Genomic DNA, 72,089 nt, shown 5'->3' with positions numbered 1-72,089 from the left:
CTTCAGGTCCGCATGGTGGTGACGGACCTGCTCACCAGTGCGTGGAATGCCAGTAGCACTGGTCAGCTCACGAGCCAACTGGTCCCACGCCTCAGCCCTATATACTCCCCATGAGACCTGGCCCTGCATGAGTTGGGCCTCGTGATTATGGACAAGGAGCCAGACCATGTATCTGGACTCCTCAACGCCCCAACGCTGTGCTCGAAAGCAACGTCCCTCACCTACTCCACTCATGCTGACTGCAAGTCTGTTCTACAATCAGTTATGCTGTGTATTCCCGCCTATGGGGCTTATATATGCCGCTTTTCCCGCACATTTATCTGATTGGCCGTTTTGGAATTGTATCTACTTCACTGAAAATGCTTTCTCATGCTCCATTCTGGGTTTTATCCCATATATATGCTATTTCTGCTTTTCTAGGTATTGCTGTCATGGCTTGGTGGTTTAGTTCCTTGACTCTAGTGCATGGTATCCTGTGTTCGAATCTGGCAACTGCTTTTTGCTTTTCCTGACAGAAATGAGTTGAAGACCTGTCAATCAAACATGCCAAAAGCACTTTTAAGCTCTTTAAACCTGTTCTGCGCGTTTGCTTGGAGGTAACGCATGCGCACTGGCAGTTAGCTTGTGGGCGCGCAAACGGTGTGCGCTGGGATAAATCTTAATTGGCTAGTGACACACATGTTCAGCTAATTGCACACAGTTTCAGCCTGTTTACCCGCTGCTTGGCAACGGGCACGCAGTTTGCAGCTTTTTAAACACTACTCAGCTACGGGCACTCTGTCTCACGGCAGCTTAGCTATCAGTACATTTCTGACTTTTTATTCTTATGTTACTTCAAAATATATGCTCTATTTCATTCAATTTTACAAAAGGGAATACATTTACATTTGTACAATACTGACTGGGGGCTTTTTAGTGCTTATTTACAAAAATAAAAAGGTTGTTGTAGGGGCTCGAACCCTGCCTGCCTACTCATAGGGCGGGTACTCTACCACTAAGCTATTATTTCTTGGCTTACTTTGCATATTTAGTTCTTATATCCTTTTCCACTGACTGCTAACTGTGATTGCGCTAGTAGCACACCCGCACACAGTAGCAAACATTTACGGGTTTAACAAAAAAAAGGTTTTCATTTACTTTTATGACATCTCTTCACTTTATACACTGATGGCCAGTCGGGGCATGTGTTGTATAGTGTGTTTATTCACATTTTCATGGCCTTTCTCGTGGCTGTTTACTTTCAGCCATTCTAGTTTTCTGGGGGCGTGTCCACTTGCAGAGCTTAGCCTACAGACACGCCCCCTACTCTCTTACACGGACCGTGTAAGAGTTACTAGTGTGATTCAGCATGCCTCATGCACCTCATGCATATGCATGACATGCTGACATCACACAGTTTAACTGCAGCCTCCGTGTAAGAGTTATAACTCTTACACGGAGGCTTCCTGAATCTGGCCCATTGTCTTAATGACTGATGATAATGCATAAATTTCTATATCTGGAAGTCCTACACCATCCATTGTCAGATGGATGGTGGGTTGGGAGGGTGGCTAAATGGTTAAGGTATTTGTCTTACAAACACAAGGTGCAGGGTTCAAGCCTCCCAAGAGATAACTGGCTAGGCTTGAAATGGCTCACAAGAGCAGTTAGCCTAGTACTAATCTATCATGGTGTCCTGCAGAGTACTACAAGCAGCAGAGCGACAATGATTAAGAATTTTTCTCTGCATTTTCCCTGTGATTGCTATTTTCACTTAAAAAGTGACCTTCTAACATTTCTGTGCTCTAAAAAAGCTATATGTGTTGCATACTGTACTTATTTTTGATGTTTGCACTTTTAAAGTCATTTAAGTTGTTTTTTTGTGTTGTAATCTTCTGTTAAACTGTTGTAGGCTACACACTCAACTACGCTAGCCTGTTCTGAGCATTTAAAGTGTTTTTTTTTGTCTAAGTTTACTGTATTTTCTGCAAAAAAAAAAAAAAAAAAAATTCTTGTTTCCCACCTTTTCTAAGCTAGTCTAGTCCAGTTTTCAGGTTCTGCTGAATTCAGGGCTGTAGTATAAGTTCCTGTGTTACCCATATCCTTACTTGGATAGAAGGAAGTTCCTCTGTTCACCAGTGAGAGTGGGGAACTTTGAGCAGCCTATCTGTCCCTGGAGGAGTGGTCTCAGCCCAGCAACTAGTAGTCTATTGGCTGTTTTGGGCTAATTTCTATCTCTTTCATCTCCCTGCTTTAAAACCTGCATTTGCATGGTTTTGCATTTGTATACAACTCAGCAAAGCTCCTCGTGGTGTCCTGCAGAGTACTACAATCAGCAGAGCGACAAAAGAGTGACTTTCAACTGATTAAGTATTTTTTTCTCTGCATTTTTCCTGTGATTGCTATTTTCGCCTACAAAGTGACCTTCTAGCATTTCTGTGCTCTAAAAAGCTATATTTGCAGCATACTTTAGTTATGTTTTGCTTATTTTTGCTGTTTGCACTTTTAAAGTAGTTTGTCATTTTTTGTGTTGTAATCTTCTGTTAAACTGTTGTAGGCTACACACTCAAGTCCGCTAGCCTGTTTTGAGCATTTAAAGTGTTTTTTTTGTGTAAGTTTACTGTATTTTCTGTAAAAAAAGAATATATATATATATATATATATATATATATATATATATATATATATATATATATTCTTGTTTCCCGCCTTTTCTAAGCTAGTCTAGTTCAGTTTTCAGGTTCTGCTGAATTCAGGGCTATGGTACAAGTTCCTGTGTTGCCCATATCTTTACTTGGATAGGAGGAAGTTTCTCTGTTCAGCAATGAGAGTGGGGAGCTTTGAGCAGCCTATCTGTCCCTGGAGGAGTTGTCTCAGCCCAGCAACTAGTAGTCTATTGGCCGTTTTGGGATAATTTCTATCTCTTTCATCTCCCTGCTTTAAAACCCACATTTGTGCAGTTTTGCACTTGTATACAACTCAGCAAAGCTCCTTGTGGTGTCCTGCAGAGTACTACAAGCAGCAGAGTGACAAAAGAGTGACTTTCAACTGATTAAGTATTTTTTCTCTGCATTTTTCCTGTGATTGCTATTTTCGCCTAAAAAGCAACCCTTCTAGCATTTCTGTGCTCTAAAAAGCTATATTTGTTGCATACTGTACTTATTTTTGCTTTATTTTTCTGTTTGCACTTTTAAAGTCGTTTTAAGTCTTTTTTGTGCTGTAATCTTCTGTTAAACTGCTGTAGGCTACATACTCAAGTGCACTAGCCTGTTCTGAGCATTTAAAGTGTTTTTTTTTTGTGTAAGTTTACTGTATTTTCTGTAAAAAAAGAAAAAAAAAACAAAAAAAATTCTTGTTTCCTGCCTTTTCTAAACTAGTCTAGTCCAGTTTTCAGGTTCTGCTGAATTCATGGCTGTGGTCCAAGTTCCTGTGTTGCCCATATCCTTACTTGGATAGGAGGAAGTTTCTCTGTTCACCAGTGAGAGTGGGAAGCTTTGAGCAGCCTATCTGTCCCTGGAGGAGTGGTCTCAGCCCAGCAATTAGTAGTCTATTGGCTGTTTTGGGCTAATTTCTATCTCTTGAATCTCCCTGCTTTAAAACTTGCATTTGCGCGGTTTTGAGCAGCTTTGTGCACCGTGCAGTGCTGGTTAGCTAGGGTTAAACTATTCCAGGCTCAACGAAGTCTGCTCTTCAATTTTTCCCTTGGAACTAGTCAAACTCTTAAGTAAAGCACTCTAACCTTCCATTTACAGCCCAGCACTTGCTCTAAGCTCTCAGTAAGCACTAATAAATGCTAAAACTACACCCACCTTTACTATACAGTAGTACAAGGCTCCCTATTCATCCCTACTGGACAATCAGTAAATCAGTTCATTTATCCATACAGGCATGTCCAAAGGGCAGTTTCAGGTGTACTCTCCAGTCCAGCTGGTGAATCTGGGAATCTTGAGGCAATGTTACAATTGCCTCATGTACACAGACAACCCTCTCCTCCTTCCAACAAACACAAATGTATGTGAGAGATGCAACTATACAACCAAACTGGAGGCCAAGCTCTCTCAACCCAAGGCTGGAACAGTCAGTCAGGAGGAGAAGGGAAACACTTGCACCACACTACCAGTCTCACATATTCCAGTCATATCTGCACCAGCATACAACACACATAAATACACACAAACATACTCGGAGTCTCTAAATAAAAATCTGCCTAAGCAGCAGAGACCTCCATAGCAGACATCCAAGCAACCTCCACCCTCAAATAACAACCACATATCACATACTTCACAAAGTCAGTGTGCCACACAACCACAGCCCTTAAGGCTTAACAACACACCCGATACACTAGTAATAGGTGACTCTATTGTCAGACACACTGACGCCCCACTCACTAGACTGAACAAGGAGGAGGTTACTGTAAGCTGCCTGTCGGGTGCCAGGATCCACCACATAACACAAGCACTCAGGTCACTCCAAAACAAGTACAAATATGACTCTGTCATTGTACATGTTGGTGTGAATGACCTGAGACGTACCTCCCTGTACTACATGAAAAGTGACATAGAGGAGCTCTCTGATCATGTAGCCCAGGCCGGTATGACCCTGACCCTGAGTAGCATCTTGCCCTCACCAAGAATGATGCCACAGTACAAAGAAAAAATGATCAGTTTTAACAATTGGCTAAGCTATTGGTGTTGTTCAAAGGGGATCCAGTGTCTATCAGCCTGGGATGGCATGCTCGACAACCCACGCTGCTTCACCAGAGATGGCTTGCACCTGTCGCCCTTAGGCTTTTGAATACTGGCCAAGGCTCTTGCCACCCCCATAGTGCCTTTTTTAGGCAAGGCTCAAAAGACAAACCCACCTCCATAAACAACACAAGTAACCAAAAACTGAGGGTAATGCTACTCAATGCCAGAAGTCTAAACCTCAAAATGCACACACTCGAGGCACTCCTCAGCATGGAGAAAACCAATATCTGTGCAGTAACAGAAACCTGGTTCAAGGCTCCAGAGAGCACCCCAGCACTACCAGGCTACAACTCATACCATACCTTTCGGCCCCAGAACCTGGACCGAAATACAAAAGGAGGGGGTGTATCCATTTTCGTAATGGATACCCACACCTCCAGGTTAGTAGCACAGCACGAGGCCTCGGAGACCATCCATGTGCAACTAATAGTGAGAAAAGCTGCTCTTCAGATCATAGCTTGCTACAGATCACCCACCTTGTCTCAGGACCCCCACTCAGCATTCCTGAGAACATTGGAAAATATGAAGGTCCTACCTAACACCATGATATTGGGTGATTTCAACTACCCAAACATTGACTGGGAAAACTACTCAAGTACAAACTCCTTTTCCCAATGCTTCCTAGAGTTTATAAACTCAAATGCCCTGGAACAGATGGTCACCATGCCCACAAGAGGTGACAACATATTGGACCTGATCATCACCAACATGGGGGATCAGTGCTCCACACCAGAGGTAAACCCCTTGCTGGTAAGATCAGACCATAAACTAATCACACTGGACATCCACATCCCGACCCCACCCCCAGTCAAGGAAACCACTGTGAAAAACTTTTCAAAAGCCAACTTCACACTTCTCAAGACTGAGGTGGAAAGTTTCAAAGCCCCCTTTCTGAAGGATAATGCTGCCCAAACCACTGAATCCTTTATAAATGTATTCTATGATCACCTACAGGAATGCATGGATCGAGCCATCCCAAGTAAAACCAAGACTCACACCTCCAAAAAGAGGAAACCAGTCTGGTGGTCCCTGGCCATAAATAAGCTAATACAACAGAAGGAGGAAACTTTTACATGATAGAGCAAAATCCCAAAAAGGAAAGGCATCCCTGATCAATATTAGCAAGAAACTACAATCCCTCATAAAATCATCCAAGGCCAGTTTCGAAAGAAAAAATTCCAAAGACTCTAAAGATAATTACAAAGCCTTCTTTAGCTATGTCAAGAATCTAGGTGGCAACTCTCAGATATGCTCTGAGATAGTGGCAAAAAATACACTAAACCAACTGACATTGCCAACATCCTGGCTGACAGGTTCAGTGCAAACGTTACCCCCCCCTCACCTCCAAAAGGGCCCGTGTCCAGCTCAGAAGAATGTAGAGCCCCAGACATCACAGACATGCAGGTGAAAACAGCCCTCTCCAAAGCTAAAAACACAGCATCAATGGAACCGGATGGTATCCCAGGCTGCATCTTACATGAGCTCCAAAATGAACCAAATCCTCACCTAAATTCACTGTTCAAACTCAGTCTTACCACAGGATATGTACCCAAAGAATGGCATACAGCAACAGTCATCCCACTCCACAAAGGTGATGCCACAACAGATCCTTGGAACTATCGCCCTATAAGCCTGACTAGCCTGGTCTGCAAAGCTATGGAGTGCATCATCATGGAACTCATAAACAGAGACATTGGGAACCTCCAGACACTGGACCCTACCCAATTCGGCTTTGTTAAAGGCAGATCCTGCCTCCTAAACCTAGTTTACTTCTTTAAAACAGTTACCAAGGACATAGATGATGGAAAGGTTGTCTACACAGCCTACCTGGACCTCGCTAAGGCCTTCAACACCATTCCCCACTCTGGCATCATAGATAAGCTCACCAGCTTGAACATTAACCCCTATGTCACGAGATGGGTCACCAACTGACTCATGAATAGAACTCACATGGGCAGAGTTGCAGGTGCCATGTCCAAATCTAAACCAGTTACAAGTGGCGTCCCACAGGGCTCAGTCCTGGGACCCCTCCTGTTTGGTATATACTTCTCTGAGGTATAGGTAAGCATGGGAAGACTATGGCTGACCAAGTTCGCAGATGACTGCAAACTGGGGGCCATAATCCACTCTCTGGCTGACACAGACATCCTCCAGAAGGGTCTCATGGAGACAGATACCTGGTGTCAGAACCATGGCCTCAAGCTAAATGCCAAAAAGTGCATAGTCATACCCTTTGGGAAAAACAAAGTGCCCACGAATTATCACATAGGTGGTAATCCATTAAGGAAGGAAGATGTAATTAGGGATATGGGGACTCAGGTAGATAGCAACCTCTCCTTTGATAATCACATTGCCAAAGTGGTTAGAAAATCCTTCTATGCAGCCCACCTAATCATGAAAGGGTTCACATCTAGATCTAGAGAGGTCATTGTGCCCCTCTACTCATCACTCATTAGGCACATAATAGAGTACAATGCCCCATTTGGAATGTACCTTACTCAACACCTGCAACAGCTGGAAAGACCACATTAGTACCTCATCAAGAGGATCATGGGCCTCACACAGATGCCCTATGCAGCTCAACTAAAGAAACTCCAGCTCTACTCGGTTGCTTACCACCTGCTCAGAGGTGATCTCTGCCTGACGTACAAGGCCATATCCAACCCGGAATTAATGGACATGCTCCACCTCAAGAAAACCAAATCTCTTAGAGCCACACGCCCCAGTGAGTTAAACCTCAGCACAACAATAAACAGTACATGCTGGTGGGATAGATTCCTGTCCCAGAGACTTCCCTCACTCTGGAATAGAATCCCAATTTATGCTAGGCAAAGCAGCTCACTGACTCTCTTCAAGAGAAATCTTGACGAGTGGATGGGAAATCGTAAATTTACCCCTGGGATCACTTCAATGGCCCTGCTAGACAGAGGCCCAGGAAACTAATTTAAAAGGGAGGCAAAGCCAGCACATTCTGGCTAGGCTTATAAATGCCCTTGGGCAGATAGCCTAGTACCTACCTATGAACCTATGAATCTTTTAAATAGTGACTTAGTGCTAATCTGGGCTTTTTAGAGTACCATAAACAGTTTAACATCAATGTATTACATTGTTTTATACATTCTTTAGGAAGAGGAAGTGAAATAGTTTCCATTATGTATAGAATATTTGGAAAAATAATTGTTTTAATTAAAGAAAATCTCTCTTCCATTCTAAAAAATATTCCATTTATTCATAAGATGTTTTATACTGTTTAAAATGCTGGTATAATTAATTCTTATATCATTAATATTATCTGATAATATAACTCCTAGGTACTTTATTTTATTATCTAAAACTATATATTTGGAGAATTTCTTATTTATGTTACTTGTTTTACAATTTATAGGTAAAATCTTAGTTTTATTGGCATTAAATTTAAGTCTGGATATCTTTTGGAATATTACCATTGCATCAAATAGTGCCTGTAGAAAATGCTTATAATCAGTCAATATTAATAGAATATCATCTGCAAATAGTTGATTCTTGGAATTTATCTTATTATTAAAATGAATACCTTTAATATTGGTATTAGGTCTAACACAGTTGGCAAATGGATCCATGGCTAGGGCAAATAGTAATGGTGATAAAAGAAACCCTTGTCCAGTACCTTTGGTAATTGCAATTGCTTTAGAAGTATATGATCCAATTTTTATATAAGCAGAGGGTTTTTCATAAAGGATTTTAATTAATCATATGAAGTTATCTAAAAAAATTATATTAATTTAAAACCAATGACAAGTAATCCCAATGAACCAAATCAAAAGCACTATTGATGAATAGATTTACCAAAATTAAATTTTCTTTTGTAGTATTAATATATGATTAGAAGTATTCATTTATTGCTGTCATATGAATTTCTATTTATAATGAAACCTATTTGATCTTCATTTATCAGTAAGGGTAAAAACTGTTTAATTCTATTAGCATGTATAGCCATAACATTTTATAATCAATATTTAATAAGGAAATTGGTGTATAAGTGGAGCATTTTGTATCATGTTTATCTGATTTTAGTGTAGGTGAAATTAAAGTATATTTTCAAGATGGGGGTATAATTTCTAATTCATTTACTAATGTATATACTTTTAATAATAGCACTAAAGCTTCTTTATGCAAAAGATTATATGTCTCTGATATAATTCCATCATTTCCAGGGGTCTTATTAAACTTTAATTCATTTATTTGAAATTAAGTTCTGACATTAAAATAGGTTTATCTATTAATGTTATCTATTCTTTCAATTATTTATTTTAATATATCTTTTAAGATATGCTTTTATTTTGCCCTGTGACTCTAAAACTGGATTACATAGGTTAATTGAACTACAATAAGTTCTAAAAGCCTCTAGAATCTCCTCTAAATCTATAACTTTCTTTTTAGAACCTCCTCTAAATTAGAACTTCTTTAATTTGATTAATTTTAATAATCTTCATTCTATGTGCCAGTTTATGTTGAGTTTTAGGATTTAAAGAATAAGACTTCAACTTAATCTTTTCTAAATTAATCATGGCTTTATTATATAAGATTTCTAAGTATTTTTATTTCTTTCTTCAGGTTCCTTTTCTAAATCTTCCTTAGCTTTTTGAATATCTAATTTAAGTTTATCTACTTTCTCTTGGTAGTTTATTAGTTCTTTATCACATTATTTTTTTCCTATTTGTATGCCTCAAAATGATGTTAACCATATAAATATGATTTTAGAGAATCTCAGACAAAAATCTTATATCTTCAGTTAAATTTGTTTATAAAAGACTGAATTTCTTTATTTAAAAAAATCCTTAAATTTTATCAAATTATTTATATATGATGAAATAATGGTGATGAAAATACTATCTCTAATATTTTCATTAGTTCAAAGGTAATAGCATTATAATCAAATTGTGGGCATGGAATGACTTTAACTTTATCTTTAGTTACTAAATCACTTAAGATACATATTCTATATATCATAGAATGAGTCATATGTCTATGTGAAAAAAGTGTGAAAAATAGCAAATTAATTTCTGAAAATCTGTTACTATCCTTAATGTTAAACATATCTATAAAGTCTATTAATGCTTTACATGACACTATTTTCCTGCATTTATTTGTTGAATTAGTGTCACTATCTTCAAAAATAAAATTAAATTCACCAGCTAAAATAATACTTCTTTTCAAATACTGTATAATCTCTTCAAACTGTTTTTAACTGCTTTAACTCCTAACCCAGGAATCCAATAAACATTTAAAGTGTATAGTATCCCTTTTATTTATAAAGTTAACAAAGAAAACCCTGTATTGTCATTATAAGTGTTTAAGATTTTGGGTACTGGAACTGTATTTTCCATAAAATTGCTGCACCTCTTTTCTTTTGTTTATGATGTGAACTAACAAGTATTGTATAATAATCTGTAAATATCTACTTTCAATCGGTGCCTCTTTTGCAGAAAAACAAGTTCAGTATTAAACATATTTAAGTATTTATATAGGCTGCCTCTCTTACAACTATTATTCAAGCCATTTACATTGATAGAAATACACTTCATAAATGATAGACTTATAGACATATAGCTGGTCATGCATTTTCAATTAACAATAGGAAAAGAAAACATCTCTTATCACATAGCTTGTTGAATGAATATGGCTAGGTATGATTTTATATAGTTATCAGTTGTGCTTATACTTTTAATAAAGATTGACACCAAAAACTGTTAGTTTATAAAATAAAATACTAAACATTGAAATAAATTCTAACTCATCCAATCATTGAGGTTTAATACCCATCATTTGAATAGCATCACAGTTTAAACTTACTGTCTAACTTTCTTATAGAAACCAAACCCTTTGCATATATTTGACTGTTAAACTGATATAAAAGGTAATTTGCTAATGTAATTTAGTAGATACATATTTAATACTGAGTGTTATTTTACAAACATATAAGATAATAAACACATATAACAGAAGTATTAGTTTGCTATAACCAACTTACTCTACTTACATTCCATTCCATATCTCCCCCTCATAACTACAAAATAAATATACTTGAAATATCAACAAATTTATCAACCTAATGTAAAATAGTCTAATATTACTTCCAAAAATTAAACAGTTTTCAAATTCTCATATCATCTTCTGTAGTTACGTATGTTATAATTTAATATTAAACCATAAAGCATTAAAATATTAAATAATAATAAAACATCAAAGCTAAGTGATTACTTAATATAAATTAAAACAATCTTAATATACTATTTAATACTATCACTTTTAGAACATAATATATATATATATATATATATATATATATATATATATATACTTTGATAATAAGTATAGTTATAGTCACATGACTTTTGTTGACAATGCAGCTTCCATCAATAAACCTGACTTATTATCATTGCTGCAAAGAAACCTGACTTAATATCATTGCTGCAGATTCATTATAGTATATCAAACATATATTTGTATTGTCATATACTGGCAATACTTTAGTTCTAAGATTCAGGCAAGAATGTTTGGAAATAAATGAAGGAGAACTGATATATAATTTCTCTGATGTTAGGTTACAGAATGAACATTTGCAAGTAATGCGTAAAGGATTAACTTTTGTACCCAGTGCTTCTAGCAGCTTTAGTGATGTTATGGTAGATTTTAAATTATTTTGTTGTAGTATTATGCTAAATGTTTTATTTTCTGGTTCTAATATACAGCATCCTCCTTTCAGAAAACTGAGTGTGTATTGCCCTGATTTACATCCCCAGGTGGAAGCTTTTCTATGTACTCATAAATATGATTTGTCTAAATTTTATAATAACACATCTAGAAAAAGAGACTTTTATAATCTTACATCAAATGAGTTTCAAGCCCTACAAGAGTTACAAGATGATGAACATATCACCTTATGCTTTGCTGATAAGGGTGGTGCCATTGCTGTATTAAATTGAATTGATTATGTGAATAAGATGTTTGAAATCTTACCTGATGCTACAACTTATAAATGTATTAGTCTCTTAGATATTCAGAATTTAATTAACAATGTTCACTCTGAAATGTTTGATAGTGTTTCTTGCAGATATATTAGCAAAAAATTGTATGATTTTTTTCATGGTGGAAAAACCATTAATACCATTAATTAAAGGTCTTACCAAGATCCACAAATCTTTGGTCAACCTGCCATATAGGTCTATTGTGGCGGGACAAGGTTGGCTCACTGCACCCATATCAATCTATTTGGAAAAGATTCTACATCCCTTACTTTTGAAGTCACCTACCATTTTAAGGGATACACGAAATTTTTTAGTAACTTTGATATTTTGGAGACAGTTCCATTATGTGAGTCTGACCTTTTGGTCATGTTGGATGTCTGTTCATTATTTACCTGCATCCTGAATGATATTGGTGTTCAGAAACATGAGGGAATTTTTGAAAAACAATAGTGATTTGATAATGGGTTCATTCAGGCATTATGTATGTTAATGGTGTTAGTTTTAATGAATAATGTTTTTACCTTTGGTGCTAAATAATATAGCCAACTATCTGGAGTTGCCATGTGCACTCCATGTGCCAACTCATATGCTAATATGGTTATGGTACATTGGGAGAATACAATACTTATGGGAAATGATATGCATAAGAAACATCGATTAGACTATAGAAGGTTTGTGGATGATATATTTTGTATATGGTGGGGTTCCATGGGAGAACATAAGATGTTTATTGCATATTTGAATGGCAGCACTTTGTTTTTGAAATTTACTTCACACATATCATGAGAAGCCATTGATTTTCTTGACTTTAAGGCATTGAGAATAGGTACCACCTTGGACACTCAGATTTTTAGAAAAAGTTGTCAAAAGATTAGTTTTCTTATGAGGTCCAGTATGCACCTGAATTATATTTTTAAAAATGATTTCAAGGCTCAGGCTCTACATTATCAAGGCTCACTAGCAGTGATACCACTCTAGCCGAAAAGGTGGAGTTGTTGAAATAAGAATTTATAGATAGAGGATGCACCCAGGCAGAATGTGATAAGCAGTTTCAGATTTTAGAGTTAGAGAGAAAAGGTAGAGGTAAACCTTATTTCTCTAAAAGCAACAGAATGGATTTTGGTAGGCCGAGCATATCAAATAATAGATTATGTAGGCTATGTCTTCCTTTTACCTCAGATAATAAGAGTTTAATGGAAGTTTTACAAAAAATTGGCATATATTAGCGGTGGATGACACCATTAGAATTGTGGTAGAGCTCCACCCTAAGATTACATATAGGCATTTGAAATCTCTAAAAAGACAACTCTGCCACATAACATGTTTTCTATACAATCAGAGACCTTTTGATAGAGAAGGGACTTTTAGCTGCAGACATTATAATTTCTGAAGTATGTTGTCAATAAGGATATTTTTATACATTTGATAATGGGTAAGAATTATGTGTTCCATCATTATGCAGACTGTTCCATAAGTAGTGTTGTTTACTTGGTACAATGCAATTAGTGCCCTACATTTTACATAGGTATGACCACTAGGGCTCTTAGAATCAGAAAACACATATAGTAATATTTGAGATACAAGGAGTGGTGTGGCTAAACATATTATTGAAAATCATAATCATGTCTTTTCATTTCTCACCCTCCAAGTTATTTATCCCACAGTTAGGTTAGGTGACAATAGGAATGTCTTAGAGAAAGCTGAGCAAAGATGGATTGTGTTGTTGCAGGCTGATAAAGCACAGGGTCTCAATGAAGCCATTTCTCTTAAGCCCTTCTAGAAAGACAGGAGGTTGAAGTTACATTGTTGAGGTCTATAGACTTTATCTTATGTATTTTTAGTTTTGTTCTTGATGTTCATGTTATTGTTTTGAGGTTGGTGTATATTTAATGAATTTAGGTCCACATAGACGTAAAATTCCTTGGTTGGGGTTTAGTGTGATGTTATTCTTTTGTAATTTGTATCACTGGGTGTCGATAGAGTGATAGATGTTATTTAGTACGTTAGTTGATTTTTAGCATATTTTTTTATTTTTATTTGTTGGATGTATTTTGAGATTGTTTTAAAATGTAGTTTACTTGAATGGTAGTATTTGTTTTAGTTTTTTTTTAGTACAACAGGCCATAGATAAACTGATAGATGTCATCTAGTATGTTCATAGGATGTACTTTATTTTATATATATATATATATATATTTTGAACTTCCTATTATTTATTGATTTTTTTCATTATTTTGAAATTAGTAAGTAGTTTTCATATGTGAGTATATATCTGTTTACTATTTGATTTTGGATTTTGGATACTCATGGTAATATAAGCAATATTTGTATAGTAATATATATTATTAAGAGTTCAGTGTTCAAATACTTTAATTTTAGTTGATTACACAGAACTCATATTGCCATGGTAATATAGTTACTTTTGTGAATGTGGTTTCGTGAGATTTGATTATGCAGGGTGAATACATGGATAATACAGGGATAATAGTGCTATGGTGACTAAAGAAGTTGTATTTTTTTCTAGGTAATTATGTTTTATTTAAGCAATATGTTTTTGGCCTTGATCAGGTTAGCTAGATCATGAAGTGAGTTAAATCTTCTTTAAGCTTCTATAAAGGGATCGATCCTTACTGAGGTGATAAGAGTAACTGTTTCACTGAGTGGGTGGAGAATTGTGAAGTTTTATGATAACAACAGTAGTTTTGAAAGTTTGTGTTCCTATTACACTGGTGCATGTGAACAATGGCATCATGGTGGTTTAATAAGTTGTCTCTCTTTTAGGACATCATGTCTTTTATGAACAATGTTATATGCTTTCCTCTTTAAAGTGAACCACATAGATTACAAAGTGAGTTTGATTTTTTTTCAAAGTTTTTGCACTGGCATTGTATACTACCATGGTGATATGAGTGACATGATTGAGTGTGTAGACACTCGTGATGTTTAATGTAAATCATTGCAGTCTAAAAAGTACATTTTTTTTTGTTTTTATTTTTTATATATATATATATATATATATATATATATATATATATATATATATATGTATATTTCTTGATATATTAAATTTTGGATAATGATTGAACGATTAGTATTCAGTTAATGGTTTTTACACACTCGGTTTTACTCAGGGAGACCAATTAGTTGTTAAATGGTCTTAGATCATGGATGGATGGATGCATTTTATTTAAAAGTGAGCAGTTTTTCTGATACTGTTATGTCTGATGAAGCATGGTAGGACTACATAAATGTGCTTACATTCTTAAGACTTTGTTTTTAATAAATGTGTTTATTTTTATGCCGTGCTAGTCCTCTGCCTGTTTGAATTATATATATTGGCAAATATCATTACTTTATTTCTAAGATTCAGAAATTAGCCTTAACATTCATCTATTAATGTACTTTATGTCACATTATGAAAGTGGCTGAAAATAAGTTTTACATATTATTATTAACTAAATCAGAACAATAAATGTCGCAGCATGTAATGTGTAGATGCTTCAATAAAACATAGAACAAATACAGGACAATAGCAAAAGGCATTACAATCTATAAATCAACTTTCATGTATGACCATACATTTAATGCTATCATTACTTCCTGAGGTATCATAGTCTCCTCTAACCTAACCAAAGATCTTATGACACTGATAAACACAATTAGGACATTCACTTTACCTGTACATAATTTGCCTACACAAGAAACAGAAAATACATTTAATGCTGAGTAGGAAGTCATTCAGATACAATTAAATTAAATGCTGTAGCCAATTATTTGATTAAAATGAAAATAAAAAAGAAAAAGATCACTATTCTTGCCCACATTACTAAATTAATAGCCATCAATCAACAATCATATCAAATATTTAAGGAATTATTCTAGTATGTTATTCTACAGACGCAGCTACATGTCCAGAACTCATAATTAAAATCATATATTTAAGAAGTATAGAAAATATAGGGTTCCTATTAGATCGTCAAAGACACATAATTTTGAATGCGTCTTTGTCGAACTTAAAATAATGAAAACTGCAAACAGTGAAGGGGCATATGAGCGATTTCTTTGCCTGGGAAAGAAATCGCTTGCCCACCTCTGGTAGTTTGCTGTTTTGTAAACTGTAGTGCGATCTTGGAATTGGTATATTTAGTGATGGGGTGTGGGGGGCACAGCCCCCCATGTTGGGGGGTGAAGCCCCCTACTTTGTTTTGTGTGTAGTGATATTTTTGTGGACAAGTGATTTCTTTTCCAGGGAAAGAAATCGCTCATATGTAGTTTCGCTGTTTTCAGTTTTCATTTTTATGGGTTCGATGAAGACACATTCGAAGTAATGCATCTTTGACATTGTGATATAGACCCAAAAATATAAACATTAAATGTCAACATTCCCAGTCTCTCCACTTAACTCCCTCCAACCATGTATTATTTAGTAAAATAAACCATGCATGTTTTTTCTGCTTTCACCTAAGCTTATTTAATTAAAAATATCTTAAAAGATGTTAAAGAAACAAACAAAAAATATATATAACTTCCTTTTTAACTTGTACAAGATTCATGTTAGTATCACCTTTGACCTTTAGACTGTTACATCACTTCTATAACTTCATCTTCTTGAAAAATATATCATGAAGCTGTTTTGATTTAAAATTAAGTGAAAAGTGAACTGTTTGAGACCTCAGCAGGCAAACAGAGAAGCAAGGAGAAAATCAAAAGCTTCAAAGCATACAGTTCTCACTCATGACTCATTTCTGGAATCACTAATCATCCAAATAAATAAAAAACAAGGGAAGTCAAGTAAGAAAAAGCCTGTAAACTCCCTCAACATGTACAACATTAATAGAGACCATCACACAACAGAACCAAGCATAATTCCTTCAATCCTTCCAGCAAATAAAGCCCTTTTTCCCTTTTTTTGGCAATAAATATCCCAAAAGAAAAACACAGACATACAACAGCATATCATTTTATTTATTTATTTTACATTTGTTGACCGGGCTAGTCTAACTGGTAGAGGCCCGGGGAGAAAAGCTCCAACATAGTATAAACAGTATTATGCAATTATATAACAAAAACAAGTACAAGTACAAAAAAAATAATAAGAGGTATATACAATCAAAAGAAGGCATACTCAAAGTAAAAGTACAAGTAGGTCAATAATATAACAGTTGTGAGATTGTTTGATAAGCGAGATACACTATAGTTAATTGTTGGTTAACATAAACACTTGTGGTTATAAGTTTTCGGAGACCAGATATTAGCATACAGAGGGGTATATAGAGTGAGATGTAGAACCATAGGCAGTAAAAAGAAAAGGTGGTTAATTAATTAATTAAGTAATTAATTAATTAATTAATCAGGGTTAGTGCAGGGACATAACCAGTGTGATTTTAGGTGAATTTTGAGTTTTTGCTTAAAGAGTGACAGTGATGGAAGTAGAGTTAGATTAGTAGGTAGAAGGTTCCAGTGTTTCCCAACAGTATTGGAGAAAATGCTGTCCCCTGACAAGTTATTGGACTTAGTAGCAAGTAATTTACCTGAAGAGCGTAGAAAAATCAGATTATTATAAAGGGTAATGAGGTTAGCGAGAATTGGAGTATTATTAGGTTGGTAAAAGATTTTGTGAGCAATGGTGAGTTGGGAAAAAGTTAGCATGTTAGGGAGTTCAAGCCAGTCAAGCTGCTTAAGATTCAGACAGTGGTGTGTTTGAAATGCATTGCCAGTGGCAAACCTGGCAATATTGTTATAGGAGTAAGATAGTTTGAGAAGATTATTTTTTTTTAGATTAGTATAAATAGGAGAAGCATAGAGAAGAGTTGAGATTAAGTGAGAGTGGGCAATGGTGGTTCTAGCTATAGGAGTTAGGAAGGGATTGATTCTGTATAAGGAGCCAATTTTTCTGTTCACTGCTTGAATGGTGTTATTTATATGCATATCAAAGTTGAGGTTGTTATCAACTGTGACTCCTAATAGTTTGGTAGTTTGTTCGGGAGAGATAAGGGTACTGTTGTTAGATACAATAGAGAAATCAATAGGAGAGGACCTACTGGTGGGTGCAAAGAGTAGAAGCTTGTTTTTTTTGGTGTTCAAAAGAAGGCAGCATTTTAGGAACCAATCTTCTACTAAGTTAAATACTTTTTGAGTTAGATAGAGTAGTTCAGATGTGGAGTTAGCAGAACATATAAGTGTGGAATCATCGGCACATTGAATGCAGGTAGCTTCAGGGACTGCTATGTGAAGGTTGTTGATGAATAAAAAAAAGAGAAGAGGTCCTAAAATGGAGCCCTGGGGAACTCCAAGGGTGACTGGTAGGAGGGATGATAGTTTATTTTCCCAGAGAACTGCCTGTTGCCTATTGTTAAGGTAGGCCTTGAACCATTGTATAACTGGGGGATTTAGAGCAAGAAGTTCAAAAGTATTTATAAGTAGGGGATGATTAACTATATCAAAAGCCTTTGAAAGGTCAATGAAGAGAGCAGAAGAGAGGATGCTGTTATTACGGTTCTTATTAATGGTGTCAGTGAAAGATAGTAGAGCAGTGGTAGTGCTATGAAATGGCCTAAAGTCATGCTGGCATGTAGCCAGAATATTGTGTTTAGTTAGGTGGTTGAGTAACTGATGGTGAATGCATTTTTCCATGACTTTAGCTAAGGGTGATAGGAGAGCTATTGGTCTGTAATTAGAGTAGTCGTTGGATTTACCACCTTTATGTAGGGGGATGATGTGGGAGATTTTCCAGATGTCTGGAATGATGCCTTCATTAATGGTTCTATTGAGTAGGATGGATATGGAAAAGGCAATAACTTTTGCTGCTATTTGCAAATACTCAGAAGGTAACTAGTCAGCTGAAGGAGTACAAGGCTTAAGCTTTAGTAGGATTTTGTAGATGAAAGTTGTTGAAATAGGATGAAATCTAAAAGTTGGTAGAGATCCAGCTGTAGAAGAAGGGAGCCTCATGTTATCAGTGGAAAGCTGACTAGCTAGGGACTGTATGGTCTCTGTGAAATAGGTGTTGAAGTTGTTGGCTATTTGAAGTGGAGTGTTATGATGAGCATCATGAGGGGATGGTGTGCTAGAGTGACCAGGTTTGAGGAGTCTATTGATGTTAGTCCAAAATTTCTGAGGCTGCTTGTGGTGTGTTTGTTGTAGCTTACTATAGTAGTTCTTTTTATCAGAGAGTATAGCCTTTTTAGTTATGTTTCTCAGCTGTCTAAAGGTTTGTCTTTCAGGGGAGGCTCTGTTAGTTCTCCAATTGTGCCAAGCTTTATTTCTAAGTAGTATTTTTTGTCTAGTCTCTTTTGTTAGCCAGGGGGCTGGTTTGGATTTTATTCTAATAGATCGTTTGGGTGCATGTTCATCTAGGATTGCAAGAAATTTAGAGGTAAAATATTTGACAGCTTCATCTAGTGGGAGTATTTTTACAGGTTTCCAGTCACAAGCTTTGAGTTCATTTTGGAAGAGTACAGGGTTAAAATGTTTCTTTGTTCATGTTATCCTATAGGCTGGAGTGATAGAGATATCATTCTTTTGTCTTATTATATATGTTAGCATATGATCACTTAGATCATCTGGTAAGGTACCTACATTATAAGTATGTGGGTCTTTATTTATAAGTATCCAGTCTAAGGTGCTCTCTTTTTTAGTTGGTTTGTTGATTCTGGTTGTTAAGTTGATAGTTTGAATAAAACCATGGAGATTAATATGTGTGGAAGGGTTAGTAGTATTAATGGTTTTCCAGTCTGTGTTAAAGTCACCTAGTACTATTGTTTCTTGAGGGTAAGTTGAGGACACCCAGCTAAGAATATCTTCTATTATAGTGTTGTTATTACCAGGGGGTAGGTAGATACAGATCACATAGAGGGATTTGTTTGGGTTGATTTGCAGTTTGGAGATTAGGACTTCAGCCTTATTGTGCAAGGGTGGATTTTCAGTTATAGAGGAGATCTGTAGTCCATTTTTGTAGAGGAGTGCGACTCCCCCGCCCTTACGTTTTAAGCGGTCTTGTCTCAATATGTTATAGCCAGGAGGGATAATTTCATTATCCTTAGTTCCTGGTTTTAACCATGTTTCTGTAAGGCAGAAAATGTCAAAGGAGTGAGTTTCAAGGAGAGCATGAATGTGGGCACTTTTGTTATTGATACTGCGGGTATTGAGATGTGCTATAAGTAGAGAGTTGGAGAGTTTGTTTAAGGTAGGCAGGTTTAGGTAAGATGTGCAGTGGATATTTATTGTAGCTGCTATGGTAGGGCCTGGATTAGGGGGTATGTCACCATCCCTTAAGATAGGGCTTAGTGGTTTAGATATGGGGTTGTGTGAATAGTTTATTAGGAGTTTCCATTTCTTTGTAATCAGATTGTTAAGCTTTATGTGTGTGCATCGATGGTACTGAGGTGACATATAACAGGGCGTGGAAATTATGTTAATGTGTTTATGGGAGTGGAAGATATCAACAGTGGTTGTTTGTCTTGGAGGGAGGTTGTAGAGGAACAGTTTGGATTTTTCAAAATGGGTTAGGAGATAGGCTGAGGTCAGGACAGGTAAGAATATAGTTAGGAGTGCTAAGTTGGTTATGAGGACTTTTATTGTAGTTTGCATGTTGATAAACTGCAAATATACAAAAACTGAGGAGGTTTGGTGGGATAAAGTAATGAAGGAGAGGTAGGAGTGGGAGAGACCTATGTAGAGAAAGGAGTGATGCTATTTGGGAAGACAGCTGTAGAAGTAGAGAGTACTAGTGAAAGAATTAGAGGAGGAGGGTGTGGCTTGGTGGAGTAAATTGATTGGGTGGATAATAGGCAGGATGAGTGAGGGGTGTGGTTTAGGAAGTATAAGGGTAGGACTACTGGGGGTGGGTGGAATTTGGGGGTAGAGTAGGGGAGTGGAGTGAGCCCATACGGCGAATGGAGCGGGCAGACACAATTGAAGGAGAAGCTGGAAAGGAGACTATCAGAAATGCAGGAAACTATGGGTAAGTCAGGTAGTGCCTGAGTAGGGAAGGTTTAGAATGCTACAGGATTCCAATCGAATAAGAAATGGGGAGGGTAAAATACTGTTAAGCAGTAGGTGAATGAGAGGAGAAGCAGAATCAAGAACTAAGAAGGTATAGTACAGTTGCAGGGGTAAAATTGGGAGAGAGGCAGTGAGTGCTGGATAGGATGAGACTGAAGGAAGATAAGAAGAGATATACTGAAATTGCAGAGGTTGGACAGAGAGAGAGGGTAAGAAGCAGTGAATAAGGTAGTAGGATAAGGGTGCCACCTAGTGGACAACACTAGTACTGAGGAAGGTGTTTGGGAGAGCTAGCTAGTCAAGAGCTATGGAAGATATAATGCTAAGAGAGTAGGTTATTGTAAGTGAGGAGGTGGATTGTCTGTTGGGTAGCTGGAAAGGGGGGGGTAAGGCTGCTGGTTACTCAAACCCAAGCGAACTTTAGAACCCTGGTAAAAATAGATATTAGAGGCCTACTGAACAATTAGGTATAAGTCCATGACCTACTTTCTTCCTTCCTTGCTAGAAGGTACAAAGAAAAACAGTCAAGCAGAATCAGCCAATGGAGTTTGGTCGGGCTCTTAAGTCACCAGATAGGTTGAGGCTAGGGCAGGTTCAGAACAGTGTAGATCTAGGTACTTTGGAGAGGAAGGGAGACAAATGAAGAGATAGAACAGAGGTTAGCACAAGTAGCAGGGCTATAGAGCTAGTAATATTGAGAAAAAATTTTTACAATCAGTCACAAATGCAAATAAATATATATTCAATTCTTATAGGCATTATAGACAGTATTAAAATAGTGAATATAAATGCAATTAATGTAGGCAATTAAGGCATAATTTCAACAAATCAATTCAGATAACATGCAAGCTAGGAACAAAATATTAAAATAGAGTAAGTGATGTCTTCATTAAGAACAGCACATAAATTGAGTAAAATTTAATGCAGTAACCAAAAGTGCAGGTGCAATAATAGGTCTTAACATTTATAATTGAGAGTTAGCTTGCTAGGGACTAAATAAAAATTCCCAGAAATAGTGTGTGTGTGTGTGTGTGTGTGTGTGTGTGTGTGTGTGTGTGTGTGTGTGTGTGTGTGTGTGTGTGTGTGTTTACATGTATAGAACAGCACATAAATTGCTATAATTGCTATAATATCAGTATATCTACATAACCATGCACCACTTAAAAGACTGAGTCCAGTTATCAGTCTAAGGCCCATGACATAAAATTAAACAAAACAATCTACCAGCTACAGGACAGTAGTTCATTAATTCAGAGAAGTAAAATACCATAGGAAAGAAACTATATATTCCCATAACATATATACAAATATGTACATACACATGCACCTATACATGTAAACACACACACACACACACACACACACACACACACACACACACACACACTCTCTCTCTCTCTCTCTCATATACATTTACAACTATATAAATAGAAGTTTACATTAAACTTATAGGATATATTTATATATGTCAGAAAGCTAAATGATTATATTTGTAATAGCATGAAATTGAATGAAACAACACATTTATACTATAGTTAAACACTATTATTGTTTTTCTATCAGTGTATTTATATATATTATATATATTTGAACCTATATACATAAAGAAGGTGAGTGCAGAAAAGAAAGTGAGAAAAAGAGAGAGAGAGAGATGAGAGAAAGGGAGAATGGGAATAAACTTTAAGGAGGTTAAATCTGTTGGGGTATATTAGAGAAAAAAACTGTAACATATACTTAAGAACTATTAAAAGCATTTTACATTGTCCTTTTGTACAATAGTAAAATAAATAATTTTACCTTGTGTGTAAGATCTGCTGTATTTTCCTTTTTCAGGTTGATTAAACAACAGCAACTTATTAAGGGAAGAATAGTGTTAACCCATGTATATATCAATATACAATAATAATATTGCTTATGGTCAGCTGAAAAAGGAGAAGAAACATAGTTATTTGTCCTTTAGTTTCTTTTTCTTCTCAGTTTTCTTCCAGGTAATTTTTCTGCATGTCTCTTCAGAGAAGTATTGCACCAGTCCATCTCATCTATTTGAGCTAAACTTTTGTTTTTGTTTAAAAAAGACATATGCATTTCCAAAGATTCAAATGTTTTGATTCCATCTGGAAGAAATCATTTTAATCTAACTAGAATAACAGGTGAATTCAATTTGTTTATTTTTCAATTCTTTCAATAAAGGAATGATTTATTTTTCTTTTTGATATTACTGAGATAGAATAGTCATTATTAACCCTTATGATGTGTTCATTAAACTTAATCAGAAATATGTCCAAACAGTTTTTAAAATCAGTTCTTTATCTTGACAAGAGAAAAATCTTACAATTATGGATCTTGGATTTGTTTTCTGTTTGTTTGTTTGTTTGTTTGTTTTTATTTGTTTTGTTTTGTCTATGAAGGAACCATCAATGACCTGTGTGCTCTTTTAATACAAAAAGATAGAGCCTCTGGTAAGTTCAAAGTCTTTGGAAGCCAGGAGTTAAGAAAATTAACTAAGTTGTCACCCTCAGTTTTCTCTGGTAATCCATAAATACAAATACTGTTCCTTCTAAATATATTTTCAAGGTCATCTATTTTGTTCAGAAATAAATTACTTTGTTTTAATAGAAAATCAATATCATGTTCATATTTTGATACCATTCCTTCTATATAATTTAAAATATCTTCTATACCCAAGATTTGAACTTTCTGTTGTTTCATTATTTCATGTAATTGATTAACTTGTTCAGTATATTCTTCTTTAAAGCTGTCCCATTTATTGTCCATTTTATCCATTTTTATCAATAGTGCTTCGATATTTGTAAGAACTGATTGCAGCTCCTTCTTTGCTGACATATCCTATGAGTTGGTTTTGGAATGACTCATTTTGAAGTAGTGACCGTATACCTTTTTGATTGAATAATGACAGGAAAAAAACACCCTGACAATTGATATAAAAACCAGATAAACCCCCAGATTCACTAATCTTCTGTGCAGAACAAACTTAGTCCTGCACGGAAGTGCCCGTGTAAGAGCAGGACGGCAGCATGCCATGCATATTAATGAAGGCATGCTGCCCAAGCTCCCAGGCTTACCCTGAGCGTGTACGAGTGCAGGGGGCATGTCTGAGAGCAAAGCTCTCAGAATAAACATGTCCCTGCAATGTAGTACAGCAGAAAGTGTTAAGAAATGAGCAAGATCACTCATAGGTGTCCGCATATCCCTACCAACAGTCCCCATGTGTACAACAGCAACAGTACATATAAATGAAATGAAGAAACCCTCATTTTTTATTAAAAATCCAAGTACAGCTAACCGTAAGTGTGCGGGTGTGCCCATTGCTGCAGCTTAAATAGCAGAAAGAGGATAAAAAACAAAATATATGCAAATGAAGCAGTACAGCAATAGTGTAGTGGGCAGAGCATTTGCCTTACAAGCAGTCATTCCCCATTTGAATCCCACTGCAGTACATTCCATTTTCCCTTCAAATCACTCTATGATAAATATTTTTTGTGGCATAACCTAATAAATAACATAAATTTGTGAACTGCGGTACTGCATTTACTGCAGATGTGAGGTGTCAGTGTCATAATGTTGCAAAGTCCACAGAAAATCACGTGTCCCATACAGTATCACAGATACAAATCGAAGGCAAACTGAGTAATGAATGATAACTCCATACATTTTCCAAATTACCCACCTCTCCAAGAACCATTACACTATTACTGTCTAAAATGTAGCACTAGTAAGTGGTAGTAAGAGGTAGTAAGCATATTTAAGCACTAGTAAGTGGGTTTAAGCCCATTTGCATGAGGGTAAGCAATGCACACACAGGTTAAGCAAGACTGAAGCTAACTGTCTGTAAGCATATGTAACCAGAGGTTAGCACTGCATACCCTTGCACGAACCTGTGCAAACCTGCTTACAATTGCTTAAAATTGCCTTAGTCACTCTGTATCCAACAGCTCTTGTCCTGCCCAGCAACAAAATAATCAGCACTCCCATGTTGCAAACCCTGGACCCTGCACACTATAGGCAACATGATTTACCACTAAGCCATGGCAGATACACATACATCTGATGTTATCACAAACATATCATCCAGCACAGTCATTCAACAGTATAGGAAATGTATTTATGTAGATGTATGTGTGTGTGTGTATGTACATAGGTGTATATATATATATATATATATATATATATATATATATATATATATATATATATATAGATTCATACTAAGCTAACTGCTCTTGCAAGCCATTTTAAGCCTAGCCAATTATCCCTTGTGAGACTCAAACCCTGCACCTTGTATTTGTAAGGCAAACACTTTAACCATTAGGCCACCCTCTGTGTATATATATATATATATATATATATATATATATATATATATATATATATATATATATATATATATATATATATATATATATATCAAGAACTAACTTTGTGACAACAAAGCATTAACAATGAATGAAAAAGAGAACACCAGCAACCCCTGTATTATTTAGCACTCTCGTCTTATGTAATATCAAGACCCTTTCAGACAGACATGTTACATTAATACGAGCAACCATTTGTACATTGCTCAAATATAGTATTTTGAGCAGTTTATGTACAGTTCCTGTCCAATCATAATGTGAGAACAGTAGTCATGCAAATAACTTAAGAAAATAATAAAAAATGGTGCACATTGAGGGGGCATGTGGGCATGCTTCATGCTCATAACGTCAAAAATGGGATGTCAGTTCCGTGTAAGTGGGAGATGAGGCTGGGCAGGTGTGTGAGCAAACCGCTGCTTCTCAAACCCCTGGCAGGATGCTACCAGTAGGAGAAACAGTGTAGGCCAGCTAAGAATATTCTTGACACAAAAACAGGTTCGTCCCTGGTGGGATGAACCAGAAATTGTGAGTCATTCTGATTTTTACACGTGTCTCGAAAGATGAACAAGGCAAGGCTCTTACATACGTAGACTAAATGGATGAAGATCCTTAAGAAGCTTGGGTCGAGACATTATACTGGATGAGTACCAAGACGTGGAGAGAGGGCAATGTGTGCAGGTGTGGTACGGCTGGGCTAGCAACCGAAGAATGGATGGTTGTTGTGTACATGGAGTTTGGGGGGAGGAACCATGGGTATGAAATTATGGAATTATGGCTTGAGACATGTCGGGGTTGGATGGAACGTTTCAAGTCAAACTGCCTCATGGATGTAAGTACGGGTGGGGGCGGAAGAGAAACCAAGATAACGTGTAACAAAGAAGTGAACTCATGAGCGGTGCTGGGAGGGTGAACCAGAGGGATTAAGATAGTCCAGGCAGAGGAACGCACCTCAAGCAGAAAGTGTTAAGAAATGAGCGAGATCACTCATAGGTGTCTGCATATCCCCACCAACACTCCCCCATGTGTACAACAGCAACAGTACATAAAAATAAAATGAAGAAACCCTTTTATTTGTTTTAAAAATCCGATTAAAGCTAACCGTATGTGCGCAGGTGTGCCCATCACTTAGCTACAGTTAAAGCAGCTTAAAAGGCTGAAGAGGATAACAAGAAAGATATATGCAAATGAAGCAGCACAGCAATAGTGTAGTGGGCAGAGCATCCGCCTAATGAGCAGGCATTGCCGTTTAGAGTCCCAATGCAGAACAGTCTATTTTACATGGCAAAGCAAGTTATAACCAATTTTTTTGTTGCAAAACCCATTAAATAACACATATTTATGAACTAGAGTACTGTAGGAAATGCACGTGTGAAGTATCTGTGTCATATTGAATAAAGCACTAGTAAGCAGGTTTAAGCACAAATAATCAGTAGTAAGCATATGTAAGCACTAGTAAGCATGTTTAAGTGTATCTGCATGGGTGTAAGCACTGCCTACACAGATTAAGCAATATGGAAGCTGAGTATAAGAAAGTGTAACAGGAAGTTAGCAGTGCTTACCATTGCACAAACCCACGCAAACCTGCTTACAGCTGCTTAAAGTGCCTTAATCACTCTGTATCCAGTGGCCCGTGTTCTGCCAGTCAATAAAATAAACAGTATATGCAAGGCTCGAACAAAGGACCCTGTACACTACAGTCACAGTAATTAACCTCTAAGCCATCATAGCAGTACATAAGACTGAGGTGTCAACAAACAAATCCACACCATAGAAAAATCAAACTGAAACATGTGAAATGAATCAATGTACAGTGTGATGCTGCATAACTTGCTACATAACATTAATATGTGAACTGGAGTACTGCAGTAAGGCTAGAAGTGAGGCGTTACTGTAATAAAGTGTTGAAGTCCCCAGGACACCATACAGTGTACATACAGAGGAATCACAGATACGAGACAGATATAACATGTAACAAATAATACATTAATGTCAAAAGGAAAATATAATGCTAAATAGATATTAAGCAATGCTAAGCATTGCACAGGTCGGCCTACGTGGTTTAAGCAATGTGTAGGCTGGCTAACTCAATCTGCCCAGTGGTATGCCCCTTTAAGCAATGCCAACATTAGGTAAGCAGGTGTGCCCATAGCTTAGCCTTTTCAAAACTGTCCAATCATGGGGAAAGTGCGGGAAATTGGGCGCATTTAAACCCCACAGGCCCCAATAATTCCCATACTTGGTTGCAGCTCCCTACTATAGGCAGAATGGATGGAGTTGGGGAAGGCACTCAATTTAGAGCACAACACTGGGGCACCCAGGAGTCCAGATTCATGGTATGGCTCCTGAAGAGACTACAGCAGGGCCAGTACCAGGGTTCTCAGTATAAAGTGGAGGACTGGGACAGTCTCGTCTATGACCTTACCAGTGCCACTGGTATCCCCTGGACTGGTGAGCAGGTCAGGCATCACCATGCTGACCTGAAGCAGCGGAGGGGTGATCTCTTGGACCAGTGGATCCAAGAAGCAAGGCAGATGGCCGATGCCCCAGCACTAAGTACCCATACTACTATGTAGATAGTTATTGCCTAGCTTGTGTATACTATGGCTAGGTAATGGCTAAATATCACTGTATTTCGCTGACATCTGCAGATGAGCGGGCTGCAGACCTGCAAGCCCATGCTGCTAGGCTGCAAAGGCTGCATCGCGAGGCAGGTTAGTAATATTCCTGCATGTACTGTCATAAATAAATATAACAGTTCTGGAAAGTGTTGTACCAGTATAAAAATGTATTGTATATGGGATGTATTGAATAAACCAGACAATATGGCAGGAAGACTGTCATATAGGTTGTGTGGAAATAAAGGTGTAATATCTTGTGAATAAAACTATAACCCCAGGAGTACTTGTGTACAGTCTGCTTTTATATGTTGTTGTAGTGTTGCATTCTATAAATAGTACTGTTGTATTAAGCAGTCTTACCCACACTGTTGAATGCAGTTAAAATGGGTAGGAAGTTCAGTATAACAATGTTGGAAGTCCCAAGAGGTCAGTCATATGGAACAACTGAGGGAGACTTAGACAGAAACCATTGGAGTGCTTTACACCAATTCCCTGATAGCACAATGTACTGTGATGTCAATTGTAATTTTTTTACCGCACACAGCAGGGGTTTGAATCCCAGGAGTGGTAGTAAGCTGTATGCATAATCATACCCCACAACTGTACAGAGTTTGCGAAAATGTTCAGATAGAAAGCTGTATGCATAATTAGACCCAACAACTGTACAGAGTTTGCTAGAATGATCAGATAGTACGCTGTAAGCATAATCATAACCACCAACTGTACAGACTTTGGCAGAATGTTCAGGTAGTAAGCTGTATGCATAGTCATACCCCTCAACTGTTCTGATCTGTCCAGCATGTCCAGATAGTGGGCCCAAATCTGCTGCCTGGTAACCTGTTCACCTGACAAATAAGTGTAATGATCCAAGAAATGTAGGCAGCTTATACTGACATATAATGAATAGTCAGACCTGAACATAAAAAGTGAATGTATATGGAAACAAACTTGTCATTGTAGCATCTCACCCAAAGTGTATGACAGCTTTTCCAAAATATGTCACAGTAACACCTGCATCCTGTCAAGCCTTGATCAGAATGTGTGAAATAACGGACTGTTAGGTATGTGTATAACATCAACATGGAATCTGGGAGTATGTGTAATATTTATCAGGTAGTGTTAAAGATTTATCCACAGCTATAACAGGTAAGAGGTGTAGAATGTAGGTACAACACAGTTCACTCATATACTTGTCTACAAGCATGGCATCTGGGAGTATGTGTAGAATTTGTCAGATAGTGTTAAAGATTTACCCCACAGCTATAACAGGTAAGAGGTGTAGACTGTAGTTACAACACAGTTCACCCATATACTTGTCTACAAGCATGGCATCTGGGAGTATGTGTAAAATTTGTCAGGTACTGTTAACAATGATTTTCTCAACAGCTATAACAGGTAAGAGGTGTAGACTATACGTAAGACACAGTCCATGTATATACTCATCTACAAACATACCATTGTACAAAGTGAGGCCATTGGGTAGTGTAATAACACATGTAAGGGATAGATCACTGCAGTGACTAAGAAAGCTGTGAAAACTACAGGGATATATTATTTGTTAATTGACCTCTCTCTCTCACCCCCACCATATGTGCAACAATAACCCAATTACACATCTCAGTGGGTATGTGTACACTCCATACTTTTGTTGGGACATATCTCCTATTGGTTTACAAATATTCACATTTGGTTTTATGCATGTGCCATGTTAAAATACCCCCATACTGGTGGCCTGTTGCCATCAATGAAACCTGCATGCTGTTGTAATGGCCACTGTTGTCCCATATACGCATGTTTTCTGCTTGTTCTGCAACTGTTGTAAATCTGGTGTTTTAGGTAATGGGAATAGCTATGCATGCTGTTATAACTAAACCTGAATGTTGTTGAATATTACTAACCCATATCATTCTTAAAATTGTAACATCATAGCTTGTATGGGAAGGCGGGTCCCAGCGGACCCACCTGTCCCATCTCAGCTGGCCATGGCACCAGGCACCAGCACACCTGGACCCAGCCTGGGACCTCCTCCTCTGTTGGCCCTGCAGCACCTTCGGGTGGAACCGCCACAGGGGATGGTGGTCAGCACCCCCTGGGAGTGGGGGCAGAGAGGTACTTGTCACCCATGGTCAGGTCTGGGCCATGGTGCATAGGGAGTTCGACGGGGAGTTTTGAGACCGGTTCACCAGCTTGAGGGCTGCGTGGCACAATTAGAGGGTGAGCCTGCCCCGTCTACCCAGCCCCCAGCACAGCCACCCTTGGGGCCATGAAGGTGCAATGGTGACTGCCCATGGCTGGGGATCTCAGTCCCACTGTTTCCATTCGGTGGCTCATGGGTTTGCGACTTGGGTTTGCGACTTCCAAACACCCCTCCCCATCCAAGGTGTTTACCCCCACATGTGTCATATACCACATCTGTATGTGTCTTGTTTGTCTTGTCTGTTAACCTACCCAAACTACCTCCCCAAATATACCTACTACCCCTCCCCAACATTCCACTCTCACCTGAAAGAAAAAAAAAGGGCAATCTGTACCCACAAAAAAATGTCGCCCATACATAGTTGTCCATTTCGCACACATGTCCAATGGACACATGTAATCTGGTCTAATTGGCATCACTATGAATTATCATTGTCCTCACCCCCTCCCAGGGGTTTGAGTGTCCAAATCTACCTCCAAATTCAGTGTATATGCACAGCTGTTGCTGTAGAAAAAATGGGCAGCTATGGACCTTCCCTACACCCTTCCTGCACATCCCTGGCTATTTTCCCTACTGTCTTCCCCTCTTTGTGCCCCTTTTTCACCACTTTCCTATCAACCCTTTTTCTTTTCTTTTAAAGAAATTAGCGCGGGTATAAGCGAGAGTAAGCACTTTTAAGCAGCAGTAAGTGGGTTTAAGCCTGTTTGTGTGGGGGTAAGCACTGCCTACACAGGTTAAGCAATTTAGAAGCTGAGTGTAAGAAACTTTGACCCAAAGTTAGCAGTGCTTACTGTCGCACAAACCTGCACAAACCAGCTTACAACTTCTTTAAAGTGCCTTAATCACTCTGTAGCCAATGGCCCTTGTTCTGCCCAGCAACAAAATCAACAGCCTTTGCAAGGATCAAACCCAGGACCCTGCACACCATACACAAAGTGATTTAACTCTAAGCCATGACAGATATACATAGATCTGATGTTTTCAGAAACAGATCTTCCAGCCCAGTCATGCAACAGTACAGAGAATGTATACCAACACGTAGATGTATGTGTGTGTGTGTGTGTGTGTGTGTGTGTATATATATATTAATATCTAAACAGATACAACATATATATATATATATATATATATATATATATATATATATATATATATATATATTTACATATATATGCATATATATGAACATATATACATGCAAATGCCTACATTGACACATATATATATGTCAGCACCTATATGTCTACATATACACAGCAAGGTACATATATTTATTTTATTTTTATTTATTTATTTGCAGTTGGTTTACCAGGATAGTCCATTGGGCCAAAATGAACCCATTTTCAATGGAGTCCTGGGGAGAAAAGCTCCAAAACTAAAATAGGTTACAGTAGGTTATTCATAGTAGTTACACAAATTATACAATTATACAAAAGTTAAAGATACAAGAAAAACAATTTCAAATAATACAGCAAAACTAGAATTAATACAGACTAGTGATGAAATTAATAGATAATACAGACTAAAAGGAATATTGCATGAAAGTACTGAAAAATAATAAGATATTAGGAATTATTGCACAAAAATACTGAGAAATAATAACATATTAGGAAGCAAACACTTAGGAGGTGTGGCCTAGTGAGTTCTTTCCAAATATCAGGAATTATAATATGTATGAGTTAGGGGTAAATAATTAGAAAAAAATACAGGAGGAAAACAGGGAAAAGAAGGAAGATGGAAATTGCAAGTGTTAGTTATGTGGGGTGGGAGCAAGAGCATTCCTACTGGGATAAGCCTTTCAGAACTCACCACTGTCTGAATCTGCAGCAACTTAACTGGCTTATACTGACAAACATGCTGCTTCTTTCCCAACTCACGTTTGTCCAAAGAGCTTTCTACCAACCTCATAACACACCTGTACTTTCTAACCTCTTAACCCCTTATTCTAATCTGAACTCACTCCGCTCATCAAATAAACTGCTAGTCACCTTAACCAAATCTAATAACCTAGCTGGTGATTCCCTCTTCTCAAATTCCATTGGTAAACACTGGAATCAACTTCCTACCGAACTTACTTCCATTGCATCTACTGTTCTGTTTAAACAAAAACTTAGAACCTACCTTAAAAGCCACTGGATGTGCCCCTGCTCTAATCCTGATTAGAAAGTTAATTTCCTTAGTTAACCCTCTTTTTTTCTCTCCCTATTCTTTTGTGCCTCCTGCTTTCTCCCTTAGCTCTCTTCCTCTACCATATATGGACCTCTCCCCTAAATCTTTCCTCTATATGGCTATGACTCTTTTCCAGAAACTATATATCTTTTATAAATCTGCTCTATCTATCGTTGTTTCTTTTTCCTTGGTCTTGCACTTTTCTCTTCTTGGTTTTAAAAGATGTAATAAGCCTTAACATGTTGCTATTTACATTGTCTAGGAATTTAAAGTCCTATTCTTTTGGTAATTATGTTCATTGTCAACGTCCTACCAGAGTGTAATCTGTTATTTTTTTGCTCATGTTATACCTCTTTTGTCTATATGTGGAGCTTTTCTCCCCGGGCCTCTGCTGAAAATGGAAATATATCCAGTTAGACTAGCCCGGTTAACAAATGTAAAATAAAATAAAAATAAAATAAAAAATAAAAATACTAGATGTGAATGAAGAGATCTTTTAAAAATAAAATGGTTGGGGGTGGTGCAAATGGATGGTGGTAGGGAGTTCCAAAAGCATGCAAGGCCATAAGACAGAAGATTTTTGCCTGAGGGATGAGTTGGTTTATATACTTCTAATAGATTTTGATTGTTGGACCTTAATACTCTGTCAGGAAGGTGCATTTTAAAGGCTGATGAAAGGGAGGGACAGAGGGAGGGGTTGAAAATGAGCTTGTGTGCAAGAGTTAGTTGAGTGTATGTGAGATAACTGGGTAGCTCTAGCCAGTTTAGCTTTTGGAGAGAGGAACAGTGGTGGGTGGAGGACTTGTGGTTGGTAGCGAACTTGGCGATTTTATTGTAGCAAGAGGAAAGTTGTGTTTTCAGAGAGGTCTGTAGATTAGTTAGGAGTGGAGCTCCGTAGAGAAGGGAGGGGATAAGAAATAAGGTAGAGAGGGTGATTTTGGTAGCAGGTGTAAGGTAATGATTTTGTCCGTAGAGCATACCTAGTTTTTGATGGGTTTTTTTTATATTTAGCTGTAGGTGAGAGTTGAATTTGAGCTGGCTATCAATTTGGACCCCAAGTAACTTGGTCTCCGACACCAGTTCCAGAGGTGAGTTATTTTGACTAGTGATAGAGAATGTGTTTTTATCAAAAGAGGTTACTTTGGAGGGGGTAAATAACATTAATTTGGTTTTAGAGGCATTGAGTGCTAGGTGATTTCTTTTCATCCATTGCTCAGTGGTTGTAAAAGCATCTTGAGTCAGTTTTAGGAGAGCATATAATAGTAGAATCATCTGCATATTGGATGATGCCTGAGAATGGGATAGAGTTGCGGAAATCATTTATAAATATATTAAAGAGAAGGGGACCCAGTATGGAGCCCTGGGGTACTCCAGTAGGGGTATTTAGAAATGAGGAGGTGGCCTTTTTCCATTTTACTGCTTGATATCTGTTAGATAAGTAGCTGGAGAACCAGTTCAAAGAGGAAGGAGATAGGTTAAGTTTTGAGAGTTTAGTTAGTAGCAGGCTATGAGAGATAGTGTCAAAGGCCTTAGAGAGGTTGAGTAGTAGAGTAGAAACAATTTGGCCAGAGTCACGGGCTTTATTTACAGTTTCAAGGAAGGAGAGGAGGGCGGTCATAGTGCTATGATTTGGTCTGAATCAGTGTTGCATGGGAGTTAGTAGGTGATTATCTAAGAGATGTGGAAGGAGTTGTAGTTGAATACACTTTTCTAGGAGTTTAAAGATTGGGGACAGGATAGCAATGGGGTGGAAATTAGTAACATTGTTATTGTTGCCACCTTTATGTAAAGGTATGATATAGGCCTTTTTCCAGATTTGGGATACTATACATTCTTGGATAGAGCGGTTGATTAAGATGCTAATGGGGTAGGTGATTGCTTCAGCAGCTTTGCTAAGAAAGTAGGAAGGGATGTTATCAGGAGCATTAGTGCATGACTTCAGTTTCAGAAGGAGTTTCTTTATAGTAGAAGTGGGTATAGTTTTTAATGAGAGAAAAGGAGAGTGTGAAGAGGGGGAATTAGGGACAGATGAAGATAATGAAGTAGTTAGAGTAGGAGAAGGAGTGGAGGGACGAGAGTTAGTAGATGGGAATGAGGAAGTAGTAGCAGTGCAGGGTTGAGTGTTGTTGGGGGAGGGTGGGGGAGTATTGGAGAATGTAGTGGTATTAGAGAAAGATGATGTTAATTTGGAAAAAGATTCAATGAAAAAAGAGTTAAATTGGGTAGCCAAATCTAGGTCAGGAGCGTTTGGGTCTGGGGTAGGGGTGTCTTATTTGCTGGGGTTAAGGAGAGTAGAGATACCTTTCCAGAATTTCTGAGGGTTTGATTTATTATTGTTTTGGAGTGTGGATAAGTAATTTTGTCGATCAGAGATTATGAGCTTTTTTACCTTATTTCGAAGTATTTTATATTCATTATGGACTAGGGGGGGGTTGTTTTTCTGGTAGTGTGCCCAGACTTTATCTCTGTGCCGCATAGTTGCTAGTGTGTTTTTGGTTAGCCAAGGGGCTGTTTTAATTTTAATTCTCTTAGTCCTTAAGGGTGCATGTGAGTCAAGCAGTTTTAAGAATATTGAGTTGAAGTGGGCAACTGCGTTATCTAGAGATAATGTTTTTAGACAATTCCAGTTAATTGCTTTTAGAGAGTTTGAAAAGGTTATTGGGTTAAAGTTTTTTTGGTTACGGATAGTAATATAATTATGGGTGTGATGCAGGAGAGATGGTAGTCGATGAGTGAAGATGGAAATATGGTCACTAAGGGGATCAGGAAGAGTGCCACTGTCAGAGAAATAATGGGGATGAGAGACTAGAATCCAGTCTAGAATACTGCCGCTAGAGAGGTTTTTTGAGGGGTGTGTTACAGAGTTGATTAGCTGTGAAAAATTGTAGAGGTTGATATTAAGAGGGTTTTTAGGAGACTGAATGGAGGCCCAGTTAATATTCATGTCTCCTAAGATTATTGTTTCATTGCTAATATTGTTGGAGAGCCAGGAGAGGATATCTTCAAGTGTAGAAATATTATCCCCTGGGGGGATGTAGAGTTAGGCTATACATATGTGTTTATATAGGTTAACTTGGAGTAATGTGAGGAGTAGTTCAGCGTTTTTAAAGTGTGGAATAGGTTTGCTATAGGGGGTAACTGACAATGAGGATGAGTATAGGAGAGCTACTCCACCCCCTTTTTTACAGGACCTGTCTTTTCTTATGAAAGAGTAGTTTGGTGGAATAATTTCAGAGTCTTTTATATGGGATTTTAACCATGTTTCAGAGATGGTTAGGATGCCAGGTTTATTATGTATGAGCCAAGCATGGAGGTTTGGGACTTTGTTTACTATACTTTGAGAGTTAAAAGAAGTAAATAAAATGGACTTGTCTGTAGTGGAAGATGTGGAGAGGCCTGGGTTGGGATGGATGTCACCTGATAATAGACTGGAAATTAGATGTAGGAGTGGATTAGTGAGGTAGTTGGACAGTTTAGTAAGTAGATTGGGTTCTACTGTGAATCTAAAGCATTTGCTAGTTACTATGGGGGTAAAATGTTTGTGAGAGGTGATAAGTTTGTATGGGAAAAGTAGGAGGTTATTTATAGGATATAGATGTGGAGAAATAGGAGTGTGTGAGTGTGGTAGAGGGGAGTTAAGGTGGTTGGTAACATGGAGGGTTTGTGAGTGGTACGAGTTAAGGGGTTGGGTGAAGTAGTAAAGATAGAATAAATTAAGAAGTAGTAGAATTAAAAAGGAGATGAAAGAGGGTTTTGAAAGCATGATGAAATGGGGAGTATGTAGAGTTTATTGATGAATTATATGTGGATATAAGGGTGATTTATGTATATAGGAGCTGGTAAGTACTGAGATAATAGTACAGGAGTGGAGAGTTGTGTTAGGATTGGAAGGGGTGTGGTTAGGGAGTGGGAGTAGAGGGGGAAGAGGAATCCTATTGGCTAGGTGAGATGGTCTTAGGAAGGTAATGAAGGTTAATTTGGGTGGGAAAAAGGGAGTGGTTGTTTTCAGAGAATATGTGATTGATTGGAGTAGAATGGCAGTGGGTGTGGTTATGGGGGGAATATAGGTAGAGGTGCTGGGGGCGTGTGGGAAATGGGGGCAGGGTAGGGGAGCGGAGTGAGCCCGCAGGGCGAACGGAGCGGGTAGAACCAAAGAGGACTGGAGAGGTTCGAGAGCCTATCAGTGGAGCGTTCTTTGCAGAGGGGTAAGTTTGCTGAATGGTAAGTAGAGGGGACCTGGATGTGTTATGTAAGAGTGGGCTATGAGAATTTAGGAGAGAGAATAAGAAAAAAAATGTTAGAGCTTAGAGTGGGCTAAAAGAGTATAGGAGATAGAGTGAGAGAAAGAAATGTTAGAGCTTGGAGAGAATACATGAAGTGGGTGAAGTGAAGTCTATTTTAGTGGGGGAAGGATGCCACCTAGTGGACAAATGCAGAAGTACACTTTAGTCCACTAGGATATTCTCTGGACCAAGTTGGACTGAAGGAAGAAGGGAGCTAGTGTAAGTCAGGGAACGGGATGAGGGGGAAGAGCAGAGAAACTGGAACAAGGGGGTTAAGGCTGCTGGCTTTCCTGGCAGGGAGTATACTAAAACAGCTAGCAAGGCTTAAACAGTAAGGTGATTAAAGGTTTAGCAGTAGATGCACATACTTCCTTAGATTCTTCTTGGTTCAATTTCCAAAAAAGGGGATGAGGCAGCAGAGTTGTTACTATTGCTTGAGCAATTGGATGAGCTGTATTAATTTAGTTAGGTCTAGGTGTCCACCCAGGTGTAATCACAGGGTAAATCAGGGCAAAAAAGCTAGAAGACAGGAAAGAAAGTTGAGAGAGAAGTAGTATTTTAGTAATGTAAAACACACCTTGACTCCAAGTAGCAGTAATAGGCAGTTACTAAGCATGTATAAAAGTAAAATCCTCAAACATCATGTAGCAATGAGAAGAAAATAAATCAATCATATCAGCTAATAGTTTGTTACAAGAGCAATTAACAAATAGCATGTAGAAGTGTTCAATGTCACTCAATACTGCAAATAGGTAAAACAGAGTAGGCTAGGAGCAGTGCAGTGTGCATTATACAGCCTCCAGATGACTACTTTGGGAGAGTAGTACACATTTCTGTAATAAGCGAGTGGAAGTTGGCATTAGGAGGGCACAATTAACAGATACAAAAGCATCTTGAGCACTCAGTTTTACCATTTGGCCCACCAAATGGGCATAGCTCATTTAAGACAAAGCAAAAGCTTTTCTGTTTTAAAACAGGCTGATATACAAATAGGCACTCCAAAATAGACAGGACAAATGCCACAAAATAATGTGCTCTACAACACTTGAGAAGATAACGTATCTCTGTAACATGCACGTGGAAGTTGGAGTTTACAAAAATAATAATTAGCCAACAAACTCCACAGTGTTTTTAGATTACATTAACCAATACTCTCATCAAAACTGCAGCTAATAGCCTTTAACAAAGAGAAAATCATCAATACGCTCATCAAAAACTGCAGCTAATAGCTTTTAACAGAGATAAAAATCACCTAGCACACAGCGTGTATAAAACATTTAACTAGCAAACTCCAGATCTTTTGTGCAATACATTAACCAGTACACTCCACAGACCGCAAATAAAAGCTTTTAACAGACTACAATAACTAAGCACACCATTTATAGTGTACAGTGCGTTGATGAAGGGACATACCCGATAACGCCCTTATAAGGGAAAGCATATACAGATAGCTAGTACTGGCGACTCTATATCCAGCACACTTCTACTGTATCAAATAACATTCAAGCATGACATGACAGTCCTTGCACTTTCTCAATAGAGAGCACGATGGTATTAAGCCATAAAAAGCAACAATACAAAGAGCAAAAACAGGTTCTACTTACTGTAGGAGTACACGCTCAGCCAGGACGCACAGCAACCGGGATCGGGCGAAGTTTAAAGATGGCGCCCAAAGGTTGGGAGGTGTTTTATCACTTCCAGTAGGATGTTCAGGAAGAGGGGGGGAGGGGCAGGGATGGGAGTTAGCAGGTACAAACTGGAACAGCTGTAAGTTGGTGGCACAGGGGGGAGGTAACATGCAGGTAATATCAGAAATGGATGAATAGGTTCAGGGAGTGAAGAGAGATAGAAGAATAGATCTTAGTACTGGAATACAGAGATATCCCAAGCAGGTCACTAAGTTAAAATGAGGGAGAGAGAGAGAGAAGAGAGCAATGCAGAGTAGTGTAATAGCAGGAAAATTAGATATCACAGGCAGGATAAAAAGGCAGATATGAGGAAGAGAGAGAGAGAAAGAAAGCAATTCAGCACAATGTGATACGGGAAAGCAGAACCAAAGAGGACTGGAGAGGTTCAAGTGCCTATCAGTGGAGCGTGTATATATGTACACAGATATATAGCTATGTAGGTATATATGGACATAGTCATACATATGTAAGCTGATACATATCTATATGGGTATATGCGACCATACATCTGTAGATAGCAATGGTAGATTAACAAAAACAAATATGTCCACATGCACCGTTAATGGAGTTGAGAGGCCCCAAACAATATACGTCTTGTACGAATAGGCATACCCCCCAGTCAAACACGTCCGCCATGCAATACACTACCAAGTGTTGCAGATCCCATAACCAGGACCTGACATGACATGGGCACAAGATGTTAACAGTACTACATCCCACCTGTATGATGTCAGGCTGGTGCTGGTAACATATCATGCAGTACAGTCTGGCTCCCATAGGAATTGTAAAATGTGGAAGCTATCAACATCCCCAGGATACATATACACAGACACATATCTGCAGATACAGATATACCTATATATATAATTATATATATATATATATATATATATATATATATATATATATATATATACATGTGACTACACATACACATGCAGAGATATGTACAGTAAGACCCATACAAATGACAATCATTGCCTGCAACATATACCCACAGAGAGGTCATAGGAAAAAACACCACACGCAGGTTTGCAGGAATGGAAAACCTTTATTTGTGTACTATTACAGTTCTATATACTATTGCTACTATAATTGTGATTGTCTTTACAGACGTGGTGTGTGTGGAAGGTCAAATCTGCTTTCCACATGTGTGCCATTGGCTACTGACAGACATCCTAAGGACATTATAGTAAAGTACTGCTGTTAGCATGTACTGCCCCTGTCAACTCTCACAGAGATATTGGCCAATATGTATGGACATTCTGACACACTCTGTACAATCCAGAGGTATACACAGAACCCCTTAGTGCAAAACATTTGTACCATGCCTGACAATATGGATGTTAACAGCCATGTAGATGGGTATAACACATAACAACTGGTATACATATGCCACCATAGGTTATGCATTTACACACCCCTGTCTGGCCTGACACGAAATAACTACTGGTACAGGGGTGCCATGGCCACATGCTACCCACTAGATATTGACATACATCTGTACAGCATCCCACTGCTCTGTCTGACATACATGACTGTTAAGGGAGGCCCATCAGCAGTACATCTGGCAAGTATTTGCACATGACATCTCACTGGGTAAGTACACTAAGCTCCTAGGCATGTAACAATGCACTGTGCAGGTTACAGGCAGACTGGCTCAACACTGGCCTACATCTCCTATGGAGAATGCACATGTACCTGCATATATAGCAGGCTGTACAGGCATGTCACAGCACAGGGTAAGATACACTTGTGTGAAAGTGCATAACCACAACCAATGAGAACACAGCCACAGCCACATATGGCAAGCTAGCATAATATTACAGTATATGGACTATCTGTTCAACACCATCCTCATATGTGCCACTCACACATTAACCCTACATATACTGGGCCGCTACACAGTTTGGTCTGATGGCTGACTGTGGTAAGGGACATGTGTGTATGGCCCCACAAACTGTAAGCCATATTGTTAACATACAGTGGAGCAGCATGTAACATCAGATAGGACGGGACGTAGGATGATGACAACTACCACAGTCTGTACACAGGCCAAGGTACATATTAACAATACACACACTGTCAACATTCACCATAAGTTCACAGATGTCAGTACTGTACAAACAACCACAGTATGACCAGGTTATGTCATCAAATATAACCCCTACTGTACATGACGTGTAGCATTCTGATATCTCACTGGCTTGTTATCAGATATGATGACACTAATTATGGTATACAGCACATATGCACCTCTTCATGCATGACATATGTACAAAGGTTGACAGAGTTGTGGCTGGAAGCACATATACAGGGCCAATATTGACATGTTGCTGTGATAACCTCATACATTTACTGTTGCAACAGGGTTTGTTGCAACATATGTCCTATGAGGGATATGTATTCAGTAACTGTCACGACTTTCACCATCTACAGACTGCAATCCTCACACTACCTTCTGCAGTCCACAGATAGATGCTCCATGGGTAACACATGAAACCAAAGGTGCAACACACTGCCCAGTCTGCAGATGACCCTGCAGATGTGGATTCCTCATTAACACAGAACTGACATGGCAGGTATTGAGACATGTAGGACAGCCATATCCACACACACACACACACACACACACACACACACACACACACACACACACACACACACTGTTAAACCAACATTACTCCAAATGCAGTATAGCAGCACTTACAGTCTGTAGTCAGGTCAGGGACATCCCCCTCCTGTGTGTTGCTCTGTTTCCACAGTGTATGTTGTTAGAGGTAAATCCCCAATCCATCTGAGATGCTGTTTGCCAAACAGCAGATCTAGTTCCTGCTCACAGTGAATGAAAAGGGTCAACACCAACATGATGTTGCTAGATATTGGAGTGTGTTTCCATGCAACTGGCTATGGGAATGTTACCATAGCTGTTCCACATGCAATCAGCTAGAAGAGGACTGCAATTTGTCCAGAGGCCATCAGCTGATCATGAGCATCACTTAAAATACACATGCTGCTGCCTAAGCAAAGCAGGTGTAGGTCTACACATCCACCAGGGAGGGAGTGGGAGAGGCAGACAGAGGCAAAGACAAGCCAGGGAGGGGTGAGAGAGTAAAACCTTAGCATGTCTGTGTCACACACCTACCAGCACATGGTATCAAACCCCTGACGACTATGTTGCGCTATCACTGTTCTATGCAGTTATTGGATGCACCACATGGGTTATCTGGTGTGGAGCCCTCAGAACATATATGAGATGGTGAGTGACATATGCAACAAGGATACGGTAGCTGTACGGTAGGTGACGTACATATGCCTGTCCGCATGAACATGTGCCAGCATCAACACAGCCACACTATCACAGGGACTCACACACATTGACTCACTTGGCAGGGCCAGGATTACAACTCATCAGTAGTGGGATTGCCACAACACATCACTGTGCGGGTATCACATGCACCACATGGGGTCATACTGAGGTTGTATGGGCAAAGGGTATGGGGAGGTGTCTGACATCAGACAGCATGCTTCAGTATGCCAATGGGGGTTGTAGTGAGTGTGGATGTGAACATATGCACCATACAACACACACACAAACACACAGGGTGCCAGTACTGATATGCATGGGTGCATGTCTGCACGGGTGTGTGGTGGTCGACTGTGCCAGATGGCTATACAAGGCTAGACAATGGGTATACCTTGGCATCACGCCACATGACAATAGTCTGCATTGTGGCTCAGGGCTGTAGTTTCTGCATTTTCTCGTACAGGTGGGTATTGTATCCCCCATCCAGTCACATGGGTGATTATTGTGTGTGGCCAATGCTGTGCATCGCTTGCCATGTATGTGTTCCTTAGTCCATGACATGGATTTTGTCTGGGATGTGCATATCTCCCACATGCATGTACAGTGGCATGTGGAACTTTACCTGGGGTGTCTGGCCCATGTTGTGAACACAGATTATCATCAAGTGTACCAGTCTTGCCCACCTGTGGTGGGCACTTGTAATGGGCAGCAGGTTTACCCTGCACCTACATTGTAGCATGCTAATGGCATTCCCTGGTGTCAGTGGCATCTATCCATACAGGGCATGTTGTCAGGCATGGTATGTCCTTTGTGGGTCACATGTGATGGCACCGCAGGTGTTGCAGGTGTCCATTGGGGAACATGGGGGAGGTGCACTGTCTGCATGTATGTGCATATTGGACAGATGGACAGGGTGCCATGCCCCCTGTAGCCCACTGCTATCACTCCATAGTTACTATCAGTGGCCAATATGCAGTCTACTACCCACGTATTGTCTGTTGCCTAGGCATGTGTGTGTGTATAATACATGGTTTGAGAGTGTTCTCTGGGTAATACTAGGTTTGCTAACTGTGATTGCCTGACCTTGATGTCACATGTATGGGTATGGCTTTGCACCCCAAGTCTCTCAGCTATTTCACATCTGTTATCTCTGTATGGTGGACATTGTGATATATATAGTAGGGCCACCATATATGAAATATGCAAAATCCACTCCACATTGGCCACACACTCACAACCATCTCCACAAAGGTTACAAACACACACACACACCTGTCATGTCTGGGAGTTGAACCCCTACCTAATTAGTTTATTATCCTACAGCATACGCAGTTATAGTATGCACCATGGAGATTACTGGAGTACTCCTTCCCCAAAGGTGTATATCACATTGGATGACATCAACAGGATTGCCAAAGTAGGACATTCGAATTGTAGTGAGCATGACTAGCCAAAAATGCATTGCTCTCTACACAATGACGCACACATAAAACTTCCACAACGAACATGTGTAGGTATAGAACCCCTAACAGAGGTCTATATCACACTACAGCATGGAGCTGTTATAGGACATATCATGGGGATTACTGGAAAACACTTCCCAAAAGATGTATTAAACAATGAATGACATCAACAGGATTGCCAAAGTAGGCCATTTGAAATGTGCAGCATGTGACTAGCATGAAATGCATTTCTCCCTACACAGACAGTGACACACACACACACTAAACATCCACCACTGACATGTGAGGGTATAGAACCCGTAACAGAGGTCTATATCACACTACAGCATGGAGCTGTTATAGGATGCACCACAGGGATTACTGGAAAACTCCTTCCCCAAAGGTGTATTTCACAATGAATGACAGCAGGATTGCCAAAGTAGGTAATTTGAAATGTACTGAGTGTAACTAGCCTATAATGCATTGCTCCATACACAGCTATTGTAATACACACACAAAACATCCAGAACCACCATGGGTGGGGATGGAACCCTACCACAGTTCTAAACCACACTACATTAGTACACAGTTATGGCATGTGCTATGGAGATGACTGAGATACAGCCTTCCCAGATGTGTATTTCTAGGTGGGGGACATCATCAGCCTTGCCAAATTTGGGCATATGAATTGTAGGGAGTATGAGTACCCCAGACACACACACACTTGCCATGTCTGGGATTAGAACGCCTACCTAAATACTTCATTACACTACAGCAGACTGCAGTTATAAGACACGCTGCAGAGATTACTGGGCTACAGCCTTCCCAGAGGTGTATTTCTAGGTGGATGACATCAGCAGCCTTGCCAAAGTTGAGTATATGACTTGTAGGCATATAGGATGCGCTACAGAGATTACTGGGCTACAGCCTTCCCAGAGGTGTATTTCTAGGTGGATGACATCAGCAGCTTTGCCAAAGTTGAGTATATTAAAAAGAACCACGCTGCCAGATAAAGCACTCTCCTTAAATAAAACAGTATCAAGCAAAAAAGTGATGAGTGCACCATGGACTGTAGCACGAATTACAATTGAATAAATCCAACAAGGTCTTCTTACTGAGTAAAATCCACGTTTATTATAAAAAATAATAAAAAACTGCAGAAAATAGTGAGCGCTTTCGCGTTGTTACCCAACGCTTCATCAGACATAAAAAAGAATTGCAAGGTGACTCATTATAAGCACCTGTGTATCATGACATCACAGCACTCTTAAAGAAATAACCATATAAAAACACAATCATGATGGAACAAATACATAGCATCACTTATAAAAAGTCACCATCAAGCCTTTTTTAGCTTCCAGACCTCTTAAGCATTGATCTTCATGTGACTTTTTATAAGTGATGCTATGTATTTGTTCCATCATGATTGTGTTTTTATATGGTTATTTCTTTAAGAGTGCTGTGATGTCATGATACACAGGTGCTTACAATGAGTCACCTTGCAATTCTTTTTTATGTCTGATGAAGCGTTGGGTAACAACGCGAAAGCGCTCACCATTTTCTGCAGTTTTTTATTATTTTTTATAATAAACGTGGATTTTACTCAGTAAGAAGACCTTGTTGGATTTATTCAATTGTAATTCGTGCTACAGTCCATGGTGCACTCATCACTTTTTTGCTTGATAAAGTTGAGTATATGACTTGTAGGCAGTGTGAGTACCCTAAAAAGCATTGCTCTCTACACAGACAGAGTTACACTCACACTTGCCATGTCTGGGATTAGAATGCCTACCTAACTACTTTATCACACTACAGCAGTACACAGTTACAATACACACTACAGAGATTACTGGGCTATAACCTTCCCAGAGGTGTATTTCTAGGTGGATGACATCAGCAGCCTTGCCAAAGTTGAGTATATGACCTGTAGGCAATGTGAATACCCTAAAAAGCATTGCTCTCTACACAGACAGACACACACGCACTTGCCATGTCTGGGATTAGAACATGTACCTAACTATTTTATCACACTGCAGAAGTACACAGTTACAAGTTGTGCTACAGAGGTTACTGGGCTACAATCTTCCCAGAGGTGTATTTCTAGGTGGATGACATCAGCAGCCTTGCCAAAGTTGAGCATTTGAATTTTTGGGAGTGTGACTACCCTAAAAAGCATTGCTCTCTATACAGTTAGACACACACACACACACACACACACACACACACACACACACACACACACACACACACACACACACACACACACACACACACACACACACACACACACACACACACACACACACACACACACACACACACACACACACACTTGCCAAGTCTAGGATTAGACCTCCTATCTAACTAATTTATCACACTACAGCAGTATGTAGTTATGGGACATGCCTTGGAGATTATTGGGCTACAGTTTTCCCAAAGGTGTATTTCACATTAGATGTCATAATAGGGCTATGGGGAGGGCAGTGTGTGTGCATGGACCATAACCCATTCATCTAGGGGTTGACACTCCACATGTGGGCACACACAGGGTCATATTTCACAGGTACTTGTATACAGCTGCTAAATGACTACTTCCTTGTACAGTCATGTTGCACAGCTGGCACGTGCACCACACAGTCTGTAATGCTGACAGATACTGGTGGCTAGTATCTGAAGTGAGTGACATCTGCACCTCATGTGTTTGAGGCCCTTTGGCTGTGTGCTGGTTGGGACACATCTGGATGGTTCCTTGTCACAGTCACCATCTTCCACACATCTATGTCCATCTACCTTTGGCTTGTTATAGTGTGTTGTCCTTACATATATGTCTGTATTCCTATCCACTGTGTGTGTGCAAGGCATGAGTGGTGCATACTGATGACTGTCTGCGCTAACAGCTGCGACTGCCAGATATGTCTGGTCCACTGGTGTTTGCAGACATGGCCTTCATGTGTTTAAGTGTGTGAGCATGCCCAGTATGACCTTTCAGTATGTTGTTGACTGACATTGCCTTCATTTCTCTAAGTGTGTAAGCATGCCCAGTATGGCCGTCTGTATTGCATGTGTGGATCAAGTCCAGGTAGTTTGTACTGCAGTGCTGACCTTTCTGTTGTACACCAACAGGTAGCATGCTGTCTCTACAGGGTATCCATCGATCATTTGGCATTGACTGTTACTACATTTCTGCATAGCGGAGTGGGCACACCTGACTGTTTCTACATTTCTACACAGGATTGGGTGGGCACACATGACTGTTACTATATTTCTATGTAGGATGAGGGGAGGGCACACCTGACTATTTCTACATTTCTACACAGGATTGGGGGGCACACCTGACTGTTACTATATTTCTACACAGGATTGGGGGGCACACCTGACTGTTACTATATTTCTACATAGAATGGGGTGGCACACCTGACAATTGTACACTTTTTCTAGGACTGTACTGGTATGTTGGGTACTCCATTTTAGTCTGTAGTCTTACCTATCGTGCTGGCTAGAGGCATACCAGTGTACTACAGATCTTAGCTTTTAATTACCTACATATCAGTTTCTGACTTCCTAGCCTTCAGAACTGACATCCCACTGCCTGACCTGCTGTAGTCTGTCTGTGTAGGCCTGCAGGGGGGGGGGTTACCCATAGGCCTCATTCAGAGGCCATAGCACAGCATCTGTTTGTGTTTGTCTACACCTGTCCTGCTGGCTCTGACTGTTGTTAGGTATGTGACCCCCCCCCCTTACTGGCATGTGTGAGTCACTTACCTTGTGGATGTCCCAGTATTGAGGGTGGTGCTGCAGGGCTGCCTGTGTTGGATGCACATAGTACACTCCCTACACATGGTTAGGCACAGGTAGTATAATGTTTGGCATCCCTTTTACTGTATGTGAGAGTCGGAGAGAGGTGTTATTCCCTGGGTCCCTCCCGTGTCAGTGTATGTGCTATGCATTGCCTCTTTGCAAAGGCCAGGGCAGACAGAGCATGCCTCCTTCTGCCTACTGGGGCAAGCTCAGGTTGTTCCTCCTCCGAGTCCCTCTGTGCCTGTGCAGGCCTTGGCAATAGTGGGGGCTGTGTGGCCCTGCCCCGTGCTGTTCTTGCTGCAGCTGTTTCCACAGGATCATATTGTGTAGCATGACACATACAAGGACAATTTGGGTACATGTAGCTGGTGAGTACTGCAAGGCTCCACCGGATGTGTGCAGGCACAGGAACCATGACTTGAGAATCCCAAACACATGCTCTATTATGATTCTTGTCTGTGCGTGTGCCTCATTATGGAGTTCTTGTTTGCATGTGTGTGTATTTTTGATGGGTGTCATCAGCCACGGCTCCAGTGCGTATCCACCATCCCCCACTAGGTGACCATGTGGGATGTCCCAAGTGGCAAATCTCTGGTACAGCTGCATCAGATGCCAGATGTGGGAATCGTGAGAGCTTCCAGGGCAGCCAGCACACACGTTCATTTTTATGCCCTGGGCATCAAACACAACCTGGCAGTTGATGGAGGTGAAGCCCTTGCAGTTGATGTAGACCCTACCCCGCTCACAGGGTGGTGCTTTGATGCATATGTGCGTGCAGTATATTGCACCCACTACCTCAGGGTATTCTGCTATTTGGTGGAAGAGACACATATTGCTGGCCAACACCTCACAGGTGTTGGGGAAATATACATGCTCACCGAGATGTGCTGAAATGGCATTCAGGAACTGGTGGAGTACCCTGGCTGCTGATGCCTGTGAAATCCCCATCATATCCCCAGTTGGCCTTTGGAAGGTACCTGTATCTAGTATTCTTAGGCCTACACATAACTTGGTATCCACTAGGATGGGTTCCCCTCTGTTAGTTCTGTGTGTCAGGTGTGACCGGCACAGCTCAATGATATGCTGTAGGAGGTCCCTATCCACCATATAGCGCTCCACTATCTCCAGCTCATGTAGCCTTTGGTAGGTTACCCTAGGTCTGTACACTCTTCTCCGACTCTTCACTGTGGGTGCTCGGCAGCATTCACATCCTCACCACCCTCAGCCTCTTCCACAAGTTGTATGATAGTTATTGTGGCCCCTAACATTTTGCTGTTGTGAGAGTTAAAAGTTCCCCGCTTGTTTACACCAGTGGTGTAGAGTGGGAAAAAGCAGAGGGGAAGGTGTTTGCTTAGTTTATAGTAGTGTTCTGGGCTGGGCTGGTCTGCTGCCTGTGTAATTGGCTGATTCTGATACATTTCACCTGCCAACTAAGCTAGTTCTCCTTTATTATCTTCCTACTGCTGTTTTCCCTTCCCGTTGCCTTCCTGTTTAAGCCCGTGTGCGTGCCATGCAAACTGAGTCCTCAAATGTGCACACTGCTGCTACTTCCAGGTTTAACCTCTTTTTTTCTTCCTGTAAAGTTTGGTGAAAGGCATGCACACCCGCTTAGGCTTTGTGAAGAGTGCTAAGCAGGTTTATACACACCCCCTAGCTTAGTTATGCTAAGCTAGGAGCAAACCTGAGCCACAGGGCTCAAATCCCTTACAGTATGCCTGACACACACCCCCATGATGTCACCTACCTCCTAGGCTTGCACCAAGCTATTCCTACTCTTACACTGTTGGGACCTGGCTCACATGCTGGGGAAGACTGGGATTCACTATTCCTCCCCTCATTTGCATAGGATTGCCTGCTAATGCATAGTTATATGTCTCACACTGAGCCTCCCCCCTTAGCAACCACTACTCACTGGCCATATTGTCTTCTGCCTGGCATTGACTTGCATGGCAGAATAATAATTTTAGTTAGAATGCTTATTTTAGGTTTATTTTATTATTTCCCCCGATCCCGTTTGCACGTTGCTGCCCTACGCTTAAATGGCCGAGATCGGCTAAAAGAAATAAAAGTAATTTTTTTTATTTTTTAAATTGTTACTATGCCAATGGCCTTATACTTGGCAATTGGCATGCTTACTACATGATATGCAGCCTTTGTTTGGAGGTGTCATAGCTCCGTTTTGGATTTTGCCGAAATGTACTCGGTTACTAATCGAGTAGATTTCTACAGATTGCACTAGGCTTGCACAGACTGTTGCAAGCTTCCTTGATTGCAAAATCACCTCATTTGCATGGATTTCATCTGCAAATGGGGTGATTTCCATACCAGGGCTTAGTCTGTGCAAGATTAGTGTAGGAGCATTCGTGCACGCCCCTGCAGGCTGCTCCTGGCTCACACGGCAGACATATTGTCTGCTTGGGCTCCTGCGCCGATCTTGCACTCCATGCAAGCTTTTGAGAATCTGGGGGAAAGTCTTCCCAAATCTTGAAAAGAAGATAAGTCCACAAAATAAGGAGAGTAAAATGAGTTATATTTTAAAACTCCTGTCAGAAATACAATTCAAAGAACAGAGAAATGAAACATTGCTGTTAACATGACACCATCTTGGCCAAGCCTCCTTTAATTAACCATTCTTGAAAGTTCTTCAGTGTAGTCATGTGCACTGAGGCTCTATTAAAATCATAGATTTTCTTTGATAATCTGATATATTAAAATGCAAGGTATTATGAACTGGCTATGGACTGGAATTATTTTTAAATTTTCTGATTTGTTACTTAAATCATTGGAAAATAAATTCTACCAATTCTAATATGGGAATAATTAGTATAATGTAAATAGGCTTATCATATTCATTAATATTTAAAACGCTAATTGTTTCAGCCCTGTTTTAAAAAGCATTTGCAGATGCTGATATTCTAAGACTTAAAAGGACTGGTCTCTTTCTTGTTTAATTTGCAATAGAAGTCCCCACCCAAGGAGAGGCTATTCTTCATGACATTCATTAAGATCTGTAAATATTTCTTAATATATTTAACTCAAAGTTCTGGAATCCAATAGATATTTTTCTAGAGTGAGTATTTTAATTTTAATACTTTGGTGATGTTGTAGAAAACATTAGTTTGCTACCACTATCTATATTGCCACCTTTCTCACAAGTATGGCTGCAGCTCTTGTCGCTTTTTTAAGATGAACTCACAAAGGCATTATAATCTTTAGCATTAAACCTATATACATCAATTTCCCATCATATGTGTTTTTTGTATTTTTTTTTTTGCTTTATTATATTATGTTTTAATAGGCTTTCTGTTTAATAATCACTGTTGAAATCATTAATATCCAAAGATAAAATTATCAAAAATATATCAATAATTGAAATAAAATATTATGCATCTAGCTCGTATTCCTCTTGACTTTGGCTATAAATAATCATTTCAACAAACTTATTACTATAACTGTGAAAGAATTAAATAATTATATTTATTTTAATGCATATTGAAAATAAACCTACATACTAAATATATTAAATATATTTTAAAATCGAACTATGGCATGAATGTTCCTATTTTGCTTAGGCTATCTTATTCAGATTGCTCACCTTCAAGTCTATCTACCTAGTACTTACTTACAATTAATTCTTTCTTTTTTACTCTAGAGTGACTAGTGAACTTGGAACATGTGTGGTATAGTCCTATTGTGAAGCTAATGAACATTTTAATTTCTTAGTTATTAACAAGAGCATATTTATCCTGTCTCATTTAACTTTAGAGCAAGGGATTACCTAGATATTGTATAAAAATATGAGCACTGTCAGATGTGACTGTGCTAGTATTCTCCCTAGTAACACATGCATAATTTTAGAGAAGGCACTCCCTATATACCCCCCACCCATACACATGCACACACACTTGCACTCCTAAATATCCACCCACCACACACATGCACATGCAGTCCTGCATATTCACACACACACACACACACACACACACACACACACACACACACACACACACACACACACACACACACACACACACACACACACATGTGTGCGCACACGCACACACGCACACATGCACACACACACTCACGTGTCTACACTCACAAACACATGCACTCATATAACCTCTTTTACACATCTATAGACACACACACATGCATACACTCATACATCCTCATTTATGCATCTATAGATGCACACACACACACACACACACACACACACACACACACTCATATAACCTCTTTTACACACCTATAGACACACGCACATGAATACACTCATACAGCCTCATTTATGCACCTGTAGAGACACACACACACACAATCACACACACACACACACACACACACACACACACACACACACACACACACACACACACACACACACACACTGTATCTACCGTCTCTCCCCCCTGCACACAAACACACACAAACATCTTCGTAGAACTTACCTGCATGAATACTCCCATAAGAGTGAATGGGTGACTGCAGTGATTTTACTGTGGTCATTTTTTCCTTCTAAAGTAAAATTTTAGTCTGTTGAGGGATTCCAAGATGGCCACCGACTAGTCTAGTCCTTACTCTCTGAGCTCCTCACAGCTATTTAACTTTTGTTTTTTTTTACAACTTTACATCAACCTTTTTCCTCAAATTTTTATACTAAAAGATTTTATAAATCTTTTTCTACACATTTGGATTATTTTTTCTTCTGGAATTATTATCCTGGGATTTATTTTACCTCAGAACATTCTTGGTCTCTCTGCTGCTGGGACTCCTACTGCTCCAGTCTGTTCCTGGTTCCTGGTATCCTGTTAACTGCATTCCATTTCTGGGCATGGCTACAAAATCTGACTCCATGGAGACTCAGCCTACAAAGGCCAAATTTACTTCAATGCTCTCTCCTGAAAAAGATTCAGGTTCAAAAAGACTGAAATCATCTAGACAACCTACAGAAACTTTTAATGTAAGTAATAAAGATTTAAATGGCTCAAATTTCCTTTTAGAAGAACTAAAAATAGCATTAAAACCAATCCAAAGTGCTATACAAAACTTTTCAGAACAGTTTGCAGACTTTAGTAAATCTTTAAAGCAAATAAACGATAGTATTGTTACTACTGAAAATAAAATCTTAGCTTTGGAGGTTAAAACAGACTTATTGGAAAGTGACTTTAAATCTAGAGATAAAACTGTTTCAGATTTACAAGCTAAAATATTGGATCTGGAAGCCAGGAGTCGAAGAAATAACATCATTATTCGTGGTTTACCTGAATCTTATGACAATAAAAACTTGTTATCTGTGACTAAAAATATCTTTGAAACACTGTTAAATTGTGAAGCTTCTTCAAAATCTATAATTGTAGAGAGAGCACACAGAGCACTGCGTACAAAGCAAGATTCTTCCACACCAAGGTTAATTTATACTAAGTTACTAAACTTTCAAGACACTTTCCAGATCCTAGAAACTGCTAAAACAAAGAAACAATTCATATGGAAGTCTCACAAACTATCATTTTCCCAAGATCTTCCTGCACAGATCAAATTAAATAGACAAAAACTAGCCGCCTATTGTGCTGACTTGATAAGAAGAGGGATTAGATTTCGAATGGCATATCCTAATACCTTGACTTTCACAGCTAATGACAAAAGATTTGTATGTTCAGATCCTAAAGATGCAAAAGACATTTTTCTTAAAACATTTAAAAAGCTTCCTGACACTATATCTTAATATTCTACTGTTAAAGAACTACAATAAGGTTTGATCTTTTCTTTTCTTTAATCTGACAGTATTTGTGTTACATGATTTGTAATTCTGGTGTGACATAATTATATTACCTTAAGAACTTGTCATGTAATTTACACATGATGGATTTGGTGTGACAGTGTGCAGTGACAGGATATATGCTTGTTAGATTTGTGTGGATTAATAGAAGCATTTAAATCCCTGTATTTACTTTTTTCTCTTTCTCTCACATATGCTTGCTGTGTAAATAGATAATATGTTAATTATACTACAAGCTTTGGAGTTACAGCCTTCTGTGTAAGCTAAATGATTTTTGGAGGGAAAAACATTCCATCTCAACATTCTAGCAAGAAAATCTTCCCCTCAGAGTTCCAGCTGATGCTCTGCATGAACATGCACACTACAGTCTCTCTGAGATGGATGGTGATGTCATCATTTGTGAGGAAAGAAGGACAGTTTCAAATACACAAGTCTGCTTGTTTTCAACAAGTATTCAATAGCACTAACTTTTAATAGATCTGGCTATTATTTAAAGTGTTTTCTCTTCATAAATGAAGGTTGCTTTTAAATTTAAACAGATTCATGTCACATAATATATTCAGTGACTTTTAGTGTGTCTGCATGACTTCAAAGCAAGCTGCTACTTTCATAAAGCAGAGTGAAAATGTTTCTGGAAACAAATGAACAGGCTAGTTTTATATATTAAAATTCTAAAGGATGTGTAAAGAAATGAACATATTTTCCTATTCAGAATATTTTTTCATACAATATTTTATATTATACTGAAGTGTTTAATTTGACAAATGTTACAAAGTATACCTGTTCATATGAAAGTTTCATGTTCTTTCTATTCTCTGCTCTCTCTCTTCTCAGAGGCTGGATGTGATATTTACGATTAGTAGTTTATGTTTAAGAAAGCCTTTACTTATTTGAAAGGTTTGAAATAACTATCTTTAATATGATTAGCTGAATCTACATGTATATATTTAAGCCCTTAGATTTACTGCATTTAGCTTGCTTGTTTCTGTTTTAATTAGATGTTCAAAATGTTTACTTTAAAAGCCTTGTCTTTTCATGCTGTTTTGCTATGTTACATCTATAGCTTAGAAGAATAGTATGGCTACATAACCTAACAGAGTCATTGGTAAAATATTCAAAAAGTAGATTTAAAATTATATGTATGCACATTGTTGTACATTCAGTCCAATATATATGATGCTGTTTAAGTTACTATTTAATAATATAATTATACTTTATTCATGTATATTAACTAGTGTTAAAACCTTACAGCTTATAATATTTCATTTTGAATAGTTCCTGTACTATTATTACCTAGTTAATAGATGCATCTCCAGACTGAATTGTTTTTCATTTTGAGATATGGTTGCTTGGTAGTTGTTTTTTTGCTTTATTTGAACTATAACTAAATACTCATTCTACAGGTATTAGTGCTTTTATCATACTAATGGTCATGTTGATTAATGAAATTATCACTAAAGTTCTAAAGAAGGTTCAGTAGATAGTGCATGACTATTATCTTTAGTTCAGTAATGCTATGCTTATTTACTTATATTATAATGTTACCAGTTGGTTTTGTTATACTTATATATGTTATCTTACATATCTTTCAGTTTTAATTGTATTACTTCTTATGATAGAGTGTTCTAGTTAAGCAGAATGTGATTTATTTATTATTTACTTGTTTCTCTTTCTCTTGAAATACTTGAGGAAATACATTTAATCACTATAAATTTCAATTTAAGAATAGGAGCTTTAGATTAGTATTAGAAGTAGGGATTAAGCATGTTGGACGTCTTGAAATTAGTTAATTTTGTATATATTTTAGTAGTATTACTCAGACTTTATGTTATGTTAGGCTTCCTTTGAGTAATTTGTATTCTAACTTGAGGTTATTATTATCTATAATTACAATGTTTTTTTCATGTTCTTCTGCTCTTCCTTTATCACAGGGGGATTGGTGGGTAGGCACTAGGGTTAGGATAAAGGTTATTATTATACATTTCATGGTTCTTAAAAAACCTTTTTTCTTTTTTTTTCAACAAATGGTATTTGATGACTTGCTTGAATACTTAAAGATTGTTTTTTCTTTTATTTTTTTTCTTCTTCATTTTAATGTTGTGTTGGATTTGCACCTTGAGTTCACTTTTATAGCATCAATAATGATTATACTTGTAGAATATGCCTGTTGATATAATTTTAGATTCTTGGAATGTTAGATGCATTCAAGATAAAGCGAAAAAGTCACTATTATTTCATATGATCTTTAAATCACAGGCTAACATTTGTTTTATTCAAGAGACCCATATTTCATGTATTGATTGGAATAAAGAGTTAAAAAAAAATGGATCAAAAAGATTATAGCTTCAGGTGACTCATCTAACTCCAGAGGTGTAGCTATAATCATTAAACAAAAATTCATTGGGAATATTATTGATGAGAAATTTGATGATGAGGGGAGGTGGTGCTTATTTACCGCTTCTATTGCTGGTTTGGACAAACCCTTATTAATTTTAAATCTATATGGCCCATGTAATTCACAACATTTGTTCATTTTAAAATTTACAATATTCTTGCATCCTATAAGGATCATCATATTATAGTGGGTGGTGACTGGAATGCAGTTATAAACCCTGTAATTGATCGTTCCGCTCCACTGTCACCTATAATCTTCAATCTACTCTGGCTATAAATGATTTGATGACAGAATATAATTTAATAGATCCCTCCGCACTGTTAAAATATAAACAAGAATGATATATATACTTATTATTCTAAGTGCTATCATTCGTGGTCCAGATTAGACTTCTTTCTAATTTCAGATTATATTTCAAAATATATTGTGGACTTTACTACAGAACCCAGATTCTTTTCGGATCACTCAAGAATTTCACTAAAATTGAACATAAAACCCAATATCAAAAATAAAACTATGTTTAATAAGTGGACCTTAAATAATAACTTATTGTCAAATGAAGATATTTGCAAACAAGCTTCAGAAATCCTAAATGAAATGGTGAATAGTCTTGAATCATCAGACATTCCTTATGACATACAATGGGCTGCATGTAAAGCAAGATTAAGAGGTTTATTTATTAGTAAAGCTGCTTTTTCAAAAACAATACTTTAAGAAAGAGGAATTCTTAAAATCAAGAATTTCTTCGTTGGAAAATCATCTTAGTCTGAACTATGATGCTACTTTAGAAAAACAAATTTTTGATTGTCAGAAAGATTTAATTCTGCTTCACCAAAATAACCTCTCCTTAGCTGAACAAAAGCTACTTGCTTCATATTCAGAGTGGGCCCAGGTTCCATCTAAATTGTTAGCGAGAATTATTAAAGTTAACTTCAGAAATCCACATATTACATCTTTATCTTATAATAACAGATTATATAATACTGATGAAGAGATTATTCAACTTTTCACCTCTCTTTACACTGAGTTATATTCAGGTTCTTCTAATTCTGTTAAAGATAATCACTCAAAACTCTTTTAGACACTTTGCAGTTCCCTAAACTTAATGATAATCAGCAAAAACTACTTTCTACCCCTATATCGGTACACGAAATCTCAGATTCAATAGATAATCTTAAATTGGGTAAATCTCCGGGACCTGATGGTTTTACTCCAGAATTTTTCAAAACTTTCAAATTGGTAGTTCTTCCCTTTCTATTTAAAGTTTACAATCATATAAGAGTTAATGATATCTCAGATATTCATTGGAACACATCCAAAACCATTCTAATTCTAAAAATAATAAAGATAAATCTGACCCAGTAAATTATAGACCCATTTCTTTAATTAACGTGGATATTAAGATTCTGTCATCTATTCTGGCTAACAGATTGAAACGGATTTTACCCTCAATTATCTCGTCAGATCAATCAGGTTTTATGTCTCAGAGACATGCTTGGGATAATACTCTATCTTTAGAGACTATACTTCATCTCATTAAGAAAAATCCAAACCCTATATATGCTTTGATTATAGATGCATCAAATGCCTTTGACAGAGTATGTTGGAACTTTCTATTTCAAACTATGTTATGTTTTAATATTCCCTTATTCTTTATAATTTTTTAAAAGTTTTATACAAGAATATGTTTACTAGACTATACATTAATGGTCAATTTTCTGCTCCGATAAAGATCACTAAAGGAACAAGACAGGGTTGTCCATTGTCCCCTTTTCTTTTCAACATTTACTTAGAACCTTTGCTATTGTTTATTACTCAAAATACTTTTCATAACATCCCTAGAATTCTTAATACTTATATTCATTTCTCTGCTTTTGCGGATGATTTAGTAATCTACTTTCAAACTCCATTATCTGATTACAGAAATATAATTAATTCTATTGATTATTTTTCTTTGGTTTCCAACGATCTTTTAAAATCTACAAAAACTCATATTTTTCCCTTAAATCATTTAGCACACAAATCTTTTTTGTTTCCAGACGATCATTTTCAGTTTACTTATAATATAAAATATTTAGGAATCAATTTAGAACACAATAATAAATCTTCCTTTCAAAATAATATTAATAAATTATGGAACTCTATATTGTCTGATATGGACAGATGGAAGCATCTAAACCTTTCATTTCTTTCAAGGGTGGCCATTATTAAAATGAATATTCTGCCTAAATTTCTTTACCAATTCTCATCATCTGATCAGATAATTTCAAAAATGTTTTTTGAGTCTGTAAATAAAGCTTTGGCAAAATTCATATGGTTCCCTAAATCTGTTAGAATTTCCTATTCTAGATTGGCATTTTCAAGGACAAGGGAGGTTTGGGTTTACCTAATCTTTATCTCTATTATTTGATTGTCTCATCCAATAAACTTCTTACTATCTCTAAATTCAATAACACTTCTTATCCAAATCACTCTTTATGGATAAAATTATGGTATAATTATGTCATTTCTAATAATTTAAATCCTGAAGCTATTCCCTTTATCTCTCTGGATAGTTTATTTATTAAAAATATATCTACAGTATTTAAACAAAAGATTAGAGATTTCCAAACCTTACTCAAAATGTGTAAACTAGAAAGATCTCGCACCATGTTCAGCCAATTCATCTAAACCCAAATATATTATTGGACAATAAACTTTTGAACTTAACAAACTATCCTTTAATTAAAAATCTAAAAGTAGGAGATGTTTTGAAATATCTTGACTTGCCTTTATCTGACTGGCGTAAGTTATTGAAAGTAAACTGGAATTACTCACCAATTCTTACATAACTAAGAGCAATAATTAAAAACAAATTTGTATCTCTGGTCCCCATAGACTCACAACTGAAAAACCTTAACACGATTATCAAAATACTTTCATCATCTGATAAAATGCTCTCAAACTCATATAAATTAATTAATTCTTTAATGATGGACCACAACTGTCTTTTATCTAATGTTTGGTTGAATTATAATTCCCAATTGTCAGAATCTCAGAAAGTCCTGGCTATTAGACACACTAAGGAATTTATCCCTTTTAAAAAATTAGCATACACACAATTAATGATTAATAATGATGCCTACTTTACCCCAATCAAATTAAACAAATTTAACCCAAATAAGTCCCCTTCGTGTTCATGCTGTTCTCATCCCCAAGCAGACCTCCTTCATATTCTATGGTATTGTCATTTTTCTCACAGATTGTGGACATCTTTGAAAGTCAGACTGCAGAAAATGGGATATCAAAAATCCACTTTGACGCGGGAATTTGCTATTCTACATATTCCATTGATTCATCTTTCAAAAGTTGATATTCATGTTATCATTTTTATTTGCTCATTACTAAAACTTTATATAATACAAAATTGGATTGATCGTTCTAAATTAAAATGGGTTACTTTCCAGAAAATGGCTTTTAAATTTATTGATGCTTAAAGATACTTAGGTGGAAGTCCAAAAAAAAAGCTATTAGAAAGGTTGTGTTAGAAAAGGTTCTAAACATATTAAATAGTTAATGTTAAATTTTTTTTTTTTTTTTTTCTTCTTTCAGGTTGCCTAACTTGTATATAGTGTACATATGGTGTATGTTTTATTTCTAAATAACTTATCAAAATCTCATGAAGGTTATTATCACTAGATAAATTGTTATATGTTCATTTATGCCTTCTTGTTATGTATAATCTTTTAATTGTCTTGCTATTCATATAATTAATAAAAAATTTTTTGAGAAAAAAAAAAATTTAGTCTGTTGAGTGATTATCTGAATTACATGCCCGAAATAAAAATTGGGAACAGCAGACATTTCATGGAGAAAGCACTTGGCTAATCAACAACTCCTCAGTATATTTTAGTCGTATAAGAATTCTGTTGTAAAGTATCATTAACTACCATGTACCTTGGAGCTTTTCTCCCCGGTGGTCTGCTGAAAATGGGATCCTAAATCCCCAGTCAGACTTTCTCAGTAAACAAATGTCATATAAAAAAAATAAATAAATAAAATGTGGTTTCACCTGCTGTCCAAGCTGAGGACTCCCAAAAGGCATAAATGTACTGGCAGGTGAATATCTGAATGGGAAAGGCTTACCATGATGCGGAAATCTTCCAATTTAAGCCTTCTGCTTAATCCTAAGACATTCTGGTTTTCAGGCTTAGATTCTGGATGGCAATGCCTGCGTCTGTTTTTAGCATTTCCTCTTGTTTCTTTCTAGGGTATCTGAGAATGAAGGAATGAAAGAATCTGTGTCCCTCATGAGAAGCTGCATTACTTCCTCCCCTCATGCTCTAATAACATAAATAATATTAACTCTGCTGAAATATTTATGAACTGCTCAGTCAGAAATGATTCAATCAATGTTCACTTATGATAGACATAAAACTGTTGGTATTATTCTGTCTCATCATTGACTTGCAACTCTACAAAATTTGTTTATAGCCAGCAGAAGTGACAAAAAAAAACAATAATATACTAACTCTGAGATCACACTACAGTGAGAAAAAGGGTAAATTTCTCAAACTGCACTGTACAGTGATCTCCATTCAAAACATTTGATGTTTCAAGACTTAGATCATATGGTCCTGACAATATGAATTTCCAAGTTTTGAAGCTTCGATCATATGATAGGGATCCATTTAGCAATATCTATATCTATGTATCTCTCTCTATATATATATATATTAATTTATCTATCTGTCTACCTCTATCTGTGTATATCCATCTATCTATCTATCTATCTATCTATCTATCTATCTATCTATCTGTCTATCTATCTATCCTTCCTCTGAGTAAAAGCATACAAAAGTAAGGGGATGGAGGGAGGAAGTGGGGGATCACTGCTGCAGTAGTCTTAGTTATATGGGTAGATTACTAGAGCTTAGAGAGACTGGGAGCTGGATGGATAAGGGTCAAGTGGCCCTTGGAGAATGGTCAGAGCAAAAGCCTATTCTAGATTTGAAGAAGGATTATAGTTTATAGTGCTTTGTTAAAGTATGCAGATGACCAAGCTGCTGCTCCTAGAATACTTCTATAATTCAACCTTTTCCAAAAAAACAGAGAGGACGCCAAGGTCTTGGTACGCCAAGGCCTTGGTAGAATGACCCTTGATCCTGCCAGGAATTGTCTTGTTGTGTTGGGTATAACAAAAGGTAATAGCAGCAGGCAGCCACATGGAAATAATATGCTTTGACACAGGTTGCCCTTTTGTTCTTACATTCACAAGAACTGAATAATTGACAGAGATCCTAAATGAATTTTATCTGTCAAAACAGAGATGAGTTATCAGGATCTCCACAAAATACAGGGAGATGGATTGCTTGGTTTAAAGTAAACTCAGATAACACTTTAGGCATCAATGAAGGATTAGTTCTCAAAGAAACGCCTATCTTTGTGGAAAATGAAACACGTTTCACCCACCATAAGAGCTTGCAACTCAGATACTCTTCTTGTAGAGGTCATAGCACTCACGCTGTTTCTATGTTAAGAACCTCAAGTCAGCACGATAACTGGTTCAAATCGAGTAAGAGTTAGATTTTATGACACATAACTGAGATACTAAGGATAAGCTGTCAGTTTCTAGGAAGCTTACTATATAACATCAATTTCAAAAACATTTTTACATGAAATAGCCAACAAATAAAACCTGATGGGGAAGTAAGACAGGGTAGAGGATATTACCTGTCAGAAATAATGTAGAATCAAAGAAACAGTAGCCCTGAAAGGTTGCTGGTTTCTGCTTTGACAACAACTCGGAAATATTTTCCATTTACTAATATAGTATTTTCTTGTAGCAGGTTTTCTTGTCTCATTTAATACCTTCTGCATTTCTTCATAAAATATCACCTAGTTAAATAGTAGCTAGTTGTAGTTAGTAGGGGTCAGGATGTATCAAAAACCCCTTTCCCTGAGTGAGTAGGTCCAGTTTGTGAGGAAGTATGTGGTAATTGCCCCTGACCTTTCCAAAAGATGGGAGAACTGCTGTAACCTGGGCCAGAAGGGAGTAACCACAGTGATATTTGAAGATTCCTTCAGGGCTTTCAGAATGATCCTGGATATTAGTTGAAAAGGTGGAAAAGCATATAGGAACATTCCAGTCTAAGGAAAAGAAAAAAAAAGCATCTGCCTTCGAGGTCATCTTGCATGGAGGTTTGGGGCAGAATTATTCCAACAGATTATTGCGAGTAGAGATTAAAATATCTGAGATGTTCTCCACAGCTGGGTCAATTCATGGAAGACCCCCAATTCAATTTTCAGTCTTGAGGGTCTGTCTTGGTCTTATGCAGCTTGTCTGTCACATGGTTTTGCTCTGATGATATGTAAGATGCCTGTAGAGTGAGATAGTGCTGAAAACCTATATCCCAGTTAACCATGGCTAGTCTGCAGAGACGGTAAGACCTACCCCCACTCCGATTTGTTTAGGTACCCCATCCCTGCAGTGTTGTCTGCAATTACTTGTAATGGTCATGGGGACCATAGATGATTGGGAGTGTTGAGAGCATTTATGACTGCCCACATCTGTTTAATGTTTATGTGTTTTGGTCTGCCTTTTTATTCCAAAGACCCTGTACTTTTATCCTCAAAGACAATGTTTCCTAAGGATTGGCCTGCACTTTTATCCTCAGATACAATGCTTTCTAAGGAAAGACTGAGGATTTTGTTGCTGCTGAAAGGAGAATTGGGAGACCTAGATTTTGATTGATTCAGTCTCTCCACCACAGAATATCCTTTTTCACAAACCCTAAAACTGGAATCTGGAATATCAGGGAATGTTGATGTTGTGACCATACAGATTTTAAGTATCACTGGATTTTTCTGATATGGAGTTTTGCTACAAGAATCAAGATAATAACAAAACCCATGAAACCCAACATCCTGGGAGATTCTCTCAATTAGACCGTAGTCTCATGGGTAAAATGCAGTAACAAATATAGATACAGATAAAAAAACCTTCTGAGAACTGAGATACATTAAACAGCTAATACTTTCAATGATCACTTTATTGCTAGCATTGGTAAATTATTTCACAATGAAACTCAAAACACATCATGTTCCTGCATTATTCTGAGCACATCCCACTCAGTCTCACCTCCCAGTCCCATTAATACTCACTCTTTCTCCTTTCAACGAGTATCTCTCATAACAGTCGAGAAATACCTCAAAGAAAATTAAACTGAGTTACACTTCAAATGGAATTCCTGGTGATTTCTTAAAAATAGCAACCAGCTCAACTTCTTTTCCATTCTCCATTCTCATAGATATGTCTGTTCAGGAATCACATGTCCCAGCTTTATGTAAAATATCTCACATCATCATAATTCACAAGGGAGGTAATTCCAATGACATATCCAACTTTAGACCCAATGCCATTCTGTCCATTCTTACAAAAATCCGTGAAAAATGCATTCATAATTAAGTAATAACACATTTACAAATTAATACCCTCCTCACCTGCATACCACATGGTTTCAGACTGGGGCATAGCAGTGCCAAAGCTCTCTTAAACTTCACCAACACTATTAACCTAGCCAGAGACAAAGGCCAACTGGTGTCTGCAGTGTTTCTGGATATATCCAATGTCATAGATACCATTTCCCATAGTCTTCTTCTAAAACAACCATCTTTGCTTGGCCTATCAAACACTTCCACCAACTGGTTCTCCAGCTACCTTTCCAATATACCCCAGTCTGTTAAATGGATTCATTTTTACTCATTCTTCCTACCTGTTAAAGCAGATGTTCCCCAAGGTTCCATACTGGGACCACTATTTTTCTTCAGAAGAAGAAACAGAAGCTATAATGTTCCTCATGTTTTCAAAAGATATAAGCAGAATCATTAAGATGTGAGTGTTAGAACTGAGAATTTTAAAAATAAGTGTAAATGAATACACTTTTTCCAACATATATTAAAAGCCTTTCTGCCCTTATCAGAAACAGAGTAATTGGTATTAATTTAATTAGATGTTTAGCAGCAAATGGATTTACTACAATAATTGCTGCTGGGTCTGCGCGGGGATTAGTACATAAAAAGAACTTATAAGATTGAGGAATTTTATATAATCCATCTGTTGTCTTGGGGGGAGCAGGCTGGCTGTCACACAAGTTACAAGCTGTGACAAAAATAGCCTCTAATTCTGAAAGGTTATGAGGAATTGGAACAAATTAAGGAAAATCCAGTTGCAACAAATCATAATATTTCTTTAAGGGTGGTGGAATATCATTATATTCCCACTTAAACAACACAATTCAGGAAAAGAGAATCCTTCAAAGGGGAAGGCAGAAGCCATAGTCTCCCCAAAATTTGACTTGGAAACTCAAGGAGACATACCACCTACTCAGAGGTGATCTCTGCCTGACATACAAGGCTATGTCCAACCCAGAATTGATGGACATGCTCCACCTAAAGAAAACCTTTTCCCCTCGAGCCACATGCTCTAGGGATCTAAACCTCACCACAACAATAAACAGGACGTGCTGGACGGATAGATTCCTGTCCCAGAGACTTCCCATGCTTTGGAACAAGATTCCAATCTACATTAGGCAGAACTCTTTACTAACACTCTTCAAGAGAAACTTTGATGAGAGGATGGGAACAGAAAGTTTACCCTGGGGATCATTTCAGTGGCTCTGCTGAACAGAGGCACAAGGAACTAATCTAAGGGAGCGGTGAAACCCAACACATTATGGCTAGGCTTATAAATGCCTTCTGGTATATAGCCTAGTACCTACCTATGAACCTATAAAATAAAATCTGTCCCCTCAAATTCATTTTGTGGTTTAAATTCATGAACCTCTTTACAAAATGAAGAATCCTTTTCTCTCTGACTAGAAACAGATAAACTGGAAGGGTTAAAAGCCTGAACTAAACCCTATGCTTAGACCAATATATTACTCATGTCTAATAGATATATGTCTAAGCTTTTGCTTCTTGTTTGACTGGAATTTCTAAAGAAGCAGACCCACTATTGTCAGAAAAAGAAAAAAAAAACATCCCTAGGGATAGGCATACCAGTCTGGCTAGGCAGATGTGTATTCCCTGGCCTTTCTCACAGTACTGAAAAGAGTGGCTCTTCCTTGCCCACTAAGGGCAGTCCAACAGATGTAGAATATGTGTCTGACTTCCAATCCATGGTGGCTGTAGAGACTACAACAGAGAAAGCTAAGGTAAAAGATTAATAGACTGAGATACCAGAAGTGGCTACAACAGAGTCACAGCCTGTTGTGGTGACAAAGGATGTTTATTAATTTTTTTTTAGTGACTAAATGGGGGGAGAACTGAGGATCTGGTTGGCTGTTTCATGTTTAGACCAAAAAGATTCCTGATTCCCAGTGACGTATAGTAGCAACAGTCTATAAACAGGTAAGTAATAAAAAGGAAACCTTTTCTATCAAAAACACAGTATAAAGAACTTGCCCCTGCCTGTTAAAGTAAAACAAAACAACTTCTACTTCAGAAAAAGTAATTTTGAATTAATTTAAAAACTTATTTCCACAAAAATAAAAAACAATGTTCCTATTTAAAAGTACATTAAGTCATGTGACAGTCAAGAAAAAAAAAACACTTTTCCCTAGCTTTAAAATATTATTTCATGGAAAAAATATAATTTCTGTCATAAAAAAAGTAAAAGTGGGAGTTTTTCCCTTAAGGGAACTTCTCTGCCGAGGGAAGGAAAGGTTAGCAGGATCTAATCCACATAGCTAATGCTACTGCAACAGTGAAATGTATGAAGAACATCTTATTTCTTTTGTGAAAATCCACTCACCAGCATAATGTCATGTTGGGTAAATCATGCTTCAGTTGTGCTGGAAATATTGAAGCTTGGCAGGCTTTTTTTTTCAGGGACTTGCTCTTATTTTATTCCTGGACTTCAACTGTGACAGGATAAAAACAATGTAAATACAGTCACATTCAGCTTTGCAATCTATTCAGTATTGCATTATTTTACACAGCAGTACTTTTCAAGTAGTTACTGTTAAGTTTGTGCAATAGTGAAATAAGGGGGCAGATTCAGGAAGGCTTACACGGAGTTCAAGAGTAGTGTAAGCCTCCGTGTAAGCCTCCTGATTCAGGAACAGCCCAAATCTCCATGTAAGAGACAGCTAACACGTCTCTTACACGGACTGGGCGTGGAAATGCTCAATACCTCATTTGCAGCTCAAAGATATGCAAATGAGGTATTTGAGCGATCCACAAGAAACCAGTCCGTGTAACGACGTGTTGCAGAAATGTACTCAGCTGACAACTGAGTACATTTCTGCAAATTAAAATGGAGCTATGTCAGCTCCAAATAAAGGGTGCATATGTTTCATTAAGCATGCCAATGGCCAAATATGTGGCCATTGGCATGAAAAGTGTTGCAAAAATAAGTTATATAACTTTTTTTTTCACAGGATTTTGTGTTTAACTGCAGCACACCAGCAAATGGGGTGCGCTACCTAAAACTGAAAACCGAAGCTTATAAGCCCACAATTGTGGGATTTATGTATTACATTGAATGTCAATGGAGGGACTTGCAGACCAAAAACAATATGGCCTCTGTTTAGTGGTTGTCAAGGGGGGGAAGCTCCGTGTAAGACATGTAACTAGTCATTACTAGGCAATCCTATGTAAATGAGGGTTACAATACTGAATCACACTGTCACATAGGTAATGAGCACTGTCTGAGTAGTGTAAGAGTTAGAGACGGGTGAGGAACAGAGTAAGAGGTAGGTGACATCATGGGGGGGATGATAGCAATAAATGTACCAGATTGGAGGGCAATGTAAGGTAACAGATGACAGACAGACATCAGGGAGGGAGGTGTGTCCCAACAGAACACTAGGAAAGTCAAGAAATTTAGGGTATACGCTATCCCTACACTCAAAGTTTCTTGATATACGTGCATGCGCGCATGTGCGCGCATGTAAGGCAGGTTCAACATGTGGGAGCGTGTTGCAAACCGTTTACAACGGTTTGCGCGGGCGTGCACGTGTGTAAGGCAGTGTGCGCGCGTTTTAGCATGAATCAGCTTAGCTAACACCGTGTAAGGATGTGTGCACGCGTGTAACACCGTGTAAGGATGTGTACGCATGTTTAAGTGACTGTAAGCTTGTGTAAGCTGGTATGCACATTGCTCCCCCTCAGGAAACAGAAAGGAAACAGGAAACAACTAAAATCCAGGGAAACTGCCAGATGATACTACTGGAGTTAATTGGTGGAAACAATTAGAAGCAGGCAATTACACAGGCAGACTAGAAGCCCAACCCAGCACTTAAAACACTGCAAGGAGCAGTGCAGGCTGTTTCTCACAACAGATACTGCCAGAAACTAAGCTATCAGAATTGAAAACTGAAAAAAGCTGAACTCAGAGCAGAAATGCTAGGGGCTGCCATAGCTATTATAGTCAGGCATAGGCGAATTGCTGAGATTGGTGACAAAACAGATGATGACAGACAACCCAGAGTGAGGAGAAGGAGAAGAGTATACAGGCCAAGGGTCACCTACCACATACCTACCAAACCCAGCTCATGGGTACCACAAGGGATAGGAACCTAGATGTAATGCTACCCAATGCCAGAAGTATAAACACCAAGATGTGTGCAGTGTAAACACACACAGTATAGAGAATGTAGATATCAGTGCTGTAATAGAAAACAGGGTCAAAGCCCACATCAGCACCCTGACACTACCAGGTCACACGTCATACAGTGATGTACATGTGCAAAAACATGGAACAAGATACAAAATGAGGGTGACTAGCAATAAATAGCATGGATAACCACACACCCATGTTTGTACCACAACAAGAAGCAACATGGAATAGCCATGGTCAGAAACCAATGGCTAAAACCCACTATATAGCTTGCTGCAGACCACTGTACTAATAGCAGGAACTGCCCCAGGCCTATGTGCATAGGTTCATAGGTTCATACTAGGCTATCTGCCCTAGGGCATTAATAAGCCTAGCACAGAGTTTTGTGGCTTCTGCCACCCCTTCAAGTTGATGGATAATATGCCCATTATTTTGCTGTGCCTCTGTCAAGCAGTGATACTGATGTTATCCCTGGGGTATACCTGCAATCTCCCATCCATTGGTCAAGATCTCACTTGAACGAAGCCAGTGAGGTGCTCAGCCTCACATGTACCAGGATGTTGTTCCACAGCATAGGGACTCTCTGGGTGATGAATCTGTCCCTCCAGCACATCCTATTAATATCTGTGTTGAGGTTTAGGTCTCCTGACCTTGTAGTTCTGATGGATGTAGAGGTTTTGAGGTGAAGCATGTTCAATAATTCTGGGTTGGACATAGCCTTGTATGTCAGGCACAGGTCACCTCTGAGCAGACGGTAAGTGACTGAATACAGCTGGAATCCCTTCAGTTGGGCAGCATAAGAAATATGTTTGAGACCCTTTCACCTCCTGTTGAGGAATTTGTGGGCCCATCCAATTGCCGCAGGTGTTGGGTCAGATACATTCTGAATGGGGCATTGTATGCAATCATTGGTCTGATGAGTGATGAGTACAGGGGAACAATGACCTCCCTTGATCTAGATGTGAATCCCTGCATGATGAGGTGGCCAATGTAGAAGGCCTTCCAAACTACCCTGGCAATGTGAGTGTCAAACAAGAGGTTACTGTCAACCTGGGTGCCCAGGTCCCTGATAACCTCCTCTGTGCTTAGAGGATTGCCACCTAGATGGGAAGTAGTGGTAACCTTGTTCTTCCTGAAGGGTATGGCTATGCATTGTTTAGTGTTTAATGTACGGTCATGGCTGTGGCACCAGTTATCCGTGTCTATGAGACCCTTCTGAAGGATGTCTGTGTCAGATGGGTTTCCAACTATGCTTCCCAGTTTGCAGTCATCGTCAAACTTTGTCAGCCATAATCCTCCTGTGTTTGCTCGTACTTCTGAAAAGTAGATGCTGAACAAATGTGGGCCCAGGACTGAGCCCTGTGGGACACCACCTGTGACAGCTCTGGAGTGTGACATGGCACCAGCAACTTTGACCCTGTGTGTTCCGTCACTTAGCTAGTTTGCAACCCATACTGTGATGTATGGGTTCACAATTAAGCTGGTGATGTTTTCAATGATACCTGAGTGGGGTATTGTGTTGAAAGCCTTTGCCAGGTCAAGGTAGGCTGTGTGGACTGCCCTGCCCATGTCAATGGCCTGGGTGACTGTTTTGAAAAAGTCAACCAAGTTTAAAAGGCATGATCTGCCCTTGACAAAGCCAAACTGAATTGCATCCAATGTCTGCAAGTCCCCTATGTCTTCATTTATAATTCCCATTATGATCCTCTCCATAGCTTAGCAGAACAGGCTTGTCAAGCTGATGGGATGGTAGTTTCCGGGGTTGGTGGAGGCACCTCCTTTGTGAAGTGGGTCCACCATAGCCGTATGCCACTCCTTGGGCACATATCCTGAGGTGAGGCTAAGATTAAACAGCTGCCCTAACTGTGGGTGTAATTACTCATTGAGTTCATGGAGCACACAACTGGGGTCACCATCTGGTCCCATGGATAAAGTGTTTTCTGCCTTGGATAGAGCAGTTCCCACCCCAGCATTGGAGATGTATGGGGGGGCTACAATCCTCTGGTGTAGATACCCCTCCAGTTGCGGGAATCTGCAATGAACCTGTCAGCCAGTATGTTGGCAATGTCTGTAGGTGCAGTGATATCTACATCGTTCGGACGTAATTCTGAGCATATCTGGGAGTTCCCTCCCAGGTTTCAAACATAGGCAAAAAAGGCCTCATGATTGTCCCTTGAGTCCTGAGTGGGTTTACTCTCAAAACTTGCTTCGGATGATTGTATGGGGGAACCCAGTGTTTTACTCACAATGAGCAGGGGTGTCTTCCCTCCTACGGATTATGCTCTATCTTGTAGTAGCCCCTTCCTTGTGTTGTAGAGCTTGTTTATGGCTAGGGTCCACCAGACTGGATGCTTGCCTGTGGTACAAAGAGTCTTTGTTTTGTTTGGGATTGCCTGATCCATGCAGTCCTGGAGGTGCTGGTAGAAGGCATTTGTAAGTGATACAGTGGCTTGGGTAATGGTGTCCGCTGGCTTGGGGGCCTTGAAAGAGACCACACCAGTCCTTAGAAATGTGAAGTCGGCATCTGAGAAGGTCTTCACTGTTTGTTTTCCCATCTGGGGTGTGGGTGGGATGTGGACTCCCACTGAGAGTAGTCCATGATCTGATCTCACCAATGATGGGTATACTGCTGGTGTTGAACAGTGTGACCCCATGTTCTTGATGATGATTTCTAGTATGTTGCCTCCACTTGAGGGGATTGGGACCAGTTGTTCCATGGCATTTCAGTGTATGAACTCATGGAACCTTTGTGTTAGAGTTGTGGCATGATTAGTGATCCCAGTCTATATGTGGATAGTTGGAATCACCCAGTAGGATGGTGTTTGGAGATACATTTATCCCCTTCAGTGTTTGCAGGATAGCTGTGTGAGGTACCTGAGTTTGAGAGGGTTGCATGTAACATGCTACAAACTGCAGATCAGTCTTGCCTACGGTCACTGGCACCTGGATGGTCTCCGATGCATCGTGTGTTGCCACCAACAATGAGGTGAGGGTGTCCTTGATGAATATGGACACCCACCATCCTTCTTGGTGTTGTCCGGATGCTGCATGATATGAGGTAACACCCGATAGTGCCGGGGTGCTGTCAGAAGCTGTGAACCAGGTTTCAGGCACAGCACAGACATCAATGTGCTACATACTGAGAAGGGCATAGAGTGTGTGCAGCTTGAGGTTGAGACCTCTGGCATTGAGCAGCAGTACCCTTAGTGTCCTTCCTTTACTGTGTTCTAGGGTGGTAGGTGTAGTATCTGAATCTTGCATAAAAAAAGGCACAATGGGGGTGGCAAGAGCATCATCCAAATCCGAAGCCCAGGGTGACAGGTGCAAGCCGTCCCTTGCAAATCACCGTGGCCTGTCCAGCATGTCGTCCCAGGCAGACAGACATTGGACCCCCTTTGAATGACACCATAGTCTAAGCAAAATAATACAGCTGATCATCTTGTCTCTGTTTATGTGGCATCATACTTGGTGAAGGTAGGATACTGCTGAAGGTCAGGGTCATACCTGCCTGGCCTACATAATCAGAGGGATCCTCTATGTTCTTTCCATGTAGTCCAGGGAGGTACATCTCAGGTCGTTCACACCAGCATGGATAATGACTGGGTCAGACCTGTACTTGCAGTTGAGTGACCTGAGTGCTTGCATTATGTGGTGGATTCCAGTGCCCGATAGGCAGCTTACTGTGACCTCCTCCGTACCTGATCTGGTGAGCGGGACGTCAGTGTGTCTGACTATGGAGTAACCATAGACAAGTGTGTCTGGCATTGTTTTTGGCCTTAAGGGCTGTGACTGTTTGGCACACCGACTCTGTGGTCAATGTGTTGCATGTGCTTTGCCCTGTGGAGGCAGTTGTGTGAGTGTCTGCTGTGGTGGCCACTGCCATTCCAGTAGAATCCTGATCAGAGCCTCCGAGAGTGTCTCTGTGTGTCTATGTGTATGATCTTAAGTTGTGATAGTGCCATGTGAGACTGGATTTCTGATGTGTGTGTGGTTACCTTCACCTTCTCTCTGGTCTTGCTAGTCCTATGTTGAGAGAGCTCAGCCTCCACTTTGGCTATATAGTTGCATCTCTCACATGTATGTGTGTTTTATGGCAGAAGGAGAGGGTTGTCAGTGTACATGAGGCAAGTGTAACATTGCCTCAATATTCCCAGGTTCACCAGCTGAGCAGGAGAGGACACTAGCAACTGATCTCTAGACATGCTAGAAGGAATAGACAAAACAATGTTGGAATACAGGGAGATATCAAGCCCCCCAAACCACATCATACTGTTTGATTGACAATAGCTACACATACACCGGTGTTTCATAGTGTCATAGTCTACTACTAGCCTATCTGCCCTAGTGCATGTATAAGCCTAGCCATAGTGATGTGGCTATTGCCACCCCTTATACTGGTAATAAGTGTACAGAATAGATTCTGATGATTGTGCCTCTGATTTAGTAGTGACACAGTATGACCCCCTTACGTAATTGAATAACATGACTGTGCCTCTGTCTAGTCTGTGCCTCCGTCTCAAATGCAGTTGTCCAGATGTCTCCTGAAGAGATTCAGTGAGGGACTCTGTCAAACATGGACTGGGATACTCTGCTAGAGTGTGAGATGCCTCTGAATTATGACTCTGTCCCTCCAGCATGTCCTATACATGTATGCGCTGAGGTTCAAATCCTCAGCTCTCATGGCTCTGGTGGATTTGGATTGCTTGCAGTGGAGCATGTCCACCAAATCCTGATTGGACATGGTCTTGTATGTCAGGCATAGGACACCTGTGCTTATGCGGTATGACACTGAACAAAGCTGGATTTCCTCTATTCTGGAAGCATCTGACATGTGTTGAAGAACCCTGATCTTCATGGTAGGTTCCTTTGGGGTGTCTCCAGCTGTTGCAATTGCTGGGTGAGGTACATACCATATGGGGCTTCGTATTCAATCATGGGCCTGATAAGGGAGAAGGATAGTGGAACAATGACCTCCTATGATCTTGATGGAAAACCCTCCATGATAAGGTGGGCAAGATAGAAAGTCTTCCTAACCACTTTGGCAACAGGGGTGTCAAAAGAGATGTCACTATCTACATGTGTCTCCAGGTGTCTGATTTGTTGTCTGTGCTCAGTGGGTTGCTGTCTATGTATTGATCTGTGGGTACATTGTTCCTCCCAAAGGGGATGAATACACATCAGTTGCATTCAGTTTCAGGCCATGTGTCTGGCACCAGCTATCTGCCTTTGTGACGGCATTCTGTAGTATTTGTGTGCCGGCTGATGTATTCACTATGGTGCCTAGGTTGCAGTCATCTGCAAACTTTGTCAGCCACAACCCCCCTATGTTTGCTTTCACATCTGAAAAGTAAATACCAATTAAGAGGGGTCCCAGGACACATCCTTGTGGGACACCACCTGTGACTGGCTTCGAATCTGACAAGGCACCTGCAATGTTGACTTTATGGTTTCTGTTTCTTAGCCATTTTGCAACCTATCCTGCGACATATGCTGTTATATGTCAGCTGTTGAGCTTGGCTATGATGCCTGAGTGTGGTATTGTGTCACAGGCCTTAGCCAAGTGCAGGTAGGCTGTGTGGACTGCGTAGCCCTCATCGATGGCCCTACTGACAGTTTCATAGTAGTCAACTAGGTGCAAAGGCAGGATCTGCCCTGTACAAAGCTGAACTAGGGGGAACAACGGTCCGTGGGTCAGTAA

This window comes from Protopterus annectens, chromosome 2.part0, assembly GCF_019279795.1.
Source record: "Protopterus annectens isolate FY-2018-M chromosome 2.part0, PAN1.0, whole genome shotgun sequence".
Classification (NCBI taxonomy): domain Eukaryota; kingdom Metazoa; phylum Chordata; order Ceratodontiformes; family Protopteridae; genus Protopterus; species Protopterus annectens.
This window is presented reverse-complemented; position numbering follows the sequence as displayed.